We start from the raw sequence: 72,089 nt of genomic DNA on the forward strand, positions 1-72,089 counted from the left end.
CAGCCCAAATGCACCCAAATGTTCCCTGGACCAGCCAAACAAGATGTTGGTGCTTTTCAACTTGGTGAAAAACTAACAATCCCTCTGTTTTTTGAGATCTGGGAGCTTGACAAACAACACTCAGAAGCCCCCGAAAGAGTCTTAGAGAAATCACATTATGCAATGGGAAACCTGTCTGCACAAGACTACCTGTTTATTTATTTATGCAAATACACAATTTATAGCCACACTGGTGATTTGTTGTTCCACCATGACTGGTTATACAAAGATTAGGCAGAGCAATAGATTTTAACCAGAGTGTCAGCTTGGGTCTTTCATACCTCTGTTTGGCTATTATGTCTAATAGTGAAGACACTGAAATAAATTGTTATTGCCCATGATAAACAATAACGTCCTTGGGAAGAGCCTCTGCACTTGAGGAGGTTTTCCAGCTCTGGTGAGTGTTTGTACTGGAGCTGTTTCTATGGTGCCTTCTTACCCTTTACATTTGGAGGAAAATAACTCAGTGTAAAATGCTTACAGGTCCCTCTAGTGCCATGGCTATATTCTCCAAGATCTTTTGTACTAATGCACAATTTTTTTGCCTATCATCCTTTCAAGACCAGCAGCTCTGCAGTGCTATTTCCTTGTGATGCCCAAGCGGCTGCCGAGCTCCAGGATACAGCTGCACAGATGTGCTGGGAGCTGGAAAACTGGGCTCTGCTGATCTGAGAGGACTGTGAATGATAACAAATAGGATTTGCTCTTAGAATCATAGAATCGACCAGATTGGAAAAGACCTCCAAGATCATCAAGTCCAACCCTTGATCCAACACCGCCGTGGTTCAAAGACCATGGCACTCAGTGCCATATGCAGTCTCATCTTAAAAACCTCCAGGGACGGTGAATTCACCACCTCCCTGGGCAGCCCATTCCAATGTGTGCTTACTGTCTCTGTAATTTTTTTTTCCTAATATCCAACCTAAACCTCCTCTGACACAGCTTAACACTGTGCCCTCTTGTCCTACTGCTGATTGCCTGGGAGAAGAGACCAACCCCCACCTGGCTACAACCTCCTTTCAGAGGAGAGTGATGAGGTCATCCCTGAGCCTCCTCTTCTCCAGGCTAGACAACCCCAGCTCCCTCAGCCTCTCCTCACAGGACTTGTGTTCGAGTCCCTTCACCAGCCTGGTTGCTCTTCTCTGGACCTGCTCCAGCACCTCAGTGTCCTTCCTGAACTGAGAGGCCCAGAGCTGGACACAGCACTCCAGGTGTAGCCTCACCAGTGCTCAGTACAGGTGAAGAGGTGAAGTCTTGGGAGTTCTTGCACTCCTGTTCCCTGGAAAGACTAATTTATTGGAAAAATATTTTCCCCTCCCGTAGCTGTTCCATGGTCCCTGGCAGCCTGGGGCCAGGTGGGGTTCAAGTGTGGGGTTCCTATTTGCTGCTGATTTGCAGCCTTTCCTGTGGCTGTAGCACTAAAGAAATGCCTCCAGAGCACAACAGCCTGGAAAAATAGACCACAGAGTGTTACAGATGCAGGGATATGCACACACAGCTTACAAATAACCACTGAATGGAGTTCATATTTAACCCTGATTCTTATGGGGACCATTTTTGCCCAGGTGAGTCAGGAAGATGCAAACCCTCTTTTCTAGCGCAAACTCACCTGTTGTTCTTCCTGAGAGGGTGACGTGGTGCAGCCAGGGCCTGGTTGGCAGGGTGTTTGCTTCAGCTGAGAAGCTTAAAGTTATGGTTTTTAGTCCCAGTCTCACACTGGCTGAGTCCCCTGTCTCTTTCCTGTACATGCAAGCAGAATAGGCAGGCACAATTTTACCAATTGTTCAGGGTGAGAACCTGAGCCCCCCCAGCTCAGCATTTCAGAGTTGTCTAGGCACCCAGGTCAAGTCCCAGCAACATGGACTTGCCTGAGGTGACAGGAGAAATTTTTGGCAGGACAGGGACACCATCAGCCTTTTTAGCTTTGACCAGATGAGGCCACAAGATTTAAAGTGGTGTCTAGAACCTCAGACTGACTCCAGATTGCCTTTTTGGAGACTTGCTACCAAAGGGGCAATTTCCTTCTCATAAGAATGGCTAAACAACACATACAATTTGGGTCTGCAGGGCAGCTTTCTTGTTTTTTGGTGGGTTTTTTTTGTGTGTCTGAAACCATAAAAGAGCTTTGGTGTCAAAGAGCTCTCATGGGAAAGCTCTCACACAAGATGCTTTCTCCAGTAAGCTGTCTGAGAGACTCAGTACCTGGTAAGTGTTGGGTTTGAAGGGTGAGTGTGCTTGATTCGTCAGGCCCCTAATTAATCAGCACAGCAGAACCAGGGTCAGTTTGCCTTGGCTGTTTGCCTCCCCCACGAGCTTTCCTGCCGTGCGAGCAGTTGGAGCGGCACCCTCGTATCCCAGCGCCGGGAGGCGCATACAAATAAATAGACCCGCAAATACCTAAGTGATGTATAATGGGGAAGAGAAGGGAAAAAATCTAAAGAGCACTATTTCTGCCAATTCTACCTGCGTGCGCCTTGCCTTTGGAAAGGTCAGTATTTGCCTGGAGAGCAGCGGGGAGCCCTTATTTAATTTTTTTTTCTTTTTTTCTTCCTATAGGAATAAGGATTTCCTGGTCCCGGAGCCCGCGAGAGGGCGGCATCGGCTCGGGAAAGCCGCGGGCAGCACCGCCGCACCCGGGGTTGGGACCGGGGCAGGGCTGCCCGCGCCAGCTCCGCGCCGCCCCGCCCGCTCCCGCATCCCCGAGCATCCCTGCCAGGCACCGGGAGAACGCTATTGCAGAGCCCTTGGCACGCAACGTATGCTCAAATGATAAAGAGGACACTGCATCCCCCCTGCTCTCCCCCACCACAAAAAAAACCAACCAACCAACCAAACAAACAAAAAAACCCCCCACAAACAACTCAAAACCCCAAACAAACAAACAAAAAAAACCAAACAAACAAACAAACACAAAAAAAACCGACAACCCAGCGGGTGAGAAGGTAATTGCAGGGCTGAGTCGTCGGCCGTCCCTCCAGTAAACATGGAGAGCTCCCAAAGTCTGTCACGTCACACGCATTCGCGGAGAGCAGGTCCACGCGGCTGTAAGGACAGAGCACTGGTGGACAGATGCGGTGCTGATGCGAGGGAAAAGCATCCGCGCTCCCGTGGCAACCGCGGCTCCTGCGCCGGGAGGATGCTCCCCTCCGCCGCGGCGCGGAGGGACGGCGGCACCCTCTGTTTTGGACATCCTTTGGATTCTTTGGCATGCGGCAGGGTTTGCTTACAGCTGGACTCCTCCGGCAGGTGTGTTATATTTAGTTTCACCCGGCTGCACTGTGAGCTAATTGCGAAGCCAAACCTGCAAATTTACTACAGCATGAAAGAAAGTCAAATGATGTTTCCTCTCTGCCTGTCTCACTTAGGAATCCCTTCTGTTGGATTTCAATTTTTTTTACCCCTCTCCCCTGGCAAGGAAGTAGAAACGGAATTATCCCCATTTTGTTATTCCTTCAGGGAAGACAATGGGAACCATTTGCTTTTCCACAGACATCTGCCCCTTGATGGTTCTGTCTTTACTAGGAAAGAGCTCCAGTTTCAGCTAATTCCTTCTAAAAACCCACTAAGTGAAAGACAATTCACTTTTTCCCCCCTCCCCTGCCCTGATTTAGAAGGGCAATATAAAGACAAAATCCCACAGATCTTTCATCACTTCTGATTGTTCTGTGTACAAGGACAATAGCTTGGTGTGCCTGACTCAAGACTGGGACTCCACTGCTTAAAGGCTTGGGTTTTTTTAAATAGCAGTAGAATGCCTCCCTCTTTCTTGCAAAGTGGTTTGCCTGAATCTATATGCTGTGGTCCTGACACAGTGACCCATTTTTTTTTCTTTTCTCTCTGTGGCTGTACCAGTTCTCCCACTTCCATAAGCTTATAGCATTTCCAGTGCATCCCTTGGAAGTGCAGCCCTTCTGTACAATTCAGAGGTATGTAATTTTATTTTAGTTTCCTGACTTTCTACATTTCTATAACACATATAATCTAAAATTTTTACATTGCTTCCTTCCTTTGTCGTCTGGTCTCGTCCCTGACCAAATCAGGCATAAAAAAACCTTGATCTCCTAGTTTGGCTGGCGAACTGTGTCATTCTGCTGCAAAGAATCCCTTGGCAACCTGTAGTGTACCTCTGTGCACACACTTCAGGTCACTTTTACACGCTCTACTTTGCACGTTTTGGGAGGCAAATGGTACACGGGCCTAAGAATTAAGTTTTAAAGTCTTTTGCATCTATAGGAAATCAGTGATATGTAAATCAAAAATACAGAGAAGTCAATGCCAGGGAAAACCTGGAATTGGAAACCATGTCCAAAGAGTAGAAAAACATTAATGGATTTTTACATCACTTTCTATATTTCTTGTTGAGAACCACAGAAGTTTTTGGGTGGGTCATTTGATATTCTCATAAGATCCCCATGTCCAACACTGGCACACAGAGAGAGAAGTTTCCTTTGGTTTAGTACAACAACATCATACTTAGATAAATGGCTCACAAGATTTGGTTTGCTGCATCCAGCTGCATTACACCAGAGGACTAGATGAGTCTCCTTTGAGGACAAAAGAAGGTCACATGTTCATTTAATTGAAATTGCTCTTCTGAAATGGTACAAACAACAAGAGAATGAACGCAGAAATGTTCAATTTCTGCTGCACAGAAGCAAAAACTGCACTGCTTTTCCCAAATGTTGTAACTAATACTTCTTAATTCTTGTCCAGTTTACAACAGAGTGTTCTAACACAGCAGCTCTATAGTCTAAGGTCAATTATATTTTTTTTGGCAGAAATTTACGACTTTTGTGATTTTTAATTTATACAGTTAATATCTGTTCTCTTGGAAGAAGCTTCATTTTTCCATGGAAAGACTCTGACATTAGGGTTTCATGCCATTAAGATCTGTGATTGATTTCAAGGAACTGCAGCTATTTTTATGCCTCATTAATTTAGATGTTCATTGGAGATACATACATGGTAGCAGCACCTGTCTGCCTTATCACAGGCATCCCATGGTAATGTTGAGGCATCCCTGATGAAAAGCATCCAAACAGTGGATAGTGAGGGCTAACAGGGCTCAGCATGAAGGAATTTTCAGTAAGGGAGCAAAACCTGCCACTATTACAATGTCCCAGTCCCCAGTCATTTTTTATGCGTAGAATAGGCAGTTGAAAAATGAAAAGAAGGTAAAAAGCTTTAACAGTCCTTGGGCAGATCAGATCTGTGGAATAGAAGACCAGACATCTTCAGTCTTGACACTGTGAGGTTGAGAAAAGCAAGTGATTGACCTAGCTGATAAAAACACGTGGTCAGTGCAATTTTTCTCATGGACTTCGAGTAGCTCATTTCTGTTGCTCTGTGCAACATGGAGCAGGGAAGAGGGAACACAACAGAGCTGGCTGGTTGAGATAGATATGTATTCAGCCTCCTCTGAAACTTCTCTTAATGGACATGGCAAACAACAGAACTTGGGACTTCAGGATCCAGTGATGTAACGTGTCAATCCGTGCATTCAGACCCCAGGCTCGTGGGCTCATGGCAGGGCATTCAGGCAAAGCATCACTGCAGAATACATGGAGGAAAATTTGCTTCTACCAAACAACTACTGAAAAACAATGGCTGTTTTAAGTGTTATCTTAGATAGTCCTACTGTTAATCTACAAAATTGGGAAGTCCTTTCCTAGCGAAGCATATAAGCACACAGTTAATAACACACAACTTAATAGTCCCAGGGACTCCAATCAAATTAAGCCATGCACTTACAAGCTCTGCTGAACTGGAACCAGATTGCATTAGCTTGCTTTAACCTCTCCACAGATCACAAACACTAAGCTGGAAACACCTGCCTTAGAGGGGAAGAAGAAGCGATGCTCTGACCGGCGCCTGCTGAGGTGGGTCAGGCTGAAACCAAGCCCGGGGTGTGGCTCTGGGTTTCAGCAGACCAAAGGGTTAATTATGGTGCTATACTGAGATTTGGAGATATGAAGTCAAATGAACTAGGGATCTTGGCCAGCCTCTGTTGACTCTGATAAGGATGTTCCTGCATACAGGAAGAGGGATCTTCCACAGGTAGAAAGGGATGGTCGTAAAAGGACCTGTCAGCAACACCCAGTCTTTTTTAGAGAAGTGAGATGAGACAAATGTAGGCTGGAGCGGCACCTGCTTCTGATGTGAACAAATTCAGTCCTTTTTTGCCAGCTTTTGCCAGCTCCCACTAATAGGGAGCATTATTGACACTGCCTAAACTGCCTTCCGAGTTTACAACACCCTGCCATTAGCACTGTAGTTCCTCAAATGGACAACGTGAGCTTTGCAAGGATTTTACTGCTTAATCCAATTCTTTTTAATTGAAGTATGTTTTCTGGTTTATTTTTAAATCTTAAATGCTTGTTGGTGGTGTGCTGGAGCCCTGTTCATTCAACACCACAGCAGAGCTCAGAAGAAACACTCTGTTTCTGTCCTATGTGGATGCCCAATGGCATGAGGTCCTTGAGTGGCATATTTCTATATGAGTAAAATTAAACGTACTCAGCAATGGAAACCTGTCAGGGATTGCTGATGGCATCCATTTTGGAAGCCATTACAGCTGCATCTGGGACTTCACTTTCTGGCAATTTGCAAGTACCTGTGGACCATGTCAAAATAGTCAGATCCAGTCTTTCATGCTTAAAGCTTTCAGCTGTGTAAGGACCTTCTCTTCACATCAGGGTTTTGTTCTGTTTCTTTTTTGAGAGACCCTTAGTCATGTACTCAGGAGACTGAACATTAAATTAGGGAAACCTTGGGATGTGAAATGGTTGTTTCATGGGCACCTGGTTCAAACTGAAGCCCTCCATATAATGAATAAATATCTTTGAACATTCATTTTTCCACACTGAACTGCAGTCAGTCTCAATACGAGCTGCTAGCATTTATTTATCAAGGCTTGCAAGAGGGCTCCTGGTGTGCGACCAATGGACACTCACAGCCAATAAAACCCATCTCCACGATCTCCAGAGGGACTTTTTAATAGTGACCAGAGCCAGACAACTACTGACACGTGGCTTTTCTCCCATGGCGTCTGAGCACTGGGGCTGCTGCAGCTGTGCAGAGCCCAGGGAAATTGCTGGAGCAATTCCCCCAGACAGTGCCTGGGGGAGCCCAGGGATGATGGGCTTGTTCCTCCAGCCCTTCCCGTGCTGTAGCAGGGACCAGGTGCAAGGTCTGGTCTATGGTACTGTCTTACTGTGACAAGTCTCCTCTTTTATGTGTGGCAGGAACCCTTGAAATGCAATTTAGTGCAAAGCAGAAATTTGTGCTTTTAATAATTGTCACAAACACTGGCAGCATAAACAGGTGCCTGTTCAGCTCACCCTTAACACTCTAATAGAGACAGCACCAGAAACCAGAAATTAGTAGAGTATAATATAATGTAATGAAATGTAATAATATTATATGAACCTTAGTGATAGAAAGGAATAAAAGAATGATCTCTGAAGACAAAGCAATATCCTGGCTCATTTTGCATAGTACAGTGAGTGGCTTCTCAGCCCATCTACCCAGAAACTGTTAGAACAGAATCAGATGACTAAAGGTAACAGCACATCTGCAACTACAGTAAACATCCTATTTTACAGTTACTATCCAAACCACACTGTAAGACAAATATTTTCGCTTTTAAATTTGCATATCACATCAAAGTGTCATATGAAAACTATATTGTGACCAGGAAAGCATAGAAAATCCCAGTGTTACTTCTTGCTTTTCTCTGGGCAGGGAAGGAGGGAGGGATGGGGCTGGTCGGACCTTTTGCATTTCACCAGTTTTAAAGGACCCCTTCACCACTTTGCCTCGCCTCCCATACTCTGAAACGTTTAGTGTGTTACCAGCACAGTCTTCTTTAATAAAAAGCAATGTATTTTTAAAGATTAGTTTTGCTTGCTACTTGTTACAATGGCTGCCTGCTACTTGCAGGCTGCTCTTCAGAGCCTGCAATTTTATACAGTCCACATCATCTAAATCTATATCAGCAGTGGCTCATTGAATTTCTGTTAGCATACTAAAGGAATAAAATGTAATATTGAAAGTACTTTAGACTTTGTTTCATATGAACATTTTCTAAGATAAAAGCATCAGGTGCCCTGACAAATCAGCAATAAAATTCACATCAACTTTCCTGGTGCAGAATCAGGCCCACAGAAGATCTTGAATGATTTGGTCTGCAGACTTCAGCCTATGAACATCTCACCAAACTCATCTCACAGATAATAAGGATGAAGTGTTATTTCATCAAAATATGAAAGCTAGTCATGAAGGAAAGCCATTATACAGTGAAAGTGCTCAGAATGTGAATACTCCATCCAAAACCTTTTGGCATAAGTCTTCACTCTGCTTTTTTGTCCTTGGGAGTCTATGTCATTTTGGTGATATTTCTTATGAAACAGTAGCTCTGCTGCCATCATTAACACATGGTTGGTGTGACCTGTCAATTATTCTCCCTCACGTTATTGTGGAGATCTCAGTCCCCTAAGAAAAGTCAACGGAGCTAGTTCAGATTTGGCTAGACTTCTGCAAAGCAGGATTTGACAGAAGGCAAAACTATTTATGTAAATCTGAAAATGTCTCAAAATTTTCCCAGTGAAATGACACTGACACAAGTTGTGTTCGTGATGGTAGCATCCGTGTAATAAACTATAGACGTATTTGATAATTCAAAATAACTTTGACACCTCCAATCTGTTGTAGGATTATACCTTGCAAACCCTGATAAAAAAAAAAAAATTCTTATCTTCATTTCCCATCCATGTGGATATATTTTACTCAAATTACACAGCCATTAGGCCTGATAATACTAGCAACTCTTCAAAAGTTCAGTTTACAGTCCAATAGCTCCCTAGTTATCCCGAGTCTCCTACCATTAAAAACCTAATGCATTTGTGTGAAAGAAAGAAACCCTAAACAAACCAAAACCATTTATGTTAATTACATGGGAGTTTCAAATGAAATAATTATTTTTCCTTTTGTCTAAGGTCATACTCCAAAGAAAGGTGAACTATAGACGTGATGAAACAGAAAGGCAGTATATGTAATTTAATTGCTTTTTTACCATTACTTTTAAAATTAAATGTGATAGAAGACTTACGGGACAACCCACATGGCCCACTTAGATGCAGGTGGATCCACCTATTTTTCCAGCTCATGTAGCCATTTTGAACCTGTGGTAGTAAAACTTGACTTTTCCTGATTTTGAGCAACAGAGAGCTTTTCAAAGTTGCATTGCTATAACGTCTGTCAGAGAGCACAAGCCTGTTCCCTGCAGTGGGTTCATACTTGTTCTTGTTTAAGTGCTTAAGTTTACTTCTCGTGCCTGGAATCACCCAGCAATGAAAAGCTCTCCTTTAAATTTGCCAGAGTTTGAACTGAACCTATACCTCCCTTATCTTAAGCTGGAACCTAGACATTAGCTGACACTTTATTTTTTAATGTGTGTGTGGAATTTAACTTACAGGATGCTTTATCCCTCTGCTTATGTGGGACACCCAAATACATGTAGTCCCTGTTTTGGCAGGAATGTTGATCCATTTAGCTTCTGTTTATTAAAAAATAAAATACTTTTGTAGACAAATGTTTATGGCAAAGCTCTCAGAGTTTCTTTGTCTGTCTTCAGATCTGAGAGTTTTAAATGGAGTTATGCTGAGGACTAGAAAAATCTTGCTGTACAAATTGGAGACAGCCCATATTATCACCATATAGACACAAGCAGACACATATCCCACAATTCCATGATTTTTAAGCTAAACACTCCAGTGGTTTAAGCATCTTGGCGATTATTTGCAAATTTTTTTTGTGCTAGAATTGGTTACCAAGTTCAGTTCATGCTACGGAGCCTTCCTTATAGCAGAGCTTCCCTTCAAGCTGCAAAGGAAGATAATGAGTTCCCTTTTTTGCTTCTCACTTGCTGAGGAGTGGAGTTACATTGGCTGCCCACAGAGTGCCCTTTGCTTTCCACCTCATGACTGTATGGATCTGTATTTAACATTCACAGCCATGGTTCTCTTCTCTCCTAGACAAGACAGTTAGAGGTGCAGTGCCAGCCTTCTCCCACTGAACTCTAGAAACATCTAATAATCTGTAAAGAACAGAGTGAAAACCTGCTTCCCTTCCAGCCCTGCAAGCTGCACTCTCACTAGCCAGCACCCAGCCTTCTTAAAATTACTCTAATCACTTATGACTGCCATGGCCACACCCTACCTGGAACCGGCCCAGTTCTCCTTTAAAATCGAGTAAGGACTGGGAAAAGCTACTGCCCTATATATGTAAGGCCCCAAATTATTTTGTTTAGTCAGATCACTATCAGTGCAAACTGCAGCTGCCAAGCAGTATTTTGACTTATCCACAGGGAGCAGTGTTTTGAAAGCAACCATGCCCTGCTAGTCTGCTCTTGGTGTATCCATCATAACTCTCCCATTAGTCGCAGAGTGGGACTTGGGCTAGAGAAGTGAGGCCCTTTGTTACAGTGCAGACCCTCCTCATGGGAATCATTTTACTTAAATGTAGCTGGTGCTGAGGAATGTATGCATATACATCTTAAAGTCCTCCAGGTTCCTGCTGCAGAACCAGATCTTTGCTCCCTTTACCCCCACCAAGCCATTTACACTGCTGTACAGCCACGGTTATTTTTGCAGTGTAGAAAGAGCTAGAAAATTACAGCTGTTGCTCACTTGGAGCACTTATCTTTCTTCCTGAATAGCCCCACTCCATTCAGCAAGAGGTGACTTGATGTGAATGAAGAGGAAGAGTTTGCCCGTTAATTACTGTACAGATCTGAGCTTGTCCTTCATAATTTTAGCTTCTCTTCTAATCTGAAGGTGCACAACCGTGGACTCCATGGTGTCCAAGGCTGAAACCGGGAGGGGTGAACTCACAGTCTGTTGATCCTGATTGGCCAGTGACATTGTTCTCACAGGCTGTTCCATCTTTGGAAAGTCAAACTCCACAAATCACTGCTTCCCAAATACATAAACAGAAATATGGATGGGAAGTTCAAATGCCAACATTACCAGTGAATGGCAATGAAGTCTGTATTTATGAACTATGTCAAATTCTGATTTCATTACTTTCAGCTCATTGCTCTAAGGAGAAAATGTATGGACTTCAGAAGCCTGAACACCTATGAGATCGAGGAAGAGTAGTGCAAGCATGCTGGTTTGTAAGCCCTTTCCCAAGCCTCAGGAGTCTTTCTCATCTTTAAGTCCACTGAAAAAATGTACTGAAAAGTATGTCTCCTTTTTATAGCATCTTCTTCTTTAGGAAAGAAAGACCTTTAGGTACACAACTGCTTAAGACTCAGGTTTTCTTAAGTATCAAGAGAGAGTGAAACAGATGCTGGCATGCATTTCTTTCATACATGAAGATACAAAATCGCAAACATAAAAGGAGTAAGAAATGCTCCTGGCATGCAAACACTGCTGGTAATCAAGAGGTCTCAGAGTTGTGCATTATTATACTGTGAGTAAATGTGCACAGAGTCTTGGCATGTTGAAACAAGAGCTGTATCATACCTTTAGCAAGGCATAATACCTGTAACACACACAGAGAGAAAACAAAATAATAATTGATCTGCGATCTTCAGGTCAGCCTCTGACCCAGCAGTGGTTCTAGCAAAAATACTCATTTATCTACCTGCTCTAGCCTTAGTCACTCCCTGAAAAAATTGCAGTGGAGTCTGCTGAGTGCTGCTGTCACCATGTAAAACTGGATACAACAAAATTAAATGCACACATATGCAAATAAGCATGCATAAGATCCAGTAAATGGCATAAAATATTGAAAAAAATTCATTTTACAGAACATACAGTGTTGGAATGAACAATTTATGTTCTCATTTTTGTATGTAGTTGAACTGGGAGGGAGAGGTGCTGAATTAAGAAATCAGGCAACCTGGATACTGTTCACTGCTGTTTCACATCCTACTGATATTCTCACAGTCAAGGCACATCCAGAGGATGAACAGTCCTACTCTTAAGAAGAGTGCCTGAGAGACAGAATTAATCACCTTCTGAAGGGATCTCTTACTATGGGGACTAGAGAAGAAGCCTGTGCAAAACAAGCTTATACCAGATCCTTACTTTCACATGGCTGAAATTGTGAGATGAATTCCCTTCCTGCTTTAGTCTGAGCCTGCTTGGAAAGCTGAAGATAATGACACTTCAGTCTCTCAGGGTGCTCAAGTGAAGATCACTAGTGTAGGTATTGCAGCACTGTGAAGAGGTATAGAGGTTTCTGGAGGATATGAGTCAGAATTAAATAAGTCCACAATTTCACAATGTTTAGGAAATATATTTCAATTGGAGGAGAAACAGCAGGAATTATCTAAAAAGCATATTTTGATCATCACTGAGGTATAAGGAAATTCATCCCTCTTAGCAAACTTCTTAATGTTCAACTCTGGGAAAACAAGAAGCCTTGGCTGTAAATGCATCCAGAGGCACATCATTCATATCAAGGTATCCAGTGTAATAAAAACATATCAAGTATTCCAGAATAATGGAAATCACAGACTGTCATCAGTTTGTAGAGAAGTTACCAGAGTGGAGTCTTGTAGGGATTCTCATCAGGCTGAAATGACTGGGCATTGTACCAACATAAATGTTTATTACTGATAGCAATTGTGGGAATATACACTTTAAAAACCCACATCACTGAGCTCATTCACAAAAGCTGTTCATCTGCTCCTCTGTGGGTACTATAGCCCAGACTTTCTCTCCCAGTCTGTGTGCAGTCCATAGAATCATAGAATCATAGAATCATAGAATCATAGAATCATAGAATAGATTGGGTTGGAAAAGACCTCCAAGATCATCAAGTCCAACCCCTGATCCAACTCCAATTACTACATCATGGCACTAAGGGCCACATCCAATCTCTTTTTCCAAAAAAGCACAGTCTGCCCCATGTGAAGTTTCACTTTCAGAAGCCGTGTATCTATTTGTCGAATTTATTTGACAAATCAAACAAAATGAGAAAAAAGGGCTTTGAATCTCAAGAATCATTTCAATCTGTGGTATTGTCAAGGCAGCCCTAGTTAGTAACAGACTTTGAAGGCATTAGAGATTTCGTACTTAACAGAAGTATTGTCCTTGGAACATTATTCTAGCACATTTCCTGCACCTCAACAATTTAACTTCTGATTTCAAGGTCTTTTTTTTTTTTTTAAGTATGCTTTTCTATAGGGATAGAATGGACAAAATCCTGCAGAAAACTGCTATATCTTTACAATAGAAATATCTCCTCTCACAAATAATACTTTAATATAATAATCTAAACTAAAGCTTTCAAAAAGAAAACAAAATCTCTGAAAGTGTCCAGGAATTCAGCAAACAGCCCTTCCTCCTGAAGAGAGAGAGGTCCCACGTGGAGAAGGGGCAAGGCTGTCTCCACACCAGGGTTCTGTGCTGGAGGTGGCTCTGATGGACACAGAGTGTGAGACAAGAAGAATATTCTTGACCAAATGCAGGTACATTCATGACCAAATGCAGGGCTCCCTGAGTCAGCTTCCTTCAGCTCAGTCGCTATAAATACCCCTGTGCATGTCGTTATCTTCTCCCTTCTGTGAAATAACTTCCCTTAGCCTAAACCTCACTAAGCAAAATTTAAGCCAAGGCACAGGGCTCTCATTTGGACACATGAGGAGCAAGTTCCAGTCAGTTACTGAGAGCAAACTGGGCCAACCACCCCATGTTTACCAGCTTTAAAAAATTATGAAATACTTCATAAAACTTATAAACTCTGGGATTCTCTATTAAGTAACTTCTGCAAGGATGTGAGATGAAAGGCTGAATCTGAGGGACATTTGACTGTCCCTGAACACTGGAAGCAAAGGCTTTCTAGGGTATGTGAATCCTTTGGGAATAGTCATCCAATAATGTCTTTTATTTTCCATTTGTCACATGAGGCTTTGAAAACCAAAGCCCATTTCCCACACTTCTCTGCCCCACTCCCAAATACCTACTCTTAGAGGTCATGAAGGGCCCTTCCTGTTGGGAACTGATGATGGAAGGGTAGAAAGGAGGCTGTAGCAGGTTTTGGAACAGCTCAGTCTCAGGGTCTCCAGGTTGTGGTTGACCCCAGGCAAGCAATCACCCCTGAAGGTGATGGAAATGCTGGGGATTACACATTTGATATGATAGCCAGGGGTCTCAGGGCTAGAGAGGCAGACTGGGATCTGAAATGCCAGAACACATTGCCACAGTAGAGAGTTTGGCACAGGGATGATGAAGGGTCAGAAGCTTTGGAGCTCTCTTTGGAGGGGAAAAAATGTATAGGAGAAGCTGTGTGGCCAACTGTCATCCCACAGATCAAGACCTAAAGCTCTTTCATCACCTGTTCGCTCATTCCACGAATAAATTGGCTTCAAGCTACTCAGTAAGTCCTGCCAAATCATATCAAGCCCACTAGAGAGGCAAGATGGACTGTATCTTTTACATTTGCATAGGGGCTTTTGAATGGGAAGGTTGTTAGGTCCATCAAGAAGTTCATTTGTGGTCAACTTTTTCATGGAAAACAATCTGTCAAGCACATCAGCCTAATTATAGGGGATCCATTTCTGCCAAGATATAATTAGTAGTCTCACAGTGATATCAAGTGCTGTGAGAGTTCATTTTGAGATGAAACTTGGCCTGAAAGACCCATCTCCAGAACTGTTATTTTTGCAAATATGCTTTTTGATAGGATAATTATAATAACTCTGAACTAATATTTTAAATACATTTAAAATGAGTTCTGTATTTCTAGCAGGACTACACTTTTCATAGCATGGGTTTCCATGACTTCCAGCCCTGTAATTTGGGGTGGCCACTGTTGTTTAGTCCCTTTTGCAAGGATCAAGGGACAGGATCAAGTGACAAAGTGTAACTACAGGAAATTAAGCTAAATGCCAGGTGGGAAGCAAACAGGGAATAAGATCCCTTCTCTTTACTTGCCCTCAACTCCTTCAGCTGTAAGCAGTTAATTAAGGGTATATCTTCAAAGCCATGAGACAGCAAGAGTACCTCCTGCATTGTTGCCTGACCAAGGGCAATGTAAGCAGAGTGCTCTGGGAGCACAGAAATGTCATTTTGGGAGCAGGGCTGGGGGGATCAGCCGTGGGCTGAAGGGCTGACACCACGGGGAACACTCCATTATGTAAGTCTGTTTGTGCCTGCGAAGGGGATGGCTCAGCAGCTCAGATCCTGTTTGGTGCCTCTGTGACTAACAGTATAGTGAATGTTATGGTGACACTGTCCTGGTTTTTGGAGCCCTGCCATGATGTGATGGCACAAAACCTCACTCTGCCCTGCACCACTGCAGTGGTACCCAGTGAGCTGGGTGTCTTTCCAAACAACTGCTCGAAAACAGACCAACACAAAATGTAACATTTCTGAGTCTGGCTAAACACTGCTTCCCTTCTGCATTTTAAAGCACAAAAAAACCTGGGAAAACCACCTTAAGTTCTCATTTTTCAGCCTGCAAGTAAGTGCAAGATGAGAATGATTTCAGCCCTACTTAAGGGGAGAGCTAAGGATTTCCTTTGCTGGCCAGAAATCTCTTGTAAGTTAGAATTAAACTATATCAGAGCAATTTACAAAAAGATAAACTCAGGCATTTAATTCCCTATCTGGATAACCGAATACAGTAAAGAAGCTGAAATTAATCTGCATTTATCATCCTCTGGTATTAGGGCTGGCAGGGTAACCTGCTCTTATGTAATTGGACTAATAGCTGTGGTTTATTAACATCATTAAATCAGTGCTGTCTGGTAAACTTCCCTTTTATCTCACAACGCCGCCTTATCTGCCCTGAAGAAAGGGACTGGTTTCCTAGAAGTGCATTCTTCCACATCACATGTGAATCAGGAAACAGGCGCAGACACAGCCAAATCAGGGTGCAGCCCTGGTCATTTTAATGAGGAAGAAGAAGCACAGACTGCTGGGTTTGATGAGCAGCGTCCCAGCTATTGCTGTGCTGCTGAACTTCAGCTGGCGATGGCTGCAAGCAATCCCTGACAGGGCAGATACCCCAAATCCACAGTAATGCTTGTTAATCTTGCAGAGAGGAAGCACAGTTGTAACAAAGGAAAAGAGCAGCTTGATCTGCTTTGCCATGGGGTGTCTCAAAGCAAATGAAGATTTTGTATTTATTGTCTTCTTTCATGGTAAAGGATTACAAGGGGGAAGCACCTACTTGTGTCGTGCCTCTGCCATCCCGATGAGTCTGAAGTCTGTCAGGCTGCAATTTGCACAGACTGCATTATCAAAGGAGATGCTGCACTAGGAAAGAGGGCTGGGCATGCTTGGAGGCACTGAATGTTGAGCAAGATGCAAGTAAATAAATAGAAACAGGAATAAAACCCACAGGCCTGAGGAGTGCTTGCCTCACTTGGTTTGTTTTTTGAGGTCTGGTGGATCACTTTCCTAACCATTTGTTTTTATAATTGGAGAGAAATCTTCAGTTCCTGCTGATGCTGCCTCTGTTTTCCAGCTCTAACTGCTCTGCCAAGGTAATGTCTTCTACATTTCCCACATCTGAAGTTTTGTTTTTTGTGATTCCTGAATATTTACTTCCTCAGCAAGGGATGCCATATAAAGGGCACATCAGTAAGGTAAAGAAGTGATAGTATATAGAAATAAAGCAATATGAAAATCAATAGAATAGCTGTGCAATCTGTAAGTAGAAGACAAAAGGAGAGAAGACAAAAACCTTCCTGACTGGAAAGAAATGGAATGTGTGTTTTGAATGGGCCTACAAAGACCAAAAACACTGGGGAAGAGGTGAAGGAGAGGAGAGGAGCAGGAAAACATTCACATGGTTATATTGGTTCCAATACATGCAGCTGTATACCAGAATGGTTGTGGTGACTACCAGAGCTCTGTGAGGGGAGTCTGCTCCTGTTCCCTCGGAGGTCATGAGCCACCTCACCTCTGGCTGTGGCAGCTGCGTGGCAGCCTGTGCTCTCAGGCTATTGGCACTGCTCCTCTCATGGCCCTTGGGGTGTTCACAGTCGTGGTTATTTTGTGCATCACTGAGGCTGCCAGTCACTACCAAACATATTTTCAGAAACAGATCTGGAAACCTTCCCCATTCTCAGTATTTAGTGTGGTGGATCGGTCAGTGGAATAGTCTGGCAGTATTCCCTACAAATCCCCCTGAAAATGATGCCACTAATAACTGTTTGCCAGGTTATTTGCTGTGGCTTCCTCACCAAAAGGGGTGTCAGGCATTGGAACAGGCTGCCCAAGGAAGTGGTTGAAGCACAATCCACGGAGGTATTTAAAAACACATAGATGTGGCTCTTAATGATGTGGTTTAGCAGTGAACTTGGCAATGCTGGGTTAACAGTTGGATTCCATGACCTTAGGGGTCTTTTCCAACATAAATAATTCTATGATTCTATGTTTTTCTCTACCTTAGCAGTGAACTCCAGGCACCAGTCAATACCTTATTAATGTTGATGTACATTAGACACAAAAAGCACAGTTGCATCAGTGACGTGGCTTAATAAAAAAAGTTAATGCACCGTGAAGTCTTTTCTTTTGGTAATCCCAATAATGACAGGGCACAACTGTGGTCATGCCAAACAAAATACCCTTTACACCAGCCTTGTCAAAGTTTTTTGTGTCACTTACTTTGATCAAGGGTTTTTCAGTGGAATTGCTGCCAGAACTTTCATTCCCTGAAACAGCCAACATTGCTATAATGTAAAAATGCCTTTTTCTGTATGTTAGTGCCCAGGTGACAATAGTTTAGCAGCCTGGCTCTGCCAGGATTCATAGACTTTGCAAACCAGAAGGCCAGAAGAAGAGGTGGTCCAAGGTAGGAGATGAAAGTCCCAGTGATTCTCAGTGCCCAGAACAGCTCATCCTCTCTCTTCGGTCACTGGCTCATGTTGCCCAATGGACCTGATGCTGTGGTGCAGTGAAGATATTTCAGAACAGAACCATTGTTCTTCAGAGTTCATGGCCTGCACTTTCAGAAGACATTAAGTTCCACATAACCTGACTTTCAGTTCCCAGAACAAAACTTACCATTAGCTATGCTGTTGTATCCCATTGGTGTCATAATAAACTAACACAGAGTCAGACTCATGTATTTGTTGTTGCAGGCTGGGCCACAACAAGTGGCTCAATGGTGTATATGCCTAATTAAGGGTGGCTTAACTCCTTTTGCAGGTATTTGCTCTCCAGTGGAGAAGACCTTTTCTTTCCACACATTCTTTTCTTTAGCTATGACAGTTTTTGAGATCAGTTTTACCTGGAGAAGAATAGTTCTGCTTTAAACTAGTGTTGCCCATTGTTGCCCTTGCCTTGCCTTCGCTTCCTGCCTTCCTGAGCATATCACTAATGGCAAATGTGCTTGTGAGCATGACAAGACACCTGAGAGCTGCTACAGCACTTTGAGATGCAAAGGCTGCATTTCATCAGAAGGAAAATCTCTTTATTATCGTCAGCCCCGGGGTCTTTGTGCCCATTTGTTTTTTCTTCACTCGGTGCTCTCCGTGTGCCACCTGCAGGCTAAAGCCATGGAGTGTCCCCATGGGACTGTTCCCAAGGTGCACAGTGCCAGCCTTGAATTTCTTTTAATTCCTGAATGTGAGCAAGGCCCAAAAGCTGCATGTGCCCTACAAATTTGGGTTCAAAACCAGTCTCCTTTTATTTCTGTCTTCGTCGTCTGTGTGGATAAGCTGCATATTCTTCCTGTTCTATTACACCCAGGTTTGATTTAATCCAGTTTTCCTCAGGTCACATCCCAGAGCAAGAATTCCAGTTTCAAGGCTGTACACATTTGCATGGCTTTGTCTTTTGTCAGAAGGGAAGGAAAGGAAGGCTGCTATTCCTCTCACAAGCTACTGTGCAATTCACCCCATGGGATAGTTTCCACAGAGCAGTTCAGAATGGAAAAAGCTGTCTGGCAGTGAATAATCAGGTTGTTCATTAAGGAAAGTTCTAGTGGAGAAACCTTGTGTCTAGATTTGATGAAAACTTAATGAAACACGCACAACATCCCTGTGATCTGCAGCTCATTTTGAACAGGAGCTGAACTCAGACAGGTGCATCTGAGGTTTTTGATAAATGTTTCATTGGTATTTTTGCATGACCCTACACCTGGAAGGCAGCAGGGAAGGGAGCAGTTAAACTGCCAGATGCACAGAGGGAACCAGGGCAGTGGGGGGGAAGAGGAGACCCTCAATGTTTTTGAATGAGAAACAGGACACGAGTAAGAAAGTGAACATAAGAGCTTTTTAAAATCCAAAGTACCTTGGCTATCAGGTCTAATAAAATGAACTGGTAATTAGTTAAAAGAGTCTAATTAAGATGCCAAGATACAGTGAAAAACATGATCCTGTTTACATTACCACTAGTGCAAGGCTAGAATAAAATGTTGGTTAATGCACTTTTTGCAATCTATTGTTTGCCTGAAAAGCTTGCTGTGGTATCCGTGTTAAATCTGGCCTGTGAACAAGCCAGTTCAATGTGGAAATGGAATAAATAATGTGCATCACATGACTCAATCCTAGTTTTGACAGTAAATAGATTAGAAAGTCAGTCAGATGCTATCTAGGAAGGGGGGGGAGGGAGGGAATCTCTAACACTACCAAATACTCAGACACTGCAAATTTGCAGTTAATTTGTTCCACAGCTCATACCATCATGTAAAATAACCAAAGCCAAACCTTAATGCTGAATGTTTGAGAGTTTGCAATTGCTTTTTCAGCTATGATGTGTAAATTATGAATGGATATTTCTGTTCTGTATTCTGTAGTTAATAAGACTCAGCCTGCTCAGAAATAGGCTTGTCTGTTTAGAAAGGCAGGGTATGTGTGAAACACAAATGGATAACCAACAGGCTCACAATTCTGGAAATAACACCTCCTGACAGCGCTAGGATAGAGCAGCTCTTTAACCAGGGAAAGGCAGTCAGGCTTGCTTATGCAGCATAACATGCCCTGGCCGCCCTAGCAAGTGAGGCCCTTTTCAGTGTTTCACCAAGCCCAGTGAAATATCCCTCCAGGAGCAAAGTACTTCCCAACAGGCTCATTCCTCCCTGCATCTTACGGTTGTGCCGTGTCTCAGACACATCACGTGCATGTTTCCTCAAATATTCAGGCTGAGCAAAACTCAGTCACCTACAGGCACTAGTTAACCTGGAAACAGCATGAAACACTGAGCTGGTGGAAAGTGAAAACGCAAACTAAAAAACCCAAAGAAAAGTTCATTTCCATTTTCTGTGGCACACTACTTTTAGAGGATGAAAGAGCACCTTGAGCTCACACAGGTCTTTTCTACGCACATTAGAGATGCTTCCAAAATCAGATGGCCACTGACTTGTGAGAGTCCAAGACGTCATGGCTGTGTATTTCTCTAGTCTATTTAAGTGCATAACTGGGTCTGGTCTTTCTTGTAAGGTTCTCTTTCCACTGCTGATTTGGCTCCAATAAAAACAAAGTGGGTGTGTTTAGTTCATATACAGAAAGGTTAAAGAGTAAAACCCAGGAGTAATCAAAAGATAAGCTGAATTAAGAGGTGGAAAAAGAATGGCCAGTTTTTAAGCAAGATTGGGTGTGCTCAGCAGCTCCCAGCAAGGGAGCTTTGCTGTGGAGGTTTTTCCCTTGAAATCTTCCTGCCCTGAGCACCACAGGATTCTCACCTGCCTCCTGGGCAGAACAGGTAGGTACTTGATTTCATGTTTTCTCTCCTGATGTTTTTCTTTTTCTTAGAATTCTCTTTTGCCTGCTTGCAATTATTTGCTTCTTGCAGACAGGTTTTGTAAAGTCATGATACCACTGGGGAGTCATTGGTAGAACAGTTTCACAAGAGTTGATGACCTGATTGTAAAGTATCACATTAACAAAACATGTTTCCCCCCTTGCTCAACCTACCAGCAGAGTTCCTGCTCAATCACTCAGTGTGTGGGAGAGGAATCCAGACACTGCTGTTACTCACTGGCCTGAATAGAAAAAGCCCTTCCATATGTTTTTTCTAATGTGTGTGTACACGTAACAAATTGAATTCTCAAATCAGTTACTCTGAGTTTCTAGTCGTAGAGAAGGGATGAGAGTAGGCTGTCTCTGTCACAGAGAAAGAAAATGGCTTTTAACTTACTGACATATAATTTTATCCTTGGCTTTCATGCCAACATTTTTGATGGACACATCAGCCTAAATATGCAAGATTATTGCAGCCAAGTTAGCACAAATCACAAATCTACTGGGGCTGGAAAGCACTGTTGTGGTCTCTCTTCTTTCCACCCTTCATTTCAAGTACATATTATCATAGTGTGTGGTCATGGCCTGTTTTATTCAACTGTAATACCGGATATCTGAGATTCAAATACCATTAATCCATTCATATCTGACTATCCTAAATACAAAGCAATAGGGTATTTAGGATACATTGTGCACACTAAATGAATGTGGTTAATTACCTTCAGTACATTTGAATGAAGCAGTAAGAAGGAGGTAATTGCTCAAGGAAGAAAGGACCTGAGCCTTACAGGGGAAATACCTTTTTGCTAGGAAAATGAACACTGCAGAAAGCCAAGAGTGCATTTGATTTGAAAAGCAAAGAGAAGATATAATGATGCTGGACGACAAAGAGCCATGCTTGGGAGGGAGACATAAGGAAACCTGTTTTTTTTCAGTGTGTGGAAGACCAAAACTTACGGTAGTCTGGCAGTGATCTTGACCACGAAATGGCTTTCAAGGGATGTATTTTCACTGTGCAGGGTTTAAAGGCAATACTATAGGAAATGGAGGCATTAAAAATACATGGTTTCTGAGAGGCAATGGGCGTTTAGTGGGGAGAAAATGGGTTGTGGGATTCTGAAGGCAGTGACTCAGCTGTGTGAGCAGCTGCCAGCACTAGGCAGGCTGAGAACACACAGACCGAGGCTGGTGGGGGCCTCACTGCCACCCCCAGCATCACACACAGGATGGATCCATGCTCTTCTTGGGGGTGCCAGGCAACAGGACATAAGGCAATGGGCAGAAACTGATGCAAGGAAATTTCCACTTGAACATGAGGAAGAACTTCTTTACTATGAAGTGACCGAGCACTGGAACGGGTTGCCCAGAGAGGGTGTGGAGTCTCCCTCACCGAGGATATTCAAGAACCATCTGGATGCAATCATGTACTGTATGCTCTGGGATGACCCTGCTTGCACAGGGAGGTGGGATCAGATGATCCGCTGTGGTCCCTTCCAACCTTACTAATTCCGTGATTCTGCAAAAACATTGTGAACCCCTAGCTTAAAATAAATAGCCTCCAAATGGGCACTTGGGGGCAGTGGTTGCTCGGCTGTAAAGGCAGGCAGAAACAATTCCCCAGTTGCCAGGCGGGAACTGCATGAATGCTACCTCAGGCAAATAATTGTGATGCGAAGGCAGTGCCGGCCAAACCACAATATCTTCAAGTCTTGAGGGCTTCAGTTTTCAGAAACGCTTTAAGGTTCTGGCACAGACCTAAATTATGAGGTGATTCCTTCGTTTTAACTTGCCTTAATTCCTCAGGGCAGCATGTACCCATGAAAGGGCTCAGGAAAAGAGGTAGGTGCTGTCCTTCAGAGTTTGTCCCTTCCTCTTTATCTCTTACCCGTGTGTGGCTTTTTAGAGAAGGGGAGGAAAAGTCTGACTTGGAGAAGGCTGCAGGTGACAGTTGTACCAGAACTCATGCCCGCTGGTGTTGGGTTTTTAGACATTCTGGTTTTTACCTGTCTCCACCTGAACAAATTATTTAATCCCAACTCTTTAAACACCATTAAGTGCTTTTAGGTGGAGCTCCTATACCTCCTTCAGACTGGCAAACACCAAGAAGAAGAACATAACTCATTCACGTGTCCTGATGCTCATGAAAGAAGAGCCAGCAAATATGTAGGATGACAGGGGGCTTGGAACTACATGATCTTTAAGGTGCCTTCTAACCCAAACCAACCTGCAGTTCTGTGATGAAAAAGGGGATGGGTTCGAAACTTGCTAATAGTCTTCAGAAAGCCCTCTGAAAAATGCATATAGCCAAGGCTGTGTTAGTTCTTCAGCATGACTTCTCCTTTCCACAGGGAAAAAAAGATTCACTTGGCATGGTTTCTGTGGGCAATGAGAGGAGTGCGCAGATGTGCATGGACAGATGTGACTGCCCCTACCTCCCACCTCACCAGAAGTCAGCTGGACACAGACTATTTTTGAGTCCTAAGGCCATCTGTCTGGGCAAACATCCCTCACTGCCTCGGCAAAAATACCTTTGCTTTCAGCAAGGCTTCCTTAGGAAAAGGACCAAGATGGAATGAGGGTCAATGCTACAATAAAGAGGGGTGGTGCATAAGCAATCAGGGATTCTTTAAACCTTTGTGAAAAAACATGGTGAAGTTGTTAGGATTTTATCACAAAATGTTTTATGAATTTTAATTTCCAGGTTCAAAAGGACAACTAAGAAAAATGTCAAGGCCCCATTCTTCAGAATCATCTGAGGAGGTAAAAGCAATTCAGTGAAAATAAGCATAGATAATTTCTATGCTCCATCTCCAACAGAAATTTAGATTAAAATTAACACCTCAAGGTTTAGTGGTGCAAATAAATAGCAGAGAGAAGATTTATGGCATTTTATAATTTAATTTTGTTCCTTTTATTCTGTGCCAAATTACCCAAACTCTGTGATGCATTAGGATATAAAAAAGCACAACTGTCAAAATCAAAGCACAATATGGATGAAAAAAAAATTCTTTAAAATTAAAATAATTGGATCTCTTTGTCCACTTCTTCTGGCATCTCACTTTTATAATTACAGAAGAAAGAGTGAATTAAGGCCATAAGTGCAAAACAAAATTTTTTAAGGTATATTAAATTTGTCATGTTTTTTGCACAAACCATGGCTGCTAATTTTATGCATTCTTCATTTTTTTTAGTAGTCTGGGTTTTGGCCCTCTCAGCTTGTCAGCCAGTGAGGGACCACAATGTTTCACTTGAAAGAAACTCTGTAGAAAGGCCAGAGAAGCACTGCCTTTAGGGGCCTTCCTGACATGAGTCCTCTGCTCCCAACATCCATCTGACAGGAGAGCAGCTGGAGGTGCCCTGTCTGACTTCAGGGAGTACAAAAGGCAGAAGTAAAGTGCTCCAAGTAGGAATGCTGCAGGACATGGCTCCTCCTGCAGTGTGGCTTTGATGTTGTTGTTCTACAGGAGCAGTCCCAAGTGGAGACATCTACAGAGTTAAAAGATAACTGAGTATCTAATGTAAAGACTATTATTTTACAGAGGCTTTGCAGCAAATTGGAGTAGGAGTCCTGTTTGTTTGCTCTGATAATTCCAAGTCTTATCATTCTTGCAAGGTTAATTTAATTTTATATTTTATATTTTATATTTTATATTTTATATTTTATATTTTATATTTTATATTTTATATTTTATATTTTATATTTTATATTTTATATTTTATATTTTATATTTTATATTTATTTTATATTTTATATTAATTTCTGGATGACATTAAAAATGAGCACTTCCTTTGGACCATCAGTTCAGCACATTCCTCAGCAGAGAACTGGGTATGAAAGGTCATGGCCTAATCTCGGTAAATTCAACAGACACTGCCAACACTGGGATCAGTGCTGAATCTACATACGTGTTGCCAGAGGCAGATCCAGAAACTGGGTAGAAAAACATGGAAAGTTTGTAGATATTCAACTATCATCCATCACTACTTGATAATAAAGCAGAAAGAGTGAAAGAAAAAATTATTCTGAAGTAATATCAGGTTTTGTTGGCAGAAGAAAAATAGATGCATAATTAATAATACATAATGCGGAATTAACAGGTCCTTAATACCTTCCTCTGAAAATGGTAGCAAGGATCTGGGTTTCATCAGTTTTGCATTGTCCTGAGCAGGCCATTTACCTGTCTGCATTGAAAATTACCTTTTCTCAATTAATGCTAATATCAGTTCTTTTTGTTCTAATCAGACTCTTCCAAAAAAGCAATAAGCAATCTGGGATTAGCATTAATAAGAAAAAAAAAAAGAAAAAAGAAAATAAACCCAAGCATATTATGCCTGCTGGGTTTTTGCTGTTACAGTTCCACTTCCACCTCCACTGTTAATAAGGCTCTGGGTAAAATTGGTTTCTTTGATGATAGAAAAAATAGTGATGTACTTCTAAAGGATTCTTTTTTTCCTTGCAGAAACTGTTATAAGCAGAGCAATTGTGTGGATGCAATGGAAGGGAAATGTCAGAAACAGAGCGAGAATCTTTCCCTCTCAAATGGCAGAACCCATGCAAATAGTCATCCAGGAGGGGAAGAATTCACAAAAACCTGACTACCATAGTAGCCTGAACTCCTTTGCTTTGTAGTGCATCAGCTGCATGGAGATGTAGATAAAAGATTCTGGAGGAGCACAGACTGTGGAGTGCAAGGGCCACCTCACATTTAACACACAGACACGCACACAAACCCCCTCAGAAGCTAAAGAAGCTGCTCTGAGTGCATTACGGACAATTTCTAGCTCTGGCTTCCTTTGACTGTCACAAAAGGTGTGAATTTAATCCCTTACGGGTGGCAGGGGTTTGTTGACTGGAGACAGCTTTGAGGAACAGAGCACTTGAGTGTTTTGTGTGTTGATGCTTCATGCCTGGATAGAGAAGAGATGATAAAGGCGCCACAAGTTTGGGTTTTACACACTGGATAAAATGCACTAGAGAGGTTTCATTATTACTGTTCTTCAAAAGCTCTCTGAGGTGCAGCTTCACTGAATGCGATGCATTCAAGCCATCAGGAAAGAAGAGTTGTGATATTTCACAGATAGGGTAAGGAAATGAGTAAATGAGATACCAAGGAGACACCTTTCTGTATGTGAGAGGGCTCCAACTCTGCAAGAAGAACTCTACTCAAACTACTGCAAGAAGAGGATGTGTGAAAGAAAACCTCCTCAGAGGAAAGGGGGAAGGATGAGGACAGAGCCCTCTTCAACCAGAGAGCATTCAGGCACTTAGGCAGAGTATCATCTCTCCTTTGCTGTGATCATCTCAGTGCTTTCCAGGCCAGGTGGCCCTTTCTTATAGTGATCAAAGGAAGACCAAACTATTGCTGTGTCTAACAACCATCCTCTCCTCTTTCAAAAAACGAGGAAAAAAAAAAAAAAAAACCAAAAGAAACATAAGTTGTTTCAGAAAGTGAAGACATTTGTGTATTATTTCCAAAGACCAAACACTGCTTGTAGAGCACAGGCAGCTCTTCCCACAGCCTTTGCTGTCCCAGCTTGGCCCCCAGACTGCAGCAGCCTACATGTGACTGAATCTGTCCCTGTAAAGGGCTTCAGTCTGGCCTTTTGCCATTCCCTAGGAAAATTAACTCTTCCGAAGGGTTGTTGCAAACAATATGATCCTGGGACTGGAGCTCTGTAAATGAGGTTTTTAAGAGGGGCATGGCATTTGTTAGTGTTGTAACACAAGAACAAATGAAGCATATAAACAGTTTATTCTCATCTGTCGCTGGAGCTGCCCTACATAAAAGCCAGATCACCTTTGGCCAGTGCCAGAAGTATTTCTACAAAAAGTAATATGGGCAGTCCTAGGATCACTGTGTCTCTTTTTAAAAGGCATATGTGATTATTTCTATTACCAGGTTTCGAACAAAGAAGTGGTTTGGAAATACTCAAGGAACGGCTTGGTGCAAAAGTAGAATCACGTTTAGGCAAAGCAGAGCATAATTAACTGCAATTTTTGGGGATTGTAGGTTTGATTAATCAATTTGATAGTGTTCCTCTGGGGAATGAGCTCCATGCTCACACTGTGTTTTGGTTTACTACCCAAATACAACAGGTGCCTGTAGTCCAGAACCATAGTGGTTCACTTCCAGTGAAACAAAATCCAACACATATCTTGGTGCTCTGGCTGGTGGTTCATGAGACATTCCCTACATTGCTGTTTGCCTCAAATGCTTCATGCAAGATGTATGTGACAAGGGAGAAAGATGTTCCTCTTCTCTGTCAAAGTTTGGGACCTGCATGCCGGAGATAGATGAGTTGCTTGGTGCCAGCACTAAACAAATGTGACATTTGTATATCCTCTATCTCTCATACTGCCACAGCATATGGCAAATGAGCTAGAGGGAGTAGATTTTTCCATAAAATTTTTCCAGATGTATCATCTTCACCACTCCAGCATCAATCCTGTTTGCTCTGCTGAGGCTGCAACATCAATGACATGATGTCCTCTTTCTTCTAGCCCTCTCTTTGTGTGTCTTGCCTACTGACAGCCTTGTTGCAAGCTCAGAAATACCTGCCTAACTATTCTGGATGCTGCTGATTGATGTGAAAATTAAGCAGAAAAGTTCTTCAAGTGGTTCCCAGCACAGAATGATTCCCAGGATACCCAGTGGGCCTCTACTCTGCTCCCTCCAAGGACATGGGTCTGTTGTTCCCCAGTCCATGATCCCATTAAGGGGCTGTTCAGTGAGCTGTTGCTTGTGTTGTGCTCACCAAGAACACAGCAGGTCTCAGCTCTAGCTGAAGCCACAGAAGAGGGCTCTTGGTGGCCTGGGCATGCAGGAGGGAGAGGGAGCAGTAGGGATCTCTTCTGGGGGCCTCCTTGGCCTCGATGTAGCAATGACATTAGCAGGGTTGTCCGCTGCTTGTGCAGCTGGGCAGTGTAAAGGTGGGATGTGGGGGTGCCATGGCATGAGCAGCACTGCAGAACCTCAGCTGTGCAAAGTGTTAGTGCAGCCAGGGAGCAGGGCAAGTGTGACAAGGGATGGGGACTGTGCCACAGGATCCGCCTCCAGGGGAAAGCTGGTGCTGGGAGGGAGGGGAAAGAGGCAAGAGTTCAACACTGTTTATTTCTGCATTGTTTGCTTCATGGACTTGTCTAGTGGCATCCCTAATGCACCTCTTGGTTACCTCTTGCTATTAAATGATGTCAGTCACACAGGATCTGAGATCATCTTATTTCTTGTCAATATCAAGCTATTACAGCCCAAATTCTATAAAGGAATTGACACTTCAGGAATCAAATAATAATGAAATCCCTGTAATAGGTAAACCCTGTTTGCATTCAGGTCATGTCTCTGAAGGTCTAGCATTGATTTTAAATTCTGCAGCCCACATCTGCTTGTGCCCTGGCGGGCTGAGAGATGGTGAGCCTGCTGGAAGCCCCCACCAGAGACACACATGGCTGTGGCAGCAGGACTGTCTGGGAAGAGAAGGGAGGCAGCCTCCTGGAGGAGGGTGGGAGAGAGCTGGTGCAGGAACAGAAGACCCTGTTCTCATCAAATGACATCATAGTGCAGAGCAAAAGTGTCTCTCCAACAACAAAACACCATACGAATGCACTATGTGACCACAGGACGCAATTTACTAAATCACAGAAACCCTTCTAAAATCAAATTTTACTCAGCAAGGTTTTCCATAACATCTTCACCAATTAAAATTTCCTTAATTGAATGCTGGCTAGCATTTGTGCCTCCAGAATTTTGCAAATAGGAACAAAGTGGGGTTTGGGTAGAGGTTGTGGAGTTGTGGGGTTTTTTTTTCCTTTTGTTTTACCCCGAGGGAGAAACTGCTTGTGCAATAACCAAGGTAGTCACTAGTGTTAAGGTTGCTACACTTTGGAGGCCAGCCATTAACAGGACATTTGGCTGTACCACAAATGATTTGGATGCTCTCATTTGAAGGGCAAATAGTCATGATTAGTTTTTTAGAAGACACAGAGAATATCTCCTGTAAGCGTTTGAGTCTGCCTTTTCTGTGGCCCAGAAAAAAAGAATTCAAAACATAGGATCCCTGTAGGTACAAAAATGTTCGTTATGTTTTAACACCATTATACTAAGAATTCACCTTGTTTTTCCTTTTCTAATTTTTTCACTGTTTTTTTCTCTCAGATAGTATCATGAGAGAATATATTGCTGCAAGTAAAACAAAAGCTTTTATCTAGGATCTCTCCATGCTCTAAAATTACAGTTCTATAAGCCCAAGTGGTGGTTAGGTAAGGGGTTCAAACAATTAGTTGATGAGCAGTTCTTCATTAAATTCACCGCAGGTAGAGCACAAAGTTCATCTTGTTCTCCTGTCCTCCACAGATGAGTCTTGAAATTCCCTTTTGAATATTTTTTTTCATTTCTATTCTAAGGTTGTTTGCATTTTTTAAATTATATTTTATTTTTGTTATCACTTCTTTGGTATAGAAGAATGAACATGGTTTTATGGTTATATTTTATAAATCATACAGTATATATATGTGACAAAAAGAAGAGGACAACGGAACAAAGTCTTATTAGAGACTAGTAACTAGCGTTGTACCCCTTGGGTCAGTACTGGCTTCAGTCCTACTTAACATCTTCATTCATGATCTGGATGACGGGGCAGAGTTTTCTCTCAACGAGGATGCAAATGACCCCAGACTGGGAGGAGTGGCTGATATGGCAGAGAGTTGTGCTGCCAGGGCTGAACATGAGCCAGTCATGTGCCCTTGTGTCAAAAAAAGCACACAGTACCCTGGGCTGCATTAGGAGAGTGGTGCCAGCAGGCCAAGGGAGGAGATCTTTCCCCTTTACTCAAGCCCTGGTGAGGCCACACATGGGCTCCCAAATACAACAGAGACCCAGATATATTGGAGAGATCCAGCAAAGGGCCACAATAAAGAGTTTGGAGCACCTCTCCTGTGAGAAAATATTGAGCAAGTTGGGACTGTTCACCATGAAGAAGGGAAGGTTCAGGATGTTTCTTGTCAATGAGAATAAATACATGAAAGGAGGATGCAAAAAACTGGAGGCAGCCTCTTCTCAGTGGTGTCCAGTGAGAGGACTGGAGGCACTCGGCACAAACTGAAGCAGAGGAGACTCCACCTGAACTCCAGCAAACACTTTTTTGTCTGTGAGGGTGGCTGAGCACTGCCACAGGTTGCCCAGAAAGGTGGTAGACTCTTGATCCTTGGAGGTATTCAGAAGCTCCCTGAGTGCAGCCTTGGGCAACCAGCTCCAATTGGTTGCAGGGAGCAAGGGGTTTGGTCCAAATGACATCCAGAGGCCTCTTCCAGCCTCAATCATCCTGTGATTCCATGACTGCATGTTATGAACAGGAATTGGGATTTTTGAGACACACAGTGCCTCTATTACGATGTATTTCCATAGCATATCAGAACTAAACCATCTTGCTGTAACCATCTACTATTCCAAACACTATTGCATGAAAGCTAATAAGAAGTAATAGCAGAGAAGTTCTTAAAGTCTTCTTCATAGCCACAGAGTCATAGAGTAACCTGAGTGGGAAGGGACCCACAAGGATTATCTCGTGGGTTCCTTGCAGAAGTCCAACTCCTAGCTCTGCACAGGACAGCTCCAGGGATTCCACCAGGTGCCTGAGAGCATTGTCCAAGCACTTCTTGAATTCTGGCAGGCTTAGTACTGTGACTGCTTCCCTGGGGAGCCTGTCCTTGTACTGCTGAAGCCAACTGGCACAGGGAAGGCCACGGTTCAAAATCACCTTGTGATCAGTTCTGCGAAGAGCAGAATTCACACTAATGGATTTACTCCTTTTCCCTTCTTTTCTCTCTTTCCTTGTCCCGCTCTATATACTACAAGCACATCAGAACACTCTTAGGCAAAATCTGGATGTAAGCAATTGTGTGGGGTCCACACCAGCCCTCCTCCAGCTCATTCCACCAAAGTCTCTCCAGCCTTTAAACTCCAGGGCAGCTGCAGCCCCATATCCATCGCAGTGGAGCAGGAGGCCGTGGGCTGCCCTTGCACACCTTGTATTTCTGACACCGGTGGTCCTACCCTGCTATTTAACATCTGGAGTCAGAGCTGCACTAGCAATTTTATAGTGTGTGTGTTACTGCTGCAGTGCCTCTTTCCAGGAAAGTGGAAAGCGCAGAGGGAGAGGATTCGCTCCATGAGTCACTTGGCAGGTTCCTGCTGGCCAAGCGAAATGTGGGGTTTTAGCTAAGAGCTGCTTTTATGGGAAATATGGAACATGACAGTTGTTTGGGTTGGAAGCTCCTTCAATGACTCGGGGCCAAGTTCACCCAGGAGTGTGTATGCTCCAAAACACTCCCTGGAAAGTGAGGCTGGAATGTTTCATGCCTTTTTGGTCAGGTGCTTTTCTATACCACAAGCTTGCTAAATCTGTCTTTGGTGCCATGGGCACCCGCTTGTTTCTATCTCTTCCTTCTGCCCCTACTTATTAACATTTTCAAAAGGTTTCATCTTTTTTTCCCGTAAGAGAGTTTGCAAGAAATGAGTAAACACTTATGTTGCCGTTTTTCATTTATTTATTTTAGCTGTTTGGTTTTGCTCTGCTTTAGAGAGAATGTGGTGCATAAATAAGCTATGACCTGTCATCCCAGAGGGAGGAAATGGTAGACCGTGCATGGAAAATATTCTCTGGTTTTCCTCTTGTAATTTCAGTAATGACATCATACTAAATGATCCGATTTTTTCCTGGAAGACAGCTCAGCGTATTTCCTTTTAATCATCCGAGGTGCATATGCTCAGACCTTCACAGCAAACCTGAAACCAATTTGAGATACGTATCTTTAAGTCCTTCAAGGTCTATATCATACCCCATTTAAACAACTAATTAAGGTTTAATTTCACTGTAGTTTTCAGATACAAGGCAATCACTGTCTCCTGCTCTGCTGATAAGGACTGCAGCAATAAAGACTAACACTCCAAGTAGTAATTTAAAGACAGAGAAAGGAGGTGAGAGTAAAAGATTTCCTCCTTTGAAACCAAGTGATTACAAGCCTACAGTGACCAATTCCTGCTGTGACAATTGTTGGTAAAAAATAAATGAGATATTCTTAACCTATAGGCTTCACTGGGGTGAAATATTTTTTATTGATTTTTATGTGATTCTTTTTTTCTTAGTGGTTTTGGTTTTTTTCTTTTGTCTTTGCTTTGTTTTGGGGTGGATTTTTTTCTTGGTTAGGCTAATAAAGGGAAAGTTAGCAGCAGGGGCAACAGATAGTTTCCAGAAGTTTCCCCCCATGCTGCCCAGTTGGTTATTTTCGCACTCACCTGTGAGCACCCTTAGCTGCAGAAGGGGATGCTTTTGAGAAGCCATATATAATACCCTTCCTTGAGCATGTCTGCAGCAGAAGCCCAGCTATCAGGTTTTCAGAACTTGCAGTTAAGCAGGATGTCTTGTGTGAGATGATTTTGTGACACAGATCACTATCGGTGAGAAGCTAAGCTGAAAATTACTTGTTTCGTTTCACACAAGACAGGGGATGGAGGCAGGGCTAGAAAATGAAGTAAAGCACTGTAGCTAAATTCAGCAAATTCAGATGGGAGTAACTTGCTGACTTCACCAGAGACTGGCTGCTGATTACAGTATTTGAACTAGACTTCCCCAACTGCGTAACACAATCACTCCTTAGAGTCCTAAGTCAGGATTTTACTAATTAGGACTACATGTCTGAATATGCAGATGTACACACCAATATAGTCAAAACTTGAATTTGTTCTATTGTGTTGGCTTTCCTTATTTACATTTATTAAGGGAAAAAAAAACAAAAAAGAAAAAAAAGGAGCAAAAAGGGAGGAGACACCACAGATACATTCATAACATGCCAGACACTTGCAGACATTCTCATGACACATAATAAGCTAAACACGGAAAAGTTTAGGGGGTTTGATGACATAAATACAAAGAAATTAACACAATTTCAACATTAGATGTTTCTGGTGCATTAAAAGGTAATGCCACTGTGATTCCCTAACGACTTTTATATATTAGCATCTTATTTTTCCAATACTATTTTTTTCTTTATGTAAGGACTTATTGCAAGATTATACTGAGAAGAAAAGGGGTGCAAAACTGCCCAGATGAAACCACATATGAAGAATGTGAATCCAGTCCAGACACTCAGCCCAGGCCTCCATCTACTCTCCTTGGACAACACCTGCAGTCAGTGGAAGCTGGTCAATACACCTGCTGCATTCACCTCACCCTAAAATAGATGCTCAAGCAGAGCAAGCACATGAGCTGCTCCATAACTGCACTTATTTCTTGCTTTCTTTTGACTACAGAAAGCACATAGTAAATAGCTCAACAGTGGACACTGCAAGTTATATGAGATTAATCCAACCTAAAGTGTCCATCAAATGCTCACTGAACTAAAGACATGAGCTTTGCGTCCTCCTATCCTGTTAGCTTCTAGCAGATTGTAGGTGTTGTTCGTGACTGTAGAGTATAAAACATCTTTAGGCACATATGTGACTTAAATTGACAGCACATTTTTAATATCCATTTTGGAATAGACTTATTCACAGTTTGCCGTGCTCCACAGTGGAAAAGAGGCAGAAGATGAAAAGCCCTTCTGTTATTGATAGTATGGAAAAATATTTTCTCTGTGCTCTAAATTAAAAAGATTATGGAGATAAAAAGAAAAGGGGAAGGATGTGGGAAGGCGGGATGGAAGGGTGAGGTGATGGGGTAGGTAGAGAATAACAAGAACATTGAAAGGATCCTGAGACAAATTCCATCTATGGAAGCTGAACTCTGTCACTTCCTTTGGCCCAAAAACTCCCAGTAATGCAGTTCAAGGTCCTGCGCCTCACTTACACCTTCTTGCTGGTTTTGAAGATTGGTTTTTGGAGCAGGGTGGCTGCACCCAAACACTTGTGGGGACTGACCAGGATGTCCAGCATTGTGCAAAAGCAAATGCAGTCAGTGCCAAACAATGCTGGGTGGGCTGGTAGAGCCAGTGGATATCAAGTACCAGGCCCCTGATGTGTTACAGCTCTGCTCTGACTGTTTCTCATCAGTGTGAGGTTTGTGCAGGCTCAAGAGAAACCCTTGGCTTAGTGCAGCACACAGTGCTTTAAACCAAAGCCAGGTCTCAGCTGAGCTTAGGTGTGAACTCTTGAAGACACAGTCCTGACAAGGTTATCTTGTGCCAGGAAGGATCTCTGCTTGTCTTGGTGAACCTACTACTCCCTTGAGGTGCATCATACTGGGCATTCTTCAGTCAGACAGGGTTGCTTCTCTTTGAAGTTAATGTATTATTTCCACCTCCCAAATTCACATGTGTTTTTTGATTTTACTAGGTAGGAGGACAGGCTACAGCTCAGATTGTGGCCAAATAGAATCATAGAATAATAGAATCATAGACTGGTTTGGGTTGCAAGGGATCTTAAAGAACATCTACTTCCAAACCTCCCACATGGGCAGGGACACCTTCCACTAGACCCAGCTGCTAAGAGCTCCATCCAACCTGGTCTTGACCACCTCCACGGATGGAGCAACCACAGCTTCTCTGGGCAACTCTTCCAGCGTCTCACCACCCTCACAGTAAAGAATTTCTTTCCAATATCTACATAAAAAGTTTACAGGAACTTGCACCTTGGAGCTGGGAAGGAGAGGAGCTTGAGGCATGATCTCTGAGAGAGTGGACTGATGGTTTTCCAGGGTGGCTGGAGGATCCCCAGGACCTGACTGCTAGGAGAGGATGGGTTTTGGCAGTCTGACTGTCTCCTGTCCTCTCGTGGGCGGGGCCCTGGGACCCCCCACCCCAGCCCACCCACCTGCCAGCACAGTCCTGCTGGTGCCACACACGGTCACACTGAGGGAGAGGCTGCACACCTTGTGGTGGGAAATCAAAGGCATCCCTGCCAAGGCTGCTGAAAGCTGTCCACATCTAGAGGTTGGTGGTGGTCGTCAAAATGAGGTGTTTTCAACATGGGACTTGAGGGTAAAATAAATATCTTGTCAACAGCTTGTTTGTTACACTTGTGGTTGCATAAAACACATCAGGCTCAGCCAAAACTAATGTTAAAAAAAAAAAGTTTGCTCTGAACAGGAAAAAAAAAGTTACATTTCCTAAAAAATTGAAAAATAAAAATGTGAGGTGACAGGGCAATTGATTCACACAAATCAGGGGGCTTAATTTTGATTGCAACCATATTTTTGTACATGTGTGTGCATTCCAGTCAGCCTGAACTGCAATACAAAGACACTTCGGACCTCAGAAAACAGAGTTTTGGTTACATAATTACAAGGAAAAAATGCATTTTCACAGTTTCAAAAATTCTCTATCACTATTCTGAGCAAATATTTGTATTGAAACCCATGATTTGGATTTAAACGAATAAGAATTTGCTGACAGGAAATATTAAATCACCAACTTCGCAGTCAGCCATAGTGCAAAGCTTATCTGTAACTCATTGTTCTGGTATTCATTTATTAAAGGCCAGTGTTTGACCTTCCTCTGAATCTTGGCAAATCACACCTTTAGTCAGGCGTTAAAGAAGTGGAAAAAGATAGGGAAATCACACTCCATGCCTTCTCCAATTTAAAATTAAACTTGCTTTTTTAGAATAATAAATTTAGACTAAAATCCAAGACTGTACCAAGCCTTAACTGCCTATTAAGATTAATTTAAACCAAATGTATAATTTTTAAAAGTCTAATTTCTCCAATACAAAAAAAAAAAATTTAAAAAATCCAGGCAACCACTCCATAAATAAATATAAATTTGTTCTGGCATCATCTGAAAGAGCCCCTCCCCCAGGCTGGCCTCTTGTCACAGCCAAATGCTTAATAGGTTGTGGCTGGAAAATCCCAGGGAAAGCTGGAGATTTTTATGAGATGAGCACTGATTGTGCAGGAGCCTCCAGCTATTGCTGACCTGCCTCTTTCACAGAAAGAGGATTATTACACAAAAGAGTGCTAGAGATATTGTATGAAAAATACATTTTAATTTCTTTCTCAGCAAGACAAAATGAGGAGAAGGGAAAAGGGAACAGGCAGAGGAGCTACTTCTGCAAGTGTTTTAGGTGGGGATTCTTATAACATTATTATTATTATGTTGTTACTCAGAAAGTTGTTATGAGAGTCCTATATGGATGCATATGAACAGATCCCTGGTTCCTCAGTCTTCCTTTATCTCCTCCAGACATATAGAGTTGGTCTTTTGCATACATAAAACCAAAATACTCCCATAAGTATATATATTTTTTTGGCTTTTTCCCATTGTTTCACTTCTGCTACTCTCTCCTTACCTATTAGACAGACTGAACTAAGAGAAATACACTACTTGTCTCACTAATTACTGTGCACATGGAGATGCGTCAGCCTGGGCTTTTCTGTTAATTGTTGGCTGTCATGGGGGGACTGTTCTTGTTGTATTTAATGTCAGGGAGCTTCCTGCCTTCCCATCTTACACTGGAGAGGAGGAATGCAGTGCCTTACACTCAATGTCTTTGTTAAGTGCTCTCTACTCCTGCTTGTGCTTGTAGCAAGCGTGGGTAGAGCCCTTCTCAAATCTTCGTTTGCGAAGCCTAGCCATGATGATGACTCCTGCTCCTGGTCCCTGACAGCCGCACTCACCTGGTGATTGCAGCTATTCCTACCCACCCATTCTCAGCCTCAGGTTTTTCCCCAGGTCCACCCCCACTCCATCCTCCCATCCCCCTCCAGCCTGGCGCTGATGTTGCACTTCCAGCAGCTTGTTCACCTGTATCCATGACAACCAGGATGACATCAGCGTGAGGACTCAACATCACACTGAGGACTCCAAAGCAATTAAATGCTAATAACACCTTTTTAATTGCAGTTGAAATATTTCTGGTAGAGAAAAAAAATAATAAAAAAAAAGGTGGATGGCTAAGGAGATGTAGAATGTGGAGGAAAATCTCTCTTTCCTCTCTGGCTGCCTTTGCAGTGATACCACATTTTCCACATTTTCCAAGGCTGCCTCAGCAGCCTTGGCTACTTTCAGAAATATCCTTTCATATCCCTGAAGCAGTCTCCTGCATCCTCAGCATCACTACAACCAGCTGCAAATGTCTGGGTGGCCACTAATGTCTGATCAGCTGGTGAGATGGGCAGAGAAGTGACACCATTACTGTCCCAATTCCCATTTAACTGGTCAGGGAAGCACACAGCTTTCCTCAGGCCAAACCTCTGCCCTCGCCTCTTAAAGAGGCTGAGCAAGACCCTGGCTGTGGTACACACCTTGCCCCTGCCAGAGTGATGCTGTAGCAGGTAAGGGGAGGAGGCAGGTGTGCTGCTGGGATGTCACTTCTGTCCCCTTGCAGGATGTTCCACACGGACACACAGGCACAACCTGACCTGTCTCTGCTGCTTCCCGTGCCCACCCTGGCCAGGGAGAGCTGCCTGGAGCAGGTCAGCCCCCCACAGGGCCCCTCTCAGGGGCTCTGCAGTGCAGGGCTGGTGACCCGTGAGAGATCTTGCGGGGCTGCAGAGCTGACAGAGCTGAGCGGGGCAGAGCTGCTGCCGTTCCAGCACGGACGAGCTGTTCCTAATGCCTTATCCTCCCCCACGTAGGCGACTTCTCCGAACGCAGGAATTTCCTCGGCGCAGAGCAGGAAGAAAAAATAACTTCCACCTAATCAGATTTGTGTACGAGCAGCCCTCCTCACTCGCTGGCTGGCAATCGGTATTAACAATGTAGGTCAGGCCAGCGCCTGACAACCAGAGGCTCTCGGCAGGAGCCTCCAGGCAGTGGGGGAAACAATCACATCCCCCCAGCCCTCACCCCCCACTTCAAAACCTTCTTCTCAAGTTTCTCTTGTCACACAGAGCCAGGGAGCTTCCCCAGGCTGGCTTGCCTCTGAGAAGCACCACCATGGTCCCTGGGCTGCATCGGTCTTTGGCATCCCTGGGTGAGTGGGGTGTGCTGAGCCCAGTTTAGTGGTGGTGCTGGGCCCCGGTCATCACAGAGAGCTGCTGGGTGCCTGCACCTGCGAGGCTGCACTTGGTCTGCTCCCTGAGGCCTGGGGAGCAGATAGCTCCCTTATCTACTGCTCACTTCTCTGAAGCCCCTGGGGTGTGACTCTTTTACACTAACTAGGTTTTTTGAAAAGGGAAGGGTACATAATCTCATCACCTTGTAGCTCTGACACATTTGCACTGCAGAGAACCCGTTTTCAGTCATTCATCATACCAGACACCTTTTAGCTTCAGTTCATTAGCAATTCAGGTAAAAACCCCACCCCTCTTGGAAAACCATTGCTTGTGTTCTGTGATGTCCCAGGACATCATACCAGCCCAGCTTCACACTATCCTAGTTCCTAACTTTCCCAGGGAGCAGGTCTTCGATGTCCTTTTCTCCCAGTGAAGAGAGCCTGTGAAGCTGTCAGACCCAAGGATGGGGTGAAACCAAATGCAGGGAACAAACCTGTCTTGGCAGCTGGGGTGGGAGGTCTCGGCTCACAGCCAGGAATCTTAGAAGACATAAATCTTACAGTCCTCATCTGGAAGGGGAAACCTGTCTGTTTGACAGAGTGCTTGACTTGTGCTATGACAACAAACATCATGTGGGAAAGAAAAGGTAGAGAACCAAACATGAAGAAAAGAAAGGAGAAAAGGTGGAAATTAGGGTGAGAAACAGGAAGAGGGACCAAAGAAAAGAGGAAAAAATTGTAGTGGAAAAATATGGCCAGATACACTTGAGAAGAAAGCAAGCAGGGAGGAAAAATAAACTTTGGAGCTGTTCTTCAGGGCTTCCCTCAGACTGTTCTGGGTGAGGAGCTCAGGTATCAAACTTTAGATTATACAGGTGGACTAGACTATTAAATCAGTTGGAAGCTCAACTGCCCTACTCATTTATAAGAAATTTAATGGTTACAGCCACTGCTAGGGATGCTGCTGGAATGTTATTTCATGGTTTGATGTAGTTATTATCATCTATCTCTATAAAGAGCCCGGTCATCTATCACTGGTATCTGGCACTGTGGCTAGGAGTTAGATTGCTGACAAAGACTAAGATGTTGAACCATTTACTATTATAATAAGGGACAAATTTTAACTTAAAGAAAGCAGCTAATTCATGTAACGATCTCTGATGTTAATCCATGAGGATTTATGTTGCTTTTGTCCTATCTTATTTGTGTGAACTCCTTTCTCCTATTAGGAGTGTAACTGCACTGCCTGGCTGACAGTGGCCTTTTAGCTGAACCGTGAACTGATTTAAATTGAGTATTGGACCAGTTCCCTTTGTGCTCTGTAGTCCTATAATTTGGGGAAGGTGTTTGCAGAAGAGTAGTATAGACAAATAAATACTTAAATCCTTAGCTGGTTTGACTCCTTCTCTGTAAATATTATCCCATCACCTTATTTCCAAATTTACAAATGTCAGTAAAATACTGTAGAACACTATCTACCCAGTGCTACAGATGTTGTTTTAAAGTGTGCTGAGGGAGGACAGCCAGCTAGACTGGGCAAAAATATATGTGCCCAGTGAAAAATTAGAAGGAAATACAGAAAAGGAGATTTTATTTTTTTAATCTTCTGATATTCTGGGAAAATCCCTCCTGGGCATTCCATCCCCAACCCGTGATACACCATGAGTGCTAGCTGAATGACTGAGCTGAAGGAGGTTGGATGGAATTTTGTTTGGAAAAGAACTGTACATGCTTAGTTTTAGCTGGAGAGAGGGAAGGATGACACAGTCCTTGTCCTGGAGGCAGGAGAGTAGGACCAGTATGAACTCAGGCTCCTGCAGGAAGAGTGGAGACTTGTTTTCAGAGGCAGCTGCTTTAACTGTGAGGAAAGAACTGGCTTGGGGAGAGCTGAGGCCTCCATGCTCCTCCTTGGATTGAGGTGGAAGAGAGGACAGCCAGCTCCCCTGCAGAGAAGCTCTTCTCTGTGAGCAGGAGCAAAGCTGTTTGCTCACTATTTTCCCTTCTGTCACCTGAGGAAACACTGACCTCAGATACACCAAAAAGAGGCCCTAAGCAGGAGCTTGCAGGGTGAAGGCTGAACCTGCTGCGCAGCTTCCAGCTCGGGTCCTGCCCCCAAATGTTGCATTTTATCCAGCTGACTGGGGCTCCAGTGCAACCCGAAGGAACAGCACTACCCCAGGATAACTGCACTGCTTGAATCACAGCACCCTTCTTGCAGTGTCAGCTTCCACAACCTCACTGTTTTCCATCTGTTGTTAAAGTTCAAGGCAAAACTATGACCGACTTCAGCCAGGAAGAGGAGCAGAGCCTATTAGCATTCACTGCCTCTGCTCACTGACAGCACTGTGTGTCACATTATCTCCTCACTGTAGGCATCCAGTGTGCCGTCCTGCAGGATGCATCCCATGCATTTTGAGCAGCTGGGTTTTGTGTGCTAAGGCAGGAGCCTGCCAGCTGCCTTTCCCTGGCAGGCTGTGTCACGGCATCCCTTCTGCATTTGCAGGGGCGTTCAGCCTGTGAAACCCTGCGAATTTCCATCAGCTCACCGGCAGAAGGGCTGGACAGAGCTCATGGTTTGTTCCTGGCAGGCAATGGCTGGAAGTGTGAGCTTAGAAATCCGCCAGAGCCTTCACGTGGCTCTTAAAGGGTCCAATGCCAGGAGTTGAAAAAGTGGGTGTCTAACATCAACTCTCAAACGCAAAAGTGAGCATCTAAATTAACAGCCTGACTTTGGGAGCCATGGACAGCTCAGATCGTGTGGAACCAAGAAAATTTGTTTATGTAGTTCAAGATGGGTTCAGAAGTCTAGTTTTGGTACCCAAATCTGAAAATCTCATTTTAAAGCCTGTCTAGGTGTCTATGTACACTTAGCAATCTATTCAAGATGATGCTCACTGGAGCCATTACACACCAGTACTGGGAGTGAAATCAAAACAGCAGATGTCTTTGTTGCATTGGCACCAGAGCACATCAGTCCTTCCTGCACCATTCAAGAGAAGAGAGCTGGTAGAACAAAGAAAATGGCAGCTGGACACTTTGAGTTTCCATATGTGTCACCTGCCCCACGTGCCATACTCCAGGTCCATTCTCACTCATGGAAATCACAGACAGCCTCAAACAGCTGATTTAAACCCCATCTTACCTGCAAGCTGTGAACTACCTGCTTGGCTACTCAACTGACTGTAGAAATGGGAGAGGACTTTGTGCTTTCAAAGCTACATTTAATTTAAGGAGCATTTCTGCAGGGCTGTCACATGATGGATGCCCATGGCATCTTCACACCTCATTTCAGCGCCCCATCCACGCTCAGCCCCAACCTGGGTCTCTCTGGGGGGGCAGATGGACTCTGGGTTCCCTGGACCCTCAGAAAAACTACCAGCCACAGAGCTGGCTCTTGCAGACAACAAAAAGGCTTTGGGTTTGGGGTTTGCGTCATTTTTTTCAAATAGAGACATGGATTGAGAGATTAACTAGCCTCAGTAATGGCCATGCCTGTCGCATTCGACTGCTGGGAATTAGCTTGTCATTCTGTGCCTGGTTTACAAATGGAGGAAAAATGGTCTGGTCTCCATTCAGCTGTGCCACTTTTCACCCCAGAATTGCCTTTGCAGCTCATGTTTGAGCTGCGAGCATATATTTTCCTCTTTTCTCATTACACCTCCAGCTCTCTCAAATATTAAATAGCAGGTGCTCGGAATAAAACATATTATTCTGACAAACATTTTCATCATGAGCTAAATTGGCACATAGTAACTGCTTTAAAATACTTACTGAGTAATTGAATACAGCAGTACAGGTTACTATGCAGATGTCTGTCTCTAATAGTTTACGATTACACACATTTCCCTGCTAAAGGGAGACACAGTTCCACAAGTAGGAAAAAAAAAAAAAAGGCAGGAATAAGAAGAGAGAGGAGGCATGCTACCCCCATAGGATATTCTTAAAAAACAGATGGCTGTATTTTGCAGAGGTTTTTGAAGAAAACTTTAAAGAACTATGCAAATTTTTGCCATCGCTTTTTTTGGTTTGCATATTTCTCCTCAGTTTCCTTCTCTATCACACATGATTGCAAATCTGTTTCAACCTATAAATAGTTTTCTTCTTGCAAGCAAAGAGCTTTGTAACAGAAAGATATATGTTCCAGAGATGGGGACGGGGGAGGGGAATTATTAAAATTTTTCTTTATCTTTTAGGAAATTCTGGGTTGTTACACTCAGTGCTTTACATTTGGTTAACGTGTCAGATCAAACCCATAATCCCTGCCCCAAGGAGTTTACAGGCTCAAAGGGACACCTTCAAGCTGTAAATTACATTCCTGTCTGAAATGGCTTTACCCACCGTTTTGACAGGTAGCACTTATTGCCAAGGGGAGAAAGCAAAGGGAAAAGATGTTTCTCCATTTTGGCACCTGGGATTGCGGCTCTGCCGGCACCCTGCGCACAGTCGGTGTCATGGCTTGGCTGCCAGCCCCCTGCCCTTCCTCTGCTGTGTGCTGAGCAGGAAGGTGTCACACCTTCACCTGCTGCTCTGCCCTGTGCCCGTGGGATTGTCCTTCCATGTTCCTTCCATGTCAGAGGGTGTGTGTCTCTGCTCCAGCGACAGTCACGGCACTCTCAGCACCCCTGGCCGAGGTGTCCCTGCCTCACGTTCAGCAGCTGCTCAGAGACAAGGAGCACAGGCATGCTCTGGTCTGTACCTAAGATACCACGTCATCTCCTGCAAGTCCTTGCCCAGCACAAAAAGTGCTTCCAAGTGGGGTTTCCTGAAGGCAACACTTCCCGTCAGTTTCTCTCCCAGTTAAGTGTAAGTGGTGATTTAAATATGCAGATGCAACGCGTGGTTCCACATCCGTTCTATGAGCGTACTGAATAAAACTTGTTCTGAGTTTCAACAGCTTCTGAGTGCCCTGTGCTGCCATGTGGAAGGACTGGTCTTTACTGGCTGTGCCTAGTCCAGCAGCAGGTGGGTGTCACAGGGTGGCCTGGGTCCTTCATCATCTGTAGTAATTACCTAAAAGAGCATGCTGCTTTTTTCTCTAGTCCTTCTACTGTCCCATGGGGTCAAATTCTTGGGAAGGGATGACCTGTGCAAATGCCCAGTCCCTTCCTACTTTGGGCAGTGAGAAACACCTCAGACCCCTACGCAGAGACAAGAGTTTGGGATCACTCCTGGGGGCTGTACCCTGCATGTACCAGGACCATCATCCATCCGTAGCGGTAAGACAAACACTTCTGGGTGATCTGCGTCCTGGGGACCAGTTGACTCTGCTTGTGGCAACCCTTGAGACATAGAACTGGGATTGAAAGAGCAGCCCCAAACCCTTTACTTCTGTCCCACCTGCATACCAGAAATGCTCTGCTTTACCCTTCTGGGTCATGCCTACGACCATGAATCCACCTCCTCCAGGAGCATCACTGCTTGTGACCATGCTTCCCAGAAATATAAACCACCAGCACCATTTTCATGGAGTGGTGGTGACTATAGATATTTCAGCTTTTACCAGGCTTTTGTTTTGCTTTATCTGTTGAATACCTGCTAGATAAAGCGAATCAGACCTATTAAAGCTCTGCTATATCTTTATGTAGCAGTTGGCAAATGCTGTTGAATCCCATATTAGTTTCTAACTGTGCAAACAATTTTGGTTTTGGTTTTCTGTTTAACAAAATAATCAGCCGGTAACAACACATGCTATAGTGGTGCTGTTCTGTAATTTAGCAGTGCTAAATAGGATTCAGAAGCTGATGACGCAGCATTTTGCAATAGGTGATTTAGTATTTTAATGCTTTTTCTGCCAGTCTTTTGTGTAAGGAATAACAGGAAATGGCAGTGACATATCAGAACCTGCATTTCACCACAAATTGCTTAAGTTAAGGGCCAGTGAAGTGTGACTAATTGCCAAATATCACTATGCCAGGTCTGTCATGTCAAGATAAAATGAATTAGATATCCATCATTACAGGATGAGCCATAGACTCATCACAAAGTACTGTCTCAGTGCAATGGACATGACAGTGTAGGACAAGCTTAGCTTGGCTTGTTTTTTCCTCACAGTGTGTAAACAATCCATACCTGCTTTCCTCAAGAAAGGACAATTATTCTTACATGAGAAATATGGGCTTTTTGCTAGGCTGGATGAGTATTTACGGCACAAGTAATCAACATTAATAAATCTCTTCTTTGTCAATACTTTAACCTTGTTAAGGTGCCTTCAATATTTAGAGCAGTTGGATGATGGGTCGCACTGCTCTATCCTAGCCTTCAGGTGTTATTTATTCTGCATAAATCTTGATTCTGTATATCGAGGAGGTCCAAGTCAGACCTAAAATGCTGGCAGTGTTTGAGACCTAACAGATCAGCAGCTTCTAAACTGAGCCTCTGCACAATGCAGCCAAAACTTGTTCAATCTGCTTCCTACAAGGCTCCTGAGAAGGAGCCATTCCCTTCTCTCCTTCACACCTCAGAGCTCTCTATTGTGTCAATAAGTGACAAGTGAGAGCAATGTTTGCAGTGTGTAGAAAAAGTCTGTTTGGAAGATCTTTGGCTTATTGGTTGTTCAGCAGTACTTTAGATCAAGTGGCCACTTGTGACAACATCTTATGGCCACACAGTCCGTGCTGTTCTGTAGACATTAATCAGACCATTACATCTAACTCCAGGTGTGAAATTGGCCTTATTTTGGCAGAGCACCCAAAACGATAACAGAAATGGAAAGAGATCAACAGTTGTGAAAACTGGGTACCACACTCAGGTACCCAGACCTGGAGAACAGTACTTGGCAACACAGAGAGACTGTTCTGACAACAAACATTCAGATGAGAGTGTATGCAACATTGAGATCCGTGGAAGGAAAAATCAGGCTATAGCTTGGACTGAATTTTTACAAAATGTGGTTTTCAGAAACAGTCTTCCCTTAGAGAATGACAAAAGAAATCATTATCTTCAGAGCAGAAGGTTCTTTTTTATCTTTTCTGCCCTGGCACAAGCTGGGAAAAAGCGTACAGGGCAACTAATTTCCCTTCCCTGGGGGATAAGTTGGCACAGGTCCAGTAAAGTCTGTGATTTTTCAATAGCTGAAGAAAACCCTGGGGCATCTAGTCAGTGATGGTGAATACCCATCCAGCTCAGCATAATCAGTAATGCTCATAGGAATGAATGTTATCCTTGAGAATCTGTGATTTGCTTGTAGATGTTCACAAAAAAATAGGACACAAAAAGATAGCCTTTTTTTTTATTTTAAAGTCTGAAGGTGGAAATAAAACAGTAAGCCTCATGACATAAGCTGTTATAAAATAGCCCGTTACAATTCATCTGAGATTAAACAGTAGAGTATGAAGCTGATCCTGCCTTGACAGAACAGGCCTGTAGGACAGTAGGGCTTCCTGGCATCTTTCAGAATAGGCAGCAGAACAGGCCATAAGGAGTAACTGTGTCTTCATGTACAGGCTTTTATGCTTTTTCTGATGTCCAGAGAGGCCATCAGTTGATCTCTGCCCATTCACATCAAGCTAGTCCTAGGAGTGATGTGTTAAATCTGTCTAAGAAAAGGACAATAGAAATGGCTGTTAACATTACTGAGAGGAAATTCAATTTGGCTTGGAGCAGAAGAAGCATCGTGACCAGGCCAGATGAACTAATATGACTGCAGTTAAAGATATATTGCTAGAGTTGCAGCTGTATCAGGAAAAGAAGGAATTTTCTTGTATCAGGAATTAGAAGGTCTTTCAGAGGGCAAACAGCTTGCCTTAAGCTACTTGATGAGAAACACTGGATTCAGAATTGAACTCCCAAATATTTCCTTCAAGTCGGTCATTTAGACTTTACAGTGTCTTTCTTGCCAGTGGATGAGTCAATAATTAATGAATATTCTCATTACTGAAATACTTAAGGACTACAATATCAGAGGATTAAACTAGCATTGTGAAAGAAAATATGAATAAGCTTATTCTTACCTGCAGACCCTAATACAAACTTAAACTAAATTACTCTATACTTTGATTTAGATTTTCACTGATTCCCTCCGGAGCTGATCTACCCCACCATACTCTGATGATGCAGTGTGTTGTCCCAGTAATCTTCTGAATAAAATTGCCAAGGCTTGATTGGCAAACACCAGGATCTAGTGCTATACCAAGTATCTTAAGTCATCCATTTGGCTTTCACTACTGCTGTGGAAGTCACAGGTCTCCTGGATGATCTCTGTTATAACTGCTGGTCCTAGGCAGAGGTTTTGTATACAGCTATTTTGGTGGCAGAACTGAGTCCCTGGTGTAGTGTAACTGCACCAGAGGCCATAACCAAATCCTCTTCTCTGCTCCAGCCCACAAATTCTTGTCTCTGTCTCAGCCACTTTTGCAGGTCCTGGAAATCTTCTGGGTCCAGTGCCTTGTCAACCTGTGTAACTTCTTATTGCCTAATTATCTGTTTCAGTATAATCATGGAACCTTTTAACATTTTTCTTTCTCCCCAAGGAAAATAGATCTCAATCACTAGAAAGTGACCTTCAGCTTCTATCGTGAACAATGAAACGAAAAGCTTTCTGAGCCATATCAGTTTCATCTGTACTTTTCCATTGCCATGCCTTGAAGTCTCATTAGTTGCTGGTGATTTCTCAGGGTTTTAAAGAATTTCTTTCTGTTTATCCTAATTTTCTTGGCAGTGTCTGTACTCTTTATAAATTTATCTGCCTTTATCAGCTCCATCTCTGCCTTCCTCCTCTGCTGCTTCCACAACAATCCCAGCTATTGTTGTCATAAACCACTGAAGATCCTTTATTCATTTGCCTCGGTCTCCCGAGGTCTCCGATGGTACGTGCAAACTCAGTACGTTTCATTCCTTGGAAGGATTGTTTCATTTTCCTTCCCGTGAGGAGGAATGAAGGAGCTCCTTGCAGGTGGGTACGGAAGAGGCTTACAAGGTGAAATTGGAAGTGGTGTTTCCTGCCTGTCACACAGACAGCACTGAGCAGGGTTGCTGGAGTGCAGGGGAAGCCACACAGCAAGAAGTGCCAGCGGGGAGGGATGGCCTTACCATGTCCTTTACCTGCCTGCTCCCAGATGCAGCTTTCTGAGCGGCTCATTGCGTGGCTTTTTATCTCTGGAGGAAAAACACTCACATACTGATGTAAGGCAAAGGCCCAGACCTGCAGTCTGGGGCTTTATTTTGAATTTCTCTGCTGTAGCATCATTACTATCAGACTGAACTTTTTTTTTTCAGCACCTCACCCCAGTGATTTTCAGGGAAACTTGCTATTTCTCCAGCTAGTGTGGGTAAAACTGCGCATGCAGGCTCCCTTGGCTTTATGACTGTCTGTGTCCTGCTTGCATGAGACCAGAAAGCCCTGAGGTTGTTTGCAAGACTGAGTGTTCCCTGAGGTCACAGACTGTATTATCACTTGAGCCAAATCCATCTCAGTTATTCTGATAGAAGTGACCCTTGAAACTCAATTGTTTTGACTTTTCTTTGGGGTTTTTACTTTTATTTAACTCCCAGGCCTAATAAAATTATAATCATGACTTCCCAGCATTATTCCCCTTTATTCTGTATATCTTCTCCTTTAATAGTTCCTTAATTCTCTGCAGTTAAAAGTCTTCCACATTTATGTTCCTGCTCTTTATGTCTACCATTTTTCTGGTTTTTACCATCACTGTATTACACTGAGTTGTTGGGTTAATTGCTGTTTCATTTGGCAAGTAGGAAAATAAATAATTAAGCATTTGGGTCATGTATTGAAAAAGGGTTATGATTCTATCAAATTAGCAGTTTGTCCTTAAACATAATTTACATTTTGTTACAGTTTTATTCTGACTTTGCTTTGAAACATTCAAATACTGTTTTTAGGAGAAGTCCCTGGAAAGCTCCTCTATTCTAAACAGGAAGCCTTTCAAGAAAGCAGCTCAGTTAATTCCTGTATGTGGATTTTTCTACAGAGATAAATTCCAGTTACACTGGGTCCATCACCCAAATGTAACTACCTTGCTAGGGCAGTGTTTACTAGTTTCTTCTGCAGACACTGAAAGCACAGCTGTAGAGTTTCATACTGTCTGAGTGATGGACCCAATATTGCACTCCTTTATTCCTGTTTAGAAAACTTAGATGGCTTGAGGGACTTCATCAGACATCCTGGATGTGAGTAAATTCACCCAGTCACTCTGAGGGTAAAATTTTGTATCTATAAAATTCAAAACTTGCTGTTTTGTCTTATTAATTTCTTCCTCTTAAATTCTTCCCAAGTAGTTCACAGTAAACACCCTACTATATAAATCATAAGATTTAAAACACATGCCAAACTCCACTTTCTCCTGTGGAGACAGGTATCTGTAACCAAAGGAAAAAAAGACTCAAGATTAAAGATAAAGATCCCAGTTTCACAAATTAATTTGACTGTAGAACATTCATATTTCTGTTAAGTCTGCATTGCTACTTATGCCTCCTCTTTCTTTCTGATTTTTAAATCAAGCTTGTTGAAGTGAGCAAAGGGAGGATATAGTATCTCAAAAAATCCTATTTTCTTGAAACAGTTCAAAGTAATTGTGCATTGATTCCTTGGAGAAAAAGAAATGCTATTTATCAATTGATTTTAAAAGCTAGAAAGCAGTGGCTCGAGATCACTTGCTGGCTCAAGAAGATGGGGATTGAAAATAACAGAATAATAAACAGCCGTGGCTTAGTCACATAGATGTGAGGCAGAGAGTCAATGTCCCCCAGCAGTGCAGTTTATCTGCTGATGCAGCTGTAACTGGGAATAAAACCGCCTCAGCCGCTAAACCAGGTCTGGGCCTTTGGAGCGATGCTACAAACTCAGAAACAGAGGCTAGGACAGAAAAATGAACGGCACCTTCAGAGAGTTTTTAGCTTAAAATACACATTTATTTTCATGTTTCTTACACCCCAGACTTTACTTGAGAAACTACCTGAATGCCCAGAGCCAATCATAGTGCTGCAATAATGAACACAAGCTAGGAGTAGTGTCTGCTGCCTTCAGCATACCAGAGAACCTGGGGAAAACACCAGACAGAACACTCACCTTGAACTAAAAGCAACCTAGAAAGGAATTTGTAGATTAATTTAGTCCGCATGTTATGGTCTATCATGCTTTTCAACAGTAGACCCCATGGAACACCTGTGAGACTCCACCACGATCTGCATGATCCCAACATTCATTTCCACTATAGGAAAGGCTATTCACCACCCCACTGTCCTTGGATGGTGAAGGAAACTCCAAAACGCCACTCCCTGGCCCAGAAGTAAAGGCCTTCTGCTTTTTTTGCTGCCCTGGATTGTGACAGCTGGTTGTGGTGGAGGAGCAGCACATCCTGGGATGTGCACATCGAGGGGAGCAGCACTTGCTCCAGACAGCTGCACAGGGCAGTGGGCTGCAGGGGACACCCATGAGAGAGAGAGGAGTTTCTGCTTGAAGATTTATCCCAGGGCCCACATTATTTTCTTTTTCTTTGTTTCAACCAGTATAACTTCAACATGAGCAGAGGCATCCCCCGAATACCTGGGAAGAACTGATCAAACACTGTGAGTTATGCAGAGCTTGCCAATCCCACCAAGGAGCTCGCTCCTTGCTATGCATATTGGAGGTTGTGTGGCAGGCAATTGCTATGCCCAGCTAAGGAGCTGTGCTGCAATCAAGAAGATAAAACAGCTTGTTCACCCTCACCCCTTTCACCTAAGAGCAATAGTGTTGCTGCTCTTCTCGCTGTGGGCAAACGTTTTTGAAGACCTTGTTTTGTGACCAATTTGCAGAAGTAGCTCAGTGTAAGGGGTTGCTGAGCTCCTGCCTGCAGCTTCTCCAGGTTAGTAAATCCTCTCTATGTTGGTCACAGACAGGTCTGTCAAATGTTTAGCATCACATAAAGATTGTTAAGCAGCACCATTTTCGCAGTCCTACCGTGAGATTTTCATATGAAAAGAAAAATATCTCCCTTGTGGCTACAGCATTTTGTTACAAATTCTTGGAGGTTTTGATGAAAAGAGCTATAAAGTTGATAGGAAATAACATCTAAGAGACCAGTGAAACTGCACAGTAATAATAATTAGATAGCCCTGTTTTTCCCATGCATTCAAATTGTGCATTCTTGCTTTGGTAGGATTATTTTATGTGTGCCTTTTCTCTTGCTTCAAAACAGGAGTGACTGAAAGAAATAGCATCATGCAAAAGGTTATTATTTTGTAGGTAGAGTGGCAGTTTGTAATTCAAAGGAAATAATTTCTACTTACAAAATAATTGCTGGGTACTAAACATCTTATCATGTACAGTTTGTAATACCATTTCACGTAAAACATAAAGTGTATTTTCTCTATATCAGTGATGTATTTCAGTTAAATATTCAGACTATCATTTTTTAAATGTTGCAGAATTACTCAGTTCTTTGCATTAAAATGTCTTTTCTTGGAACACCACATACATAGTTACTTTAAATGTGGTTTTATTAAACATTACAGCAACTCTGAAAAACGCACACTCTTTTTCTTGTGGAATACATCAACTTCTCACTGAATATCTGAAAAAAAATGAATGCTGCTGATACATGTCAAAATTCTGGTTGCCACTAAGAACTGCCACTTACAATTGAAGTTGTACATCTCAAGGTAATTAAAAAAAAAAAAAAAAGATTGAAATATGTAATTGCCCAGAGAAAAAGTGTAGCTGGGAAGTTTCTTCGCATCCAGTCAGGAGCTCAGCTTCCCAACAACTTCAGCATCTCTGGTGCAGATTATCTAAAAAAATCCAGGGACTCAGCACAGGGTGTATCAGGTGCTGTCCTTTCCTTAAAATCTGGCTGCAACTGAGTCTTGTCCTCAGTTGGAAATCCGGTCCGTTCTTGGCAGAAAAGTCTCACTTTCAGCTGTGTGTTAATAACTTTAACTAGAACTGACCTTCAGCATAGTTTCAGCAGAACAGCTGAAAGCTCGGTGTTAGCCTTGAACCTCTTGTTGTTGCCTTGATGAAGAACGAGAGCAGAGGGTTGCACACAATCCTCGTTTTATACTTCCATGTCATCTTTGTATTCCATTAAAAAAAAAAAAATCACATACATAACATTATACATAGACCCTGCAACAGAGCAGTGACCTTGGATTTATCCTTGTGGGTAGATTCCTCATATGAATACATATTTGTAAGCTGAGCATTAATCTTATGCTTTCTCTACTGTATCAGGTGGGTGGCTGAGAGAAGCACAGACGTGTAACAGGGGCAGGGAAAATCAATGGTGTGATTTGGGCAGAAGAAATCAATGCAACAATGCAGCAAAAGGACTGAATATAGTAGTGTGGATGGAGATAATCAATAAAATACATGTGCTTTCGTGATGCATGGTGAGTGAACAGGTCCAAATGAAACATAAGACTAACCTGAATTTTTATTTGAATCCAATACAAACTGGATGTTTGGGGAGGTCCAGCTGGGCTAGTTTTATATACACAGGCACAACTTTTCCACCTTCTTTCCCCCCCTCCCTCCCGCCCCCATTCTTCTGACCCCAGGGTCTCACCTAGCTATGTATGCCCAAATGAAAAAAATGTTCAACAGCTTGAAAGAAAAAAAAAAAAAGAAGATTTCTACCATAATCACACAGATTCATATGATCTAGATAGACTGAATGCTGTTTATTCTGCTGGATGCTGCTATATATTTGCTGCCTGTGCACCTTAAGGTGTACTTTTTTTCTGGTTCTGTAATGAAGTATTACAGTAAATCTTTCCCAAGCCACTTTCCTCCCCAGAACTGGATTTCCATCTCTGGTCGTTTTGTTTTGTTTTGTTTTGGTTACAAGTTTGCCTGTAGCTTGGTAAAAAGGCAGCCCTCTTATTACCTGTGAAGGAGGGGGACTATGCCTTAAACAGGCCATGAGTCGAATCCTATTTGACTGCCTGCTTTTGATGTGCTATATTTATTTTCTGGGAACATTCTGCCCAGCCTTACCTTCTGGCTTGGTCTCTCTATAACACCACATATTTTGTTTGTTCACTTCTCCCTTGGGTACTGCTAAAACAGGTATAACCTCAAAATTGATTTCCCCCATGAAGGAACACTCTCTCCTCTTCTTTTGGCCATATTACAACATAATTTTTATCCCTTGCACAAGACTCCTGACGTTTCCCACGTTGGTTGAAAATGTGTTTTTTCCTGGTTTGGTAGTGGCCACAGGATATTTATGTTTCAGCTCTGGTGTTTTGGGTTTCTGAAGTGGTAAGACACCATCTCCATAAGCGAGGCATTTGACCCCAATTCTGCTACACCTTTTAGTAAATTTAGCCCGCTTCTTCTGTGTGGATTTCTGCAGTTCCTTTTGATGTAGACTTCATACTGTCCAAGCAGTGTTTTGCTTAACTTTCACAACACTCAACGTTAGATAATCTGAGCTTCTTGTTCTAAAAAATTGCCGGTATCACCCATCAGCAGTCAGAGCTCCTCCTGAAGTGGGTCCTTAAAAAGGCAATCAGCATTCTCTCCAGCTGCTGAGGAGATCTCACAAGGCCTGATGGTGCTGAGACTCACCTCTGGGCTTTGACCTTGCTGTTCTGTTTGAGTTTTCCCAGCCGTCAGCACCTCAGGCTCTTCTATAGCAACCCTGAAAAGATTGTCTCATCATCTCCTCCACACTGGGTCATGAGAGCTGAAGCTTCCCAGAGATCTTTGTAGCTCATAGGAGTCATCTCAACAGAATAATGCTGAGAGACAAGGTGTGTCAATCGTGTTGGCTGCTAGGGATGTTACCCTCCTGGTACAGATAGTTACTAGAACTTGACAGATCTGATGACCAAGGGCATTCTTCCCCCTGTGGCATTACAGTCCTGCCAGGAGGATTTAAATGTTTGTTTGCAGAGAAAAACAGAAATGTGGTGTTGCTTCTGCTGTAGCTGGCACTAATAATTGCCTCTGAACAGGCTGGTTCAGCAGATACTGCAAAAGCTAGGGAGGGGACTTGTGCCTGCACTCAGGGAGAATCCCAGGACAGAAAGCTTCACAGGAGTTGTTTTTGCAATGCTGCAAATTTTCTCAACCCTTGAATTTATTTTCAAAGCTCTTAAAAAATATATTAATATCTTTTCTGATTCAGAAAGTGCTTCGCTGTGCGGATATTTGCATCCTCAGGAAAAGAGTCTCACTCGGACGAACTGATGCCACTTCCTAATTTAAATGTGTGTTTTTTGTACTTTAGTGCATTTTCTGACCGTATTCTTAGAGCCCTGAACCACATTTGATGACTTAGCAAGGGCTGGTGCAGGGTGAGGGGTAAGGAAGGACAAAGGGACAAACAGAGAGCGTGATGTTTAACACATGGCAATAGCAAACAGGTCTGCCAGTGGGAAATCCTGGCCACAGTTTCAGGAGTTCAAACTTATGTTTGAACTTATGTTTTCTTTCCAGGGAAAAGTGGTGTGAGAGCAAGATGCACAGCTACAGTATGCCTTGCCATGGGGTTGCAACAGGCCTCAGCTTGAAGATTTGGACCTGGGAGTGGAGAGACCTGGAGTGGAGCTGCATCCCCAACATGGAGGTGTCTGCCTAAAGCAGAGCTGCCCACGGGTTGCAGCACAGGCAGGAAAGAGGGTCCTTCTCCTTTCTCTCTTGCTCAGAGAACCTCAGAAGGACTGGGAAAATCAAATTCCCTGTTTTTAAACTTTGCAGTGTAATAGCCTCTTTTTGAAGCTGCCTGGAGGTCTGTTTACAGCTTCTTCCACTGACCTCCCATTGTAGTGATGTTGTAAGTGGTGCCACTTTTACAGTAAGTTGAAGGCCTTCACTGCAGCAACCAGGAGAAAAAAATGTCCATTTTAATTAAAAATAACTTTTTCATTTTTGAATGCATGTTAAAGGTTAGGAAGGAAAACGCTGCAGTGTTTCTTGATGATTTGCGCTTCTAATTTCCACACTGAGTCAAAAGCATTTGTGGGATTTTGCTCATCTGTGAAAATGTACATTATAGGGGCAGAAGTATAAATGTGAAAATGCAGTGTTGGGATCTGAGGGGTAATGCTAATGCTTCACAGGACTGTGGGATAAGATCCGAATCTCATCTACTCCACAGCCAACCCAGCAAATCTCTCCCAAAGTCACTCTGACAACTTTCTCGAAATTAAAGATTTGCATCGCTGTAACTGAGGATAGAATCATACCCTACAACTTTAAATCACATCTTCGGCATTTGTGCTGCAGGTCCAATTCCAAGGCTGTCAGAAGAGGATTTCAAGGTTCTATTTATTGGCTAGGAAAGAAGGCTGCCCTTTCAGAGAACGTCAGCCTGACTTTTCATTTATTTTCATCTTCCTTGGATGTCTACAGAAGTAAAATCGACTTAGAAACAGGGAACTGGGGAATCTTTTACATATGGGGAACTGCTCCAAAGTGATGATCAGTTGCAAGCAACTACTGGAAATTAAATGTTTAGGCTGGGCCTGGGGGTATTTGGTCATTGCTGCAGTTGTAATATTCATGGGGTTGATGGGGAGAGTGAGTTGGGAATGGAACGAGGGTTTCTGTTTGTTCTCTTTCATAAATCAGAGGGTTTACTATTGAAAGTTTTACTTCTTTATTCAAACATTCTATGCCAAGGACCAGCACTGGGCAAATAATTGCAGCTCAATCAAAAAAGTTACCAATGTCCCACAAACACACACTTCCTGCTGTGCATCTTGTGTGAGTCACATTCAAGTAAAGTAAATGGAACTTCGTAATGTTGACTTTGACCCCACATCTGAACATACCTCATCGTGGCTTAATCTTCCCACTGGGTGTTTGTGGAAGTTGCCTGGGGGTTGCTTTATGCTAGCTGGGGTTCTGACGAGGAGGGCAAGTGCAATGAAAGCAAAGCAGCCAGTGTTCACAAACATGATATATATGCTGGAGACAGGAAATCTTTTCTCACTCTGCCTTTTAAAGTGCTGTATGCAATGTGCATGTCACTTAGCATAGGTGAAGTTGTTATCCCAAGGGGTTGGGATTTTAAACTCATTTTAAATTATTTTAAACTTGGACTGGTTGAGGGGTTTTCCTACTGCTTTTTCTTTTACAAAATGACATCTGCATGGAAAACTTTCTTTTAAACTTTGTTCAAGCAAAAAAAGATCAGAGAATATTTATGTTGAGGTAAATGCTGACCTTGATCAGGTTTTATTGCAGCATTGACCTTTTGCTATTTTTGAAGTATTTATTCTTTAGAAAGATGGTCTGAATTCATGGATGTTCCTGGACATTCTTCTTTTTCTTCTTTCCTCTCAGGTAAATTTTGACCTCAAGGCCTTTCTGGGAAGATTTGTATTGAGAAAGAACTTCTCAGGGTAACAGGGATGAATTCTGTAGCATTTAACCTTCTGTTTGAATATCAGCATGTCCTTAGTTTTGCATTTTAATAACATATACTGGTTAAAGGTGTATAGAGATGTCAGGGGACTCATGGAGGTCGTGTTAGAATTCAGCACCATGAAACACTTTGTAGTAAATAATATTTAGGAAACCACAACAAAAGACATTGGGCAAACTCTTCCTCCTTCTTTTCACTTCTCTGCTCCCCATTCCACCATGATTTCTGGGCTGGCTCAGTTAGATAAGTACTCTGAGGGAAGGTGGGCTTCCTTCAAACTTGAAATACACATTGTAAGTGAAACAAGTCTAAGTCTCACCAGAAAGGCTTCAGCTGACACATCTCCATCAAAAGATGACACATAATTTATTACCCCTGTCAGGGGAAAACTGTCAGTGCTAGGTGGGGAAAAAAAAAAAAAAAAAAGAGAGAAGAAGAGAAGAAAAGTAGAAAGCTTTTGATGCACTCGTCAAAGGTGGATGCTATCTCTATCCACATGGATGACAAGAAGTTGATCAGTAGTCAGCATGGATTCACCTAAGGTAAATCATGCTTAACCAACCTGATTCCCTTCTATGATGACAAAACTACCTGGATGGAGGAGGGGACAGCAGTGGATATTGTCTGCCTGGACTTCAGCAAGGCTTTGACACTGTCTCTCACAACGTCCTCCTAGGAAAACTGAGGAAGTGTGGACGGAATGAACGGACACTGCAGTGGATTGAGAACTTGCTGCACGGCAGATCCAAGGGGATTGTTATCAGTAGCACAGGGTGTAGTTGGAGGCCTGTCGCTGGTGGTGTCCCCTCAGGTTCAGTACTGAGCCCAGGACTGTTTAACTTACTCAGCAATGATGCATGAAGGTGGAGGTGCCTCCTCAGCAAGTTTGTTGATGACACAAAGCTGGAGGAGTGGCCGATACCCCAGAGGGCTGTGCAGCCCTTCAGAAGGACCTCGACAGGCTGGAGAGATGGGCAGAGAGGAACTGTCTGAAAGTCAAAGGCAAGTGCAGGGCCCTGCACCTGGGGAGGAATAACCCCAGGCACCAGGACAGGCTGAGGGCTGACCTGCTGGGAAGCAGCTCTGTGGGGAAGGACCTGGGGGTGTGGTGGACAACAAGCTGTCCATGAGCCAGCAGTGTGTCCTGGGGGCCTAAAAAGCCAATGGGATCCTGGAATCCTCTAGGAAGAGCATTGTCAGCAGGTCAGGGAGGTGATCCTGCCCCTCTACTCAGCTCTGGTGAGTGCCGTGTCCATTTCTGAGCTCCTCAGGACAAGAGAGACATGGAGCTCCTGGAGCAGGTCCAGTGGAGGGTGACCAAGATGATCAGGGGACTGCAGCATCTCACTAATGAGGAAAGGCTGAGGGAGCTGGGCCTGTTTAGCCTGGAGAAGAGATGACTGAGAGGGGAACACATCTATATCTGTGAGTATCTGAAGGGAGGTGTCAGAGCATGGACCAGGCTCTGCTTGGTGATGCCAAGCAACAGAATAAGAGGCAAGAGGCAGAAACTGATGCCCAGGAAGTTCCACTTGAAGAACTTTTTTCCTGTATGGGTGACCACTCACTGGAACAGGCTGCCCAGAGAGGCTGTGGAGTGTCCCTCACTGGAGATATTCCAGAGCTGTCTGGACACAGTTCCGTGCCGTGTGCTCTGGGACAACTCTGCTTAAACAGGGAGGCAAGACCAGATGACCCACTGTCCCTTCCAACCTTACCCAGTCTGTGATTCAGTGCTTCCAGGAAAGGAGATGTCTTGGCACTTGCCAACATAGCATTAGCTGCTACCTGGAGACAGGATGGATGAGGACTCCACAGACCCACTTGGGCTGGCCTGAATGCCAAGTGATAGTGGGTTGAGGCATCACTGTTGGTTGCCCTCCCTAGCTTGGTTGAAACCAGGACATTTAACTTGGAGGCTAGCAATGCCTACAAGGCCAGCTGCAGGCACTGTACAGCTGGTTCAAAAGCAGAAGCACCTGGTGAGTCCTGTCCAGCTCCTCCTGGGCAGAACATCTCTCACTGGCCCTAGTGTTGAAGAGCACACAGGTGAGGAATCAAAGTGTGTAAGCCCAGGTTCACAAACCACAATCCTGTACTTATGAGCTATCAAAGTGTACATCAATGCCATGGGTTTTGGAGGTGCACATCAGCCAGCTTCACAGTAACCATCTGTGTCACTCACTGTGTCCATGGGGCCCTCTGTGAGTTACAGAACTGACTGAAACAACTGATTAAATCCTTGGCAGACTTTTTTTTATGCTGAGCCTTGAAGCTTCCTTGCCAGTAGCACTAAGGTGAGCTAAACCGAAGCTGCCTCAGGGAGATGTATGATCCCTGCAATGGCTGGGCTACAGGGGTGTCCAAACCTCGAAGGCCACACTATGAGAAGATGTCGCTCCAAACTGCAACAAACCAACAGATATTAATCCAAAGGAGTCCCTCGCTGGCCTTGGGCTGTATAATTTCCAGAAGTACTCTGTAACCTGTACAGGCTGCTGTGGGTCTGGAGGGTGGAATGAGAGTCTCCAGGCTCCTGGAGCAAATGTGCCCTGCAGGGCTAGTCAACCACCTCTGTGGGGAACAAGAGCTGCCAGCAGAAACCAGGGCCTGCCAGAGCTTTGCTATCTGTGGTGGGGGGCAAGGTGGAGGTGTGGGTTGAGAGCCCTGAGCAAGATGCAATGCCATGATGCCATCAGGGGGAAGAGATGCTGCAAGTGTAGGCCTTGGAGAGAACCTCATGATCACCTGAGGAAGTAAGTGTGAAAAGGACCCATCACGTCTGAACCATCTCTGGGGATTGCAGGGGTCTGCTGAAGGGGCACGTTGTGTTCTGCTTCACCTGTGGAGCAGCACCTGGATTCACGTCTGAGTACATGAGAAAATGAGGTTTAAGTAATCTGCCATTTAAAGAAATAACTGCTAGAATAATAGCATTTTGATAGAGCAAAGGCTATCTGTTCTGGAATGGCAGATATTCCTCAGTGTCTCTGCTGATGAAAGGCAAAGCCAGGCTTTGAGAGGCTCAGAAGTGCTCACTTGCTCTCTCTCGAGCAGTCTGTTGGCTATTTATGGCATTTCCCTTATCTCCCAGAAAAATTAATTTTACCACGTACATTACATAACACGCTTTTGTCTCAGACCAAAGCTTCCCATCCTCTCTAAAATGACATCTAGTATTTGGGGTGCATATCTGAAAGGAAAACTTTGGGGAGATTCCAGCCAGAGAAGCACTGGGGAGAATATCAGTGTGTGCCCCCATCACAGCTCTCTGAGATTTACATAGCTTATTTGTGGTGCTTATAAGTGAGGAGAGAATTTCTTTTTTTTTTTTTTTTAAACTCAGCCTTTGATCTTAAAATCAATTGGTGTTCTTCTGCTTCTTACACTACCGGAGGTGTTTAAAAATCTGTTGCCAGAATTGTGCTGACAGTTTAGCTTTAGAACATGGGAAGCTCAGCCCCATTCTTTATGAAATGAAAAGTAGCTGAATGAACGTGACACAATACACATGTGTGTTTTGTTGGGTTTTTTCTCTTTCCACTAAAATAGATAGAGGTTTCTTAAAGATGCTGTTTGGGGAAGATGCGGAAAAAAAGCTCCAGAGCTTCCCTTGCATAGGAAGATGCTGTTTGCACATGGACAGTGAGGACTGCTTGGTGCCACCCTGGTGCATTTATGCTCTAGCCAATGCATCAGGGCTATGATGGGAATCAATTGTTTTCCAGAGGATCTTGACTAACAGGGACTGAGGGTAGGAGGAGAGGAAGCAGCTAATCAGATTAAGCTCACTAGAAACAGTTAAGAGATTCAATTAGACACCAGCATTTTGGGGTATGGGAGGGAGCATTAGATCCCTCAGACATTTCTGTCTTTCCTTCATAGTTGGACTATGGATGATGACCTTGTTTATTTGCGACAGCTGCAGTGTTACCAAACTGCTTGTAATTAAACCTACGACCCCTCAGAGCAACCATCTTCTTCTGCTTTCATCATGGGAGAGGAATCACTCTTGTGTTGCTTTTACCTGATCTGCCTATAGGGCTAAGACACTCATTTAAATTACTATTTCTTCAGTATTTGAGTAGCTCCACTTACAGTACCAACATAGTGTACATACAATATATAACCAGAATTAGGACACTCCACAATGAGTTAGTGAAGGTGCTGGTGTTATACTTTCTGTTATACTACACATGTTAAAGTTCTACTTGTAGCAGGATTTAAATTATTTTCAGACTTTATTAGTATCTGTACTTCTTCAGTGATCTGTGTTTTACCTGATGGAAGAGGATTCCAATGCTGTTAAATGCTATCCTGTTGTGGAAAGGATTCCTCTAAGATAGCTATGCAGCAGTTCTTTAAGACAATCAGCCTCCAGATCTATCCTGTGTCCCTGGGAAGCTTGTTGTAAGAATAGTTCCCTGGGCTGTCACCTGCATTATTCCAAAGGAAGGCAAAAGCCTGTTTCAGTCAAGAATCAGTAATGAGTTACCTGGTTTTATCACACTTGGCATGTTTGCTAATGCACAGATCAACAGAAATGTAAATTTGGTGGGCAGATGTGGTTCATGCTGAAAGGTGCATATTGAGTCATCACAGGCTGTGAAGGGGTGAATTTTACCTGCTGCTGAGCCTAGGAATTGTTAAACTGTCACATGAGTCTTATTACAAGGTGACATGTGACACTTAAAAATAAATGAGCTGATTCTTAGCTCAGTTACAGGACTGCCAGGACTACCCCTGTGTGAATCAGGGGCTAGTAAATACATTTCAGGAGGGAAAGCATAGATTTGCAGAGGAGATGGAAGGTTAACTTTGTCCAGATCCTTCTGGAGGCTTCAAAGACATCAGTTATGAATCTGGCATGCTCCACTAAGAGTGGTTTCCCCATGAATAATGAAACCTAAAGCACAAAAGAAGACAAAGTGCCTCACAAGGCACGTGTCATAAAATGTCTATAACAAGTCAGATGGATGGGGAAAGAGAGAGAATAAATGTATTTCATGTCTTGATGTATCTTTTATAAATACTGGCAATGGGCACTGTCCGTCTATTTTGGATACCAAGACCAAACATTTTAATGTTCATTTTGCTGTAACTTCTTTTGAGCAAAGAGTGATCTCAAAGTAACAAGCTGACAAGACAATCATTATCACACAACAGAGGAAATCTGTGAAATAGGGCCACGAGTTAAACACCTTTTTTCTTTAACACGTATCTGGAATATTCAAAGACGTCTTCACAGGAGCTGAAAGAACTTGTTTGAGACCTGCTAAGAAGAAAGGGTCTTTCAGTGGCTAGTCATAACCAGGAAGTTTCTCTGATATAAAATAAGGGGATTGACACCACAAGCCAGAGGTCTGAAAAGAGAAATCACACAACCCCTCTGAAATATTCCAAAACCTAAGCTACTTTTTATGTTATCCAGACCTCTGGAAACATTTCTTCTTGCTCTCTGCACTAGCAAAAAAGCTTGGTCAGCAATTAGAAGTGATACAAATTTTCCCACTGAGATATTTCCAGTAGAAAATGCCCTTTTCACAAAACCCAGAATTTACATATATGAATTTCCAATTTCCAGCAAAACTTAAGATTCCTCATCAAGAATATCAGAGTGACCTACCCTTCTCAGGAACAATTTGAAATCACTATTTGGTTGGAAAATAACAGGGAATATTATCAAGAATACTCCAGATATATGATGAAGAGGCTTGAAAATAAATATAACAAAAGTTGTGCTATAGCTCTCAGACTGGAATCTTCCTGATGTCCCTTCTCATTAAACACTTTTTAGTTTTGACTTTATGTCCAAAAGCATATCCAGCATATTCATTGTAAACAAGTGTTTTGGTTTTACAAGACTGGATTTCTTTTTTCCAAACCTTTCCACTGGCTGCTTCCTTCATCCACTTCTCTGGCTATTGCTAATGTGTGGGGTTTTTGTCATCAGTGCCTAATGCCTGGACCTGATTTCATAATTTTGTCACTAGTGGTCTGTTCATTCTCTCTTAAAACACCCTTTGCAAAAGGCTAATCTTCCCTCACAAAGGACTGAACCTAAAAATAAGAAGGCCAGTGCTGCTTGCTGTGATAATACACTGTGTGACTTTCTGCCTACAGTTCTGTAATTGCTATCTTTCATTCTCATTAACCCTGAAACATATGTCCTCTTGTCTTATTTTGCCTCATTTTAGTCTAGCTTGAGTCTACAAATATCTACTCAACTTGTAGCCTTGATGCAAGTAATTCACTGAAGCCAAACAAGAGAGAATCACTCCACTAGTTAAAAATCTATGTTTTATACCACCAGACTGTTGTCTCCCTGGAGAGAGCATCAAGACTATTTTTCAGGAAAGCACTCCACATTTTTGTGGGACTGTATAAATACTGATTTTAAGAACTGATTTTAAGCTGACTGTCACGTTATATACTCCTGCAATGAGGAAGAAGTACCTTTAACCATGCTGGTTGGCTCTAGCCAAGCACAGGTCTGAGCAACCAATTGTATTGTGCGTGCTCAGGAGCCAGAGCTGTGTTTTACAAATGGCACCTCCATTAGCAGGAAACAAACTTCAAATCCTGAATAGTCACATCCTTGATGTTTAGGGTTCCTCAGTCCAAGGCATAAAAACACTTCTCTTCCAGCTTACAGTATTTGTTAGCACTGCTACTTAGAGAGCCGCTCTGCTGTCCCTTTATCTTAGAGATCAGTAAGCAAATAAACCCTCTGTACCATTTCATTTCTGAAAAAGAAAAAAAAAGTAGAACTAGATTGCTGCTGTGTTGGCATTAAATACTCATGGCCCCCAGGAGGGCTGGCATCCTCAGGACAAGCACAGAAAGCAAGCTTTGCTGAAGCACTTCCATCCAGGACAGCTGTGATTCCATCCTCGCTCACCCCGTCTCGCAGATGACCACGCATCCACTTTTGCTGAGTCACAAGATCATCCTCAGCAAGCAGTGTCTTCCTTATTCTAGAACAGCCTGTCACTGGGCTTGAGCATCACAAATTACGGCCCGATTTATTAAGGAGGAAGGTTGGTAGCAAACTGAGCAGCCCAGGGCTAGCCAAGAAGTGACACAAGCAGAAATACCCTGTCAAAACAAAGCAAAACCTTCCAGCCAAACTCGGCTTTTTGCACCCAAACTTCCCCAGCAGCATATGAAGGCAGAAGCCTCCTGGGTGAGGGGGAAAAGCAGAAGCAGCAAGGGGAGGTGGGGAACATGCCACTGGTGGGGCATGAACCCAATGGAGTGAGAACAGATGGACCAAACCGAGGCCCAGCTTCCAGTGATGGCTTGAATCAGTCCAGGGAAAACTTCTTGACAATGACAACATTCTCAAGCCTTTGGACGAAGTGAGTACAAGTGGACAGAGCTGGAGTCTGCCTGGGGAAACACAGCAGCTCTTCCCCTGGGGCAGCAATCTGAGAAAAAAGCTGGGCTGTGTCAGTGGAGTCACATGAGCATAGAGACAGCACAAGCAGGGGCAGCAGCCAGCTCCAGGACAGGGATTTACTGTGTGCTCTGGCTGAGCAGCCCCTGTGATGCAAATTGCTGTAGCTCTGATTAATTAGGCTGCTAAACCAGATTTATAGATACCGTATATTGCTATAGGAGCACAAAGCAGCCAGAGACTTTCAACAACATTTCATCCTTATGGCCTGGTACACAGACAATGTTTTCTTGGTTTAACCACTGTAACTGTGCCAGGTAGGAAATGTTTCCTACCAACTCATTCACACAAATAAACCCCGACTGTGGGTATGGCCATCTCAGCATAATAGTTTGTCACAGCTATCTTTCTTATTCAATTCCCAGACTAGTATAAAGCATTTACTGGTACAGCTGCATTAAAATTAAAAAGGTCATACCACTTGAACAGTACTGATGTAATACAGCGTTTGTATACATTCACTGAATTAAACCAATGTAGCCTCTCATCTTTAGAAAAAGTTTGAGCTATGGCAATGCATCAGAGTCTCACACTGTTTAGCATGACCAATAAAATATAGGGTATAATAAAAAAAAAAAAAAGCAGAAAGAGGAAAAAATGAACTCCTCATGAATTTGTTTTTACTAAGTTAGAAAAATCTGCATTTTCCATTTAGTTACGTGATTACTGACTTTCCCGTTGACTGCAGCTTTGAAAACATTTTTCATTCCCATCTTTATTCTCTACAAAAAAAACACATTGTCTTCAAACAAATATCTCAAAGGGTTTATAGAACTGATTAAGTCTGATTCTGTAAGGGAAAAAAGATAATTGTGCATGAGCCGATAAATGTTGCAGGGACAACTCTAAACAATCATGCATGAATTATATCTTCAACAAATGTAATTACCGAACAATTCAGAAAATGTGAAAAAGCTGCTATATTTCTGTAGTTATTTCCTTTCCTGGCCTGTGTTTTGGATGGCTTTCAAGCATCCCTGATTAAATCTGGCCGGAAATCTTCTGGTGGAGCCAATTCCCAATGAGAAATGCCGATTCATCAGAACGAAACACCTCCGAGTGTGGGAACCTGTCACGTTTGGTTCGGAATGCATGGGCTCCAAACCTTGCCTGGGCTTCAAACCTTGCCTGCTGTGCAGGTTGCTGGCAGAAGACTGTAAGATTTCCTCCTGTCCCATCTGCACCTTCCATGTCAGCCCAGTGGGCAGACTCTGTGGAGGGGCCTGTAGACTTATGTCAGACGCCTCTCCACGTTCTCCGAGGATAAAAGGCACGAGGAGGTAAAAGCTATGAGGCAAAAATCTTCATTCTTGAAGTAGTTAAAGGCAAAGAGGTCAGTACCTGACCCAGCTTCCAGTTTCCCAATACAGGACCTGTACTCCAAAGGCAGACTGCAAAATCAGTGTAACACAACTATGAAAGCGTTTATGAGTGACCCCCAAAGAGATTAACCTTTGCTTACAGCAACATGGCAGGAAATGTGTTATAAGCTCTTTAATACAGGATATTTGATAGTGTTCTGACCTATATTTCTGTTTGAGCACCCTGCTCTAGTGCTGTGTTAATCACCAGTCCCTATTGCTAGTTCTCCACCCATGAAGCTGGAGGGACAACAGAGCATTGTGTGCAGTTACAGCCGTATTTTCCATGGGCACAGTGGCTATCCTGGAGTGCTGCACACCCCATACCTTCCTGGGACTCACCAAGAGCAATCTTCTGCTAACCTGCTGGACCTCCCATGCCATGTTTCCCTCAGTAGATACAACTCACCTTTCTGGGTGTTATCTCAGGACACTACAACACCTGCCAAGAATGAGTGACGGAGACATGTCCCTGGGGAAGTGCACCTTGGCACAGTACCCTGGATTCTCAAAGGAGAAGAAAGGCCTGAGGGTTTTGCCACCACAGGTATTTATTTCCTACCCACTCAGCTTAAAGATGCAGGGTATGCGACAGTGACAGGACAGGAAGGAAAACAGAATCAGGTGAAGAGTTTCACTCAACATTTTGCGGGTGTACTTGTACTGTCAGGAAAGTTCCTTTCTGATATTATTTCAGTGCCTAAACCTCTCATGCTGTTCTTCTTGTGTGGTTATTCTCTTGGCCATGCACCTACAAACTCCAAATAGCGTGAGAATCGCTGCCTGGTTCCCCCATCCCTTTTCTTGCCTCACATTTTGAAGCTTTTGATTTTTCACAGGGAAAAAAAAAAAAAAAAAAGAAGTCTTAGCTGCTAACCCTGTAGCTATTAGCTGATAAGTATTACCCAGTAATACTACCTGCATAAGGCTTCGGTACCCATCAGTCTGCAACACTTGTACCTGATTAAAGCATGCTGCAATCAACACCGAGAGCACCAAAAGAGGGAAAAAACAATAGAGGCTTTGAGCAGGTCCCAGTGAAAAACATACAGCACTATGTTTTTCTGGCTGAGTAGGAGGAAGACACAGTGGGGGAAAAATCATCCTCATTGTTATGATAATTTGCTGTACTGGAGAGATCAGTCTCAGGGAATGCTTGTGCGGACACCCAGAAATAACCCCGGGAGAGCTTTTCCCTTTCCCGTTCTGTTCTATTTCTTTCTATCTCTTGTCTTTACCAAAGGATAACTGTGTTCAATTTAGGCCACCAGCTATGGACATCATGGATAGAGCTTTGTGAATGTAGGTCTGTTACAGATTATCTGTGGGGCAGTGTTTCCAAGGATCCATCTGAACTCATCTGAATCCAGCAAGGAACATCCTAGATCTGCTGCCTGCTGTGGATCTTCAGCTCTGCTGGGAAACACTACCTTTTTTAAAACTTTTCTTTCAAAACAAAACAGTGAGCTGAGTTTGAGTCACAGGATGAATATTCAGGTTAATTTATCTTTGAGATAAGCAGGTTTGGACAGAACTATTTTCAGTTCAGTTTCACTGAAGATAGGATCTACAGGATGAGCTCAGAAAGCTCTAAGGAAGTATTAAGCATCAGAAAACAACTTAACTTGCTTATAGCTCTTTACTTAACCCCTCGGATCAGAAAAGACCTTTCTGCATCTTGTAGGCTTGTATTTGTCCATGGTCTAAGTCTGTAGCTCACTGCTGTGTCTTTAAAATCTGTGAACACTTTCCCTTGAGTTCTTAAGTCTTTCTATAAATTAAAGCTCATTTGGGCTCTGATCATGTACAGCTTGAGTCAAAAGGAGTTAATGGTTAATTTAATTGGAAGCAGGATACATACCTTCTTTAGGAAAGCAGAAACAGGAAGGCGATATATTTTACTAATTAAGTTCATTTGTTAGGAAGAAGAAACAGTGGAACTTGCATGATGCCATTAACCTTACACTAACTCAGTTTTCTAGTGCTAGCTGAAAATCAAAATTTCTATGTCTCTGAGGATATTCATTTGCTTCTGGGACTTGGTTTCAGCTGCTGATTTCAGATTCAGAGCCACTGGAGTTAAGTGAAACATTGCTTTACTGGGTTTAGGGTAACACTACAAACATTTCAGTAAATACTCATTTGTAGATTTGAGAGTGTGATATCAAACAGTGTTTACAAAATGTTTTGTATTTGCTTGCATTTCTAATCCTGAGTGAAGCCCACGGGGACAGGTGACTGACTGTGGATTTCTTGCAGAATTTGGCATCTCTGTGTTGGATTTGGCTGTGTTCAGCCATCGAGGCTCAGATATCATATTGCTCACATACTTAAATTTCTGATGAGCAAACTGTTCCAGGTGAAAAAGCCTGCTTAAATTGTGAATGCTGAGCAGCAGATAATTGGGTGTATGCGTGTGTGAGGGGATGCATATCCAAGATTTAACTTTTGAACTTTCAAAAGGGAGCCTGCTGCTTGCTGCCCACAGGTAGTGCAGGCTAGTTCTGAATTTTGATAGTTTCTGGACTGAAAAAAACCTTTAATCTCCTGAGTTCTCCCATTAATGAAGGCAGAAGCACCAGTCAGGACATTGATCGTGTGTTGTGCTTCTGCACATAGACTAGATAAGGAAAAACAGGGGCTTGGGATCGTGGAAAACAAGATGACCAAAACTAAGGGTTCTCCAAAAGAAGAAGGGAGAGAAAAGGGGGACCTGGAATGAAGAAGGTGAAGAAGATCTTAGGTGGAGGAAAGATCCTGGAAGCAGGAGGAGTTCTTGGAGATCAGAGCAGTGGGATGCTCGGGGACCTTGGCTGGTCACTTACCGCAAGCAGGAGCAAAGCAGGAATTGACATGATTTTGTCCAACCTTCCCAGACCAGCAGAGACCAGCTAGAGAGGGAAGCTGAGACATTGTGAAGGTAGTGCAGGAAGGGGAGTGACTAAATGTGTTAAAAAATACGGCAAGGTAAGACCTCTGATCTTTGTGATTCTTCAGTAAATCCCAGTATCCAGATCCACTATGAGTTGCTTGATATTTGTCTTGCCCATGAACAAGCACAAAAAATGGGATTGACCCAATAAGCTTCTCATTATAAAGGATACCCTGAGGCTGAAATTCACCCAGATACACAGAGCAGTACAGACTGTATGTATCACTTCAAAACCACAGAAGTCATGAAGCTGGGAACAGGACTAGCTCTGTTCTTAACTGGTATAATGGCTTTGTGCTGATCCACTGTCTAAGGATGAAATTAATTCCTTTCTCACCCTGGAAGTCATTATCAGTAGCAAAAGATAAAGACTTTTCCTGACCAAAAAATCTCTTACTCCAGTACACCAATGTGAATGGAAAGCCAGGTCTCAGTAAGAAGGCTTTAGTTCTTGACCAATTTTCTTGTCTTTTTCAACCTCAGTTTCCATTAGAATAGGAAGATAGGGCAATGTTTTCCTCATATTTTTTTTCTTGAAGATGAGTATCTTCCACCATCAGTTCAAGAACTCTTTTTTCTTCAAGGTGATCTTAAAATTTAGGAGATGAACCCAAGGAGATTGAATGCAATGTACAGAGATTAAAAGATAGATTTTAGATATGTTTATGGAGGTATGGCTGCGCTATTTACAATGATACCTTCACATAGTTAAAATCCAAGTAATTATAGACAATCTTCTTTTCTTTTGTTTTCCTCTTGTTATTTTGCTACTATTGTGAATTTCCAAGTGGAAACTCACTTGGGAGGCAGAAATGTTTTGTTTTGTTTTGTTTTCCTCTCATTTGCTCGCCACATTGTTCTCCATACCACCCTACATCTGCTCACTGAAAGAGCCAGCAGTGCTCAGATCTCACCAGTAGAACAGCTTTAAACCAGCTCTTTGACCCTGTTGCTGACAGTGCTTTCCCAGTGATGCTTTGAGATAACAGCTGCAATTCCAAATATGCTGCAGTACAATCTCAATCACAGAAGCTGGGACCTTCTCTTTAGAAGATTGCCTTGAATTATTCACAGGACAATTGCCTCCTTTTTTAAAAAAATACCATGCTAGAAGTTGGTCTCTGTAGTCCATTGCTTAAACTGTGACTCTTCTGTTGGCCAGAACTTTGTGTGGTGATAAAGTCATCTCTGGGCCCAGCAGGAACTGGAATTTTCAAGTGCAGTGATTTCAGCTTTGTGTTATGGACAAGGAGAATAAGGTGGTTACAACTTTACCTACCACAGTGTTTGGAGAAACATCGCTCCACCTGTTTCTGTGCCACTTCAACTCTTTCTGCAGGTGCTAAGGGTCATCTAGAGCTGGCACCATTACACGAGATCGGAACTTAGAACAAAAAGGTTAGTAATGAAATGTTTGCTGAGATCCTGGCAACACTTAAGCCAAAGTTTGTCACAGGTTAATTTTACTGAAGGTGATATTTCAACCTACTACTTAATGGGTTGGGCTGCAGTTCTGAAGAGTTTGGTGTAAGACTCCATGATATATTTCTAGACCAGGTTCAGGTGGCCTATGGATTTACTTGTATTGAGGTTGTTAAGCCTGTGAGGGAGGTAAGATGGAACCAAGTGAAAAGAAAAAAAAGAAAAAAAAAAAGGAAGTTTCAAGCCTTTACTAAACCAGTAACTGCAATGTCAATGGATGTGTTCCAAGCAGAATCCCTAAAGGATGGTCATCTTTAGATGAAGCATCACCAGATTGTCCTGAGTAGTAGAAAGAAATAACTTCTGCTTTAAAAAATTAGCTAAAAAAACATAATATCTTATCTGCATCTAACAGCATCTGCTTTAGCCATTGTGTATTTCAGCTGGATATTCACCTGGTGGCTTCAGCAACAACAAGGTTGACCCTGTGGATACTTAAGAACAAGTTAAAATACTGAGATATTCAAGATTGATTCAAGCTGAAGAACTACTCACATAGCTTTGAAGGAAAAGAGGACTCTGCTTTCAATACCCCTAAAAAATCTCTTGCTTCAGCCATGATTTTGTTACTGTAAAAATCAAACAAAATTCCATGAAGAATATGTAGATAAGATTTTTAAATTATTTTGACTACTGAACCACTGTAGTCCAAGAATGTTTAGCCTGCAGCACCTTTTATACCACAAATAGGATATAACAGTACCCTGTTAACACTAATAATCTCCAAATTGCAGAACATAAAACACTTGACAGCAGTTCTGAGATTATTCTGGGCTCTGTGAAGAAAAACAGCTATTATAGCTATGAAGCTAAGAAATAATGGGCCAGTCTCTTCGCGAACGAAGAACCGGGGAAGGTCTTTCCACCTTCCAGCCTGCGCATTGGATTTTTTAGGTGAGACACAGTGTGCGCGGAACTGAGCCCACCCTTTAATCCTGAGGTTCATCTGCCGGGGCCAAGCACGCTTGGACGGTGGCAGCGAGGTCCTCAGGACGTAGATGGATTGCCTTACGGGCTAACGAGCTCCATCTGCCCGGGGAGTGGCCCCGACCGGGAATCGAACCCGGGTCTCTGCAGTGACAGTGCAGTGAATTTTCCCCTGTGATGTAAAATTTATGATCTATTTACCTCCAATGCTACTTATAAATGAAGAGATCTTTGAAGAGCCAAGTTGTGGCATCACAGTGTAATTTTTAAAGAGATCTAATATTTTTCTATGAACTGGCGAAGAAGGAGATATGGAGGGGAGAATAATATGGGACAGTCTACACTTAGGGTGCTAAGAGAACCAGTTCATCCTGCCTCCAGTAAAACCAGCAGGTGAGGCAGACACACTTAATTCATGATTTCTTTGCCATTACACCCAACCTGTTACGGTTCTGGCATCAACAAACACTCTGTGTCTCTTGGACAAAAAAGAGCAGCCATAAGGAGCAAATGCTCACTCCTGTCTAATAAAAGGAAAATAACAGCTGAGAGATTTGTAAATGTTTGCTGTAATTCTGCAACAGAATAAAATGTTAAATTCCACACACTGCTCTGGTGCTCCCATCCTGATCATCATCAGTGAAAATATACCTCCAGTGCAGCAGCTGTAGCTTCTCTAATAAGATATCTACATAGAGAAAATAGGCAATCAAATTTCTGCAAAGTATGAAATTTTCCATTAAATTGTCTCTTCCTTTTATATAACACAGCTGCAACAGTTCTCACTAGCTTTTTCTATCTATGCCTCAGCAAACATAACTCTCACTTGCAGGATATTTTCCAAATGAGTCATTTGAGATTTAGAAGATTTCCTCTAAATGTGTCTAGACCATGACCCTAAAAAAAAAAAAAAAAAAAAAAAAAGGATCTTATCAAAAAAATTTGATCCAATCATCTACAGCCATAAGTTAGGAAATAGAGAGCGTTGGAAATGAAGAACATATTCTGACAAATTAAATATTAAAGAGATGTAAAGAACATCTGTGTCATTTGCTTCTAAATGAATCTCTGGTAGTTTAGTCAATGTGTTAATCTTCAAAAGGCCTTTGATGTTGTGGTCTGTTTGGCTTTGTCTGCTGAACTTTATAGTTTTGCTTTTAATAAGGTAGGGCTTCTGTGGTTTTCATACGAGTAACAACTCATTATTAGTAAACTGAATTGCTTGGAATTGCTGTAAATTGCAGTGTTTGCCTGCTAATTGATGGAGTGTCTGAAGTCCTGGAGGGAAGGTGTTATTCTTCCCCAGTGTTAATGATCACATCCTGTTGCTAGTTTTGGTGGTGGTAACACTGATGCAAACAATGCCCATCAGCCCATGCCCCTTGTGCCTTCAAAATGAGTCTTTGGTGGCTTAAACAACAAGCATACCTGTCTCAGACAGATATACTTGTTGAAGTAATCAAAATGCCAACCTCCGCTTCCAGGGGGCAATGGCTGTCATGGGAAATCCCTGTAGCTGCTGTGGAGTCTTTTTTTACCCCTCTTTGCACTGTCAGCCTGAAGAAGCAATTAGTCTTGAGTTAACTGGGTCAAACTTAGTGCTGTGGTTTAGTTGACAAGGCTGTGTTTGGTCCACAGTTGGACTCAATGGTCTTGGAGGTCTTTTCCAACCTTATTAATTCTATGATTCTGTCAAATCTGTGTGAAGGCCAGTAAAACACTTTTGTTACCTTTGAGGTCAACCTCAGCTATGTCACAGCAACTTAAATGATGCACTGGCTGAGTAGGCATCAGTCAAAATTTGTATACATTCTTGAAGAGTTCTGTTTCCTTTAAAGGATTTCATTTTTAAGTGTCTTAGCATTTTTCATTCAACGTGAAATGAAGTGTTTTGTGCTCTCTAGTTGTGACAAAACCTCTATGCCGTAAGACAAGGAGAAAGTACCAAAAAAAACAAAACCAAAAGAAAGAAAATTATTAAAAGGGCACAAACCCTCTCCTGCCAAGATTGTCCTTCAGCCAGATCTTATTTCTAATGTCCTCAGGGTTTCTTTTCTTTTCAAAGAAAACACAGGGAGATTAAAGAAGCTGGCCAAAACATCTGTTCTTTGTGCAGGTCTGGTAGTGAAACATCTTGGGCCCATCTCAACACACTCAGTTTCCTCCTTATTGCCTTCTTATGCCGATACTTACTTGTACCTGTACCTGCTCATCCCTGTCCTACTGTACATAGATGTGCTTCACTCTGCATGAATTTTTCCAGGAGAAGAAGCACCAGCAGCTGCTCTTGGCAGGTGTAAATGCTGTTTATCACATTCCCTTCCTTCCCCCCTCAAAGCACAAACACACACACACACAGAGTGATATTCTTGCACATTAAATTACTGCAATTGAAATCAGATTCTGGCTTACTCGACGCTGACAATATTGTGTTTTATTGCTAAATGCTACAAGTAATTCCTCACGCTCTCAGTGATTTATCGTGTAGCTCATCTACTCAGGGATTTCCTCCGTCATGTAATATCACTAGAATTTTGCCTGAGGAACAACTGCCAGGGAGGACCTGCTGTTATACCTTGCTTCCTTCTTCTGGAACATAATAGCATAACATAAGTAAATGCCACAGAGCAGTTTGACATATTGTATAAGTACTGATTCAATGCCTAACTGATAATAGATGCTTGTTGAGAGGCTGTAAATTTTCAGAAACTCTCTTAGTCTCCTAATACATTTTAAAATAGGAAAATGTAAAAGCAGCTGGTATGTCTGTATCCACTACAATCCATCCACATTTCTGTATCCTTGCCTCTCATTTAGCATATGCAGAAATTCAGACTGCAGAAAAGAAGTTTTGCATTTATACTGTTACACTATAAACAGCTTTCCTTTGATACCAGACAGTGAGTCTGTAGTGGCATATATAACACCAAGCACTTATATAA

This window comes from Empidonax traillii, unplaced genomic scaffold, assembly GCF_003031625.1.
Source record: "Empidonax traillii isolate 1590-97213 ecotype Southwest subspecies unplaced genomic scaffold, ASM303162v1 scaffold1:size7828297, whole genome shotgun sequence".
In the NCBI taxonomy this organism is placed as follows: domain Eukaryota; kingdom Metazoa; phylum Chordata; class Aves; order Passeriformes; family Tyrannidae; genus Empidonax; species Empidonax traillii.